The sequence below is a fragment of the Bactrocera oleae genome, chromosome 5 (genome assembly GCF_042242935.1).
Source record: "Bactrocera oleae isolate idBacOlea1 chromosome 5, idBacOlea1, whole genome shotgun sequence".
NCBI lineage: Eukaryota > Metazoa > Arthropoda > Insecta > Diptera > Tephritidae > Bactrocera > Bactrocera oleae.
The window spans coordinates 21,772,494-21,844,582 of record NC_091539.1 but is presented as its reverse complement, the minus strand read 5'-3'; positions in this window follow the sequence as shown (position 1 = coordinate 21,844,582).

The following is a 72,089-nucleotide window of genomic DNA, read 5'->3' as shown; positions in this document are numbered from 1 at the left end:
GTTTTTGATTGCCGCTCCTCTGTTCAACATATATAAGCCATTGACATTTCTACGTAAAGTGCACAAGTGCATCTACCACAATCAAACGCTTAATCCTTCTAATTCACCCTGGTTAGGCGCTAAAGTGTAAAATGTAAAATTGAAATGTTTTTGGTCAATAGCCGCGCTCCTGTTTATGGTAGGCGGGTGTATGGTTGTGATTATGAACGATCAGGTTGTCCTCTAGGTGATACATTATCTTTTATAGGCCCATATACTTTATTCGCCGAAAACAAAAAACCGGAAGTTGCTAGAAATTTTGAATTTTTTGGGTTTTCGATTGCCGCTCCTCTGTTCAACATATATAAGCCATTGACATTTCTACGTAAAGTGCACAAGTGCATCTACCACAATCAAACGCTTAATCCTTTTAATTCACCCTAATTAGGCGCTAAAGTGTAAACTGTAAAATTGAATTGTTTTTGGTCAATTGCCGCGCTCCTGTTTATGATAGGCGTTTGTATGATTGTGATTATGAACGATCAGGTTGTCCTCTAGCTGATACATTATGTTTTATTGGCCCATATGGTTTATTCGCCGAAAACAAAAAACCGGAACATGGTAGGAATTTTGAATTTTTTGGGTTTTCGATTGCCGCTCCTCTGTTCAACATATATAAGCCATTGACATCTCTACGTAAAGTGCACAAGTGCATCTACCACAATCAAACGCTTAATCCTTTTAATTCACCTTGGTTAGGCGCTAAAGTGTAAACTGTAAAATTGAAATGTTTTTGGTCAATTGCCGCGCTCCTGTTTATGATAGGCGTTTGTATGATTGTGATTATGAACGATCAGATTGTCCTCTAGGTGATACATTATGTTTTATAGGCCCATATACTTTATTCGCCGAAAACAAAAAACCGGAAGTTGCTAGGAATTTTGAATTTTTTGGGTTTTCGATTGTTGCTCCTCTGTTCAACATATATAAGCCATTGACATTTCTACGTAAAGTGCACAAGTGCATCTACCACAAACAAACAGCTTAATCCTTTTAATTCAGCCTGGTTAGGCGCTAAAGTGTAAAATGTAAAATTGAAATGTTTTTGGTCAATTGTCGCGCTCCCGTTTATGGTAGGCGGGTGTATGGTTGGGATTATGAACGATTAGGTTGTCCTCTGTTCAACACATATAAGCCATTGACATCTCTACGTAAAGTGCACAAGTGCATCTACCACAATCAAACGCTTAATCCTTCTAATTCACCCTGGTTAGGCGCTAAAGTGTAAAATATAAAATTGAAATGTTTTTGGTCAATTGCCGCGCTCCTATTTATGATAGGCGTTTGTATGATTGTGATTATGAACAATCAGGTTGTCCTCTAGGTGATACATTATGTTTTATTGGCCCATATAGTTTATTCGCCGAAAACAAAAAACCGGAACATGGTAGGAATTTTGAATTTTTTGGGTTTTCGATTACCGCTCCTCTGTTCAACATATATAAGCCATTGACATCTTTACGTAAAGTGCACAAATGCATCTACCACAATCAAACGCTTAATCCTTCTAATTCACCCTGGTTAGGCGCTAAAGTGTAAAATGTAAAATTGAAATGTTTTTGGTCAATTGCCGCGCTCCTGTTTATGGTAGGCGGGTGTATGGTTGTGATTATGAACGATCAGGTTGTCCTCTAGGTGATACATTATGTTTTATAGGCCCATATACTTTATTCGCCGAAAACAAAAAACCGGAAGTTGATAGGAAATTTGAATTTTTTGGGTTTTCGATTGCCGCTCCTCTGTTCAACAAATATAAGCCATTGACATCTCTACGTAAAGTGCACAAGTGCATCTACCACAATCAAACGCTTAATCCTTCTAATTCACCCTGGTTAGGCGCTAAAGTTTAAAATGTAAAATTGAAATGTTTTTGGTCAATTGCCGCGCTCCTATTTATGATAGGCGTTTGTATGATTGTGATTATCAACAATCAGGTTGTCCTCTAGGTGATACATTATGTTTTATTGGCCCATATAGTTTATTCGCCGAAAACAAAAAACCGGAACATGGAGGGAATTTTGAATTTTTTGGGATTTCGATTGCCGCTCCTCTGTTCAACATATATAAGCCATTGACATCTTTACGTAAAGTGCACAAGTGCATCTACCACAATCAAACGCTTAATCCTTCTAATTCACCCTGGTTAGGCGCTAACGTGTAAAATGTAAAATTGAAATGTTTTTGGTCAATTGCCGCGCTCCTGATTATGGTAGGCGTTTGTATGATTGTGATTATGAACGATTAGGTTGTCCTCTGTTCAACACATATAAGCCATTGACATCTCTACGTAAAGTGCACAAGTGCATCTACCACAATCAAACGCTTAATCCTTCTAATTCACCCTGGTTAGGCGCTAAAGTGTAAACTGTAAAATTGAAATGTTTTTGGTCAATTGCCGCGCTCCTATTTATGATAGGCGTTTGTATGATTGTGATTATCAACAATCAGGTTGTCCTCTAGGTGATACATTATGTTTTATTGGCCCATATAGTTTATTCGCCGAAAACAAAAAACCGGAACATGGTAGGAATTTTGAATTTTTTGGGTTTTCGATTGCCGCTCCTCTGTTCAACATATATAAGCCATTGACATCTCTACGTAAAGTGCACAAGTGCATCTACCACAATCAAACGCTTAATCCTTTTAATTCACCTTGGTTAGGCGCTAAAGTGTAAACTGTAAAATTGAAATGTTTTTGGTCAATTGCCGCGCTCCTGTTTATGATAGGCGTTTGTATGATTGTGATTATGAACGATCAGATTGTCCTCTAGGTGATACATTATGTTTTATAGGCCCATATACTTTATTCGCCGAAAACAAAAAACCGGAAGTTGCCAGGAATTTTGAATTTTTTGGGTTTTCGATTGCCGCTCCTCTGTTCAACATATATAAGCCATTGACATTTCTACGTAAAGTGCACAAGTGCATCTACCACAAACAAACAGCTTAATCTTTTTAATTCAGCCTGGTTAGGCGCTAAAGTGTAAAATGTAAAATTGAAATGTTTTTGGTCAATTGTCGCGCTCCCGTTTATGGTAGGCGGGTGTATGGTTGGGATTATGAACGATTAGGTTGTCCTCTGTTCAACACATATAAGCCATTGACATCTCTACGTAAAGTGCACAAGTGCATCTACCACAATCAAACGCTTAATCCTTCTAATTCACCCTGGTTAGGCGCTAAAGTGTAAAATATAAAATTGAAATGTTTTTGGTCAATTGCCGCGCTCCTATTTATGATAGGCGTTTGTATGATTGTGATTATGAACAATCAGGTTGTCCTCTAGGTGATACATTATGTTTTATTGGCCCATATAGTTTATTCGCCGAAAACAAAAAACCGGAACATGGTAGGAATTTTGAATTTTTTGGGTTTTCGATTACCGCTCCTCTGTTCAACATATATAAGCCATTGACATCTTTACGTAAAGTGCACAAATGCATCTACCACAATCAAACGCTTAATCCTTCTAATTCACCCTGGTTAGGCGCTAAAGTGTAAAATGTAAAATTGAAATGTTTTTGGTCAATTGCCGCGCTCCTGTTTATGGTAGGCGGGTGTATGGTTGTGATTATGAACGATCAGGTTGTCCTCTAGGTGATACATTATGTTTTATAGGCCCATATACTTTATTCGCCGAAAACAAAAAACCGGAAGTTGATAGGAAATTTGAATTTTTTGGGTTTTCGATTGCCGCTCCTCTGTTCAACAAATATAAGCCATTGACATCTCTACGTAAAGTGCACAAGTGCATCTACCACAATCAAACGCTTAATCCTTCTAATTCACCCTGGTTAGGCGCTAAAGTTTAAAATGTAAAATTGAAATGTTTTTGGTCAATTGCCGCGCTCCTATTTATGATAGGCGTTTGTATGATTGTGATTATCAACAATCAGGTTGTCCTCTAGGTGATACATTATGTTTTATTGGCCCATATAGTTTATTCGCCGAAAACAAAAAACCGGAACATGGAGGGAATTTTGAATTTTTTGGGATTTCGATTGCCGCTCCTCTGTTCAACATATATAAGCCATTGACATCTTTACGTAAAGTGCACAAGTGCATCTACCACAATCAAACGCTTAATCCTTCTAATTCACCCTGGTTAGGCGCTAACGTGTAAAATGTAAAATTGAAATGTTTTTGGTCAATTGCCGCGCTCCTGATTATGGTAGGCGTTTGTATGATTGTGATTATGAACAATCAGGTTGTCCTCTAGGTGATACATTATGTTTTATTGGCCCATATAGTTTATTCGCCGAAAACAAAAAAACCGGAACATGATAGGAATTTTGAATTTTTTGGGTTTTCGATTGCCGCTCCTCTGTTCAACATATATAAGCCATTGACATCTCTACGTAAAGTGCACAAGTGCATCTACCACAATCAAACGCTTAATCCTTCTAATTCACCCTGGTTAGGCGCTAAAGTTTAAAATGTAAAATTGAAATGTTTTTGGTCAATTGCCGCGCTCCTATTTATGATAGGCGTTTGTATGATTGTGATTATGAACGATCAGGTTGTCCTCTAGGTGATACATTATGTTTTATTGGCCCATATAGTTTATTCGCCGAAAACAAAAAACCGGAACATGGAGGGAATTTTGAATTTTTTGGGATTTCGATTGCCGCTCCTCTGTTCAACATATATAAGCCATTGACATCTTTACGTAAAGTGCACAAGTGCATCTACCACAATCAAACGCTTAATCCTTCTAATTCACCCTGGTTAGGCGCTAACGTGTAAAATGTAAAATTGAAATGTTTTTGGTCAATTGCCGCGCTCCTGATTATGGTAGGCGTTTGTATGATTGTGATTATGAACAATCAGGTTGTCCTCTAGGTGATACATTATGTTTTATAGGCCCATATACTTTATTTGCCGAAAACAAAAAACCGGAAGTTGATAGGAATTTTAAATTTTTTGGGTTTTCGATTGCCGCTCCTCTGTTCAACATATATAAGCCATTGACATTTCTACGTAAAGTGCACAAGTGCATCTACCACAATCAAACGCTTAATCCTTCTAATTCACCCTGGTTAGGCGCTAAAGTGTAAAATGTAAAATTGAAATGTTTTTGGTCAATTGCCGCGCTCCTGTTTATGATAGGCGTTTGTATGATTGTGATTATGAACGATCAGGTTGTCCTCTAGGTGATACATTATGTTTTATTAGACCATATAGTTTATTCGCCGAAAACAAAAAACCGGAACATGGAAGGAATTTTGAATTTTTTGGGTTTTCGATTGCCGCTCCTCTGTTCAACATATATAAGCCATTGACATCTTTACGTAAAGTGCACAAGTGCATCTACCACAATCAAACGCTTAATCCTTCTAATTCACCCTGGTTAGGCGCTAACGTGTAAAATGTAAAATTGAAATGTTTTTGGTCAATTGTCGCGCTCCCGTTTATGGTAGGCGGGTGTATGGTTGTGATTATGAACGATCAGGTTGTCCTCTAGGTGATACATTATGTTTTATAGGCCCATATACTTTATTCGCCGAAAACAAAAAACCGGAAGTTGCTAGGAATTTTGAATTTTTTGGGTGTTCGATTGCCGCTTTTCTGTTCAACACATATAAGCCATTGACATCTCTACGTAAAGTGCACAAGTGCATCTACCACAATCAAACGCTTAATCCTTCTAATTCACCCTGGTTAGGCGCTAAAGTGTAAAATATTAAATTGAAATGTTTTTGGTCAATTGCCGCGCTCCTATTTATGATAGGCGTGTGTATGATTGTGATTATGAACGATTAGGTTGTCCTCTAGGTGATACATTATGTTTTATTGGCCCATATAGTTTATTCGCCGAAAACAAAAAAACCGGAACATGGAAGGAATTTTGAATTTTTTGGGATTTCGATTGCCGCTCCTCTGTTCAACATATATAAGCCATTGACATCTTTACGTAAAGTGCACAAGTGCATCTACCACAATCAAATGCTTAATCCTTCTAATTCACCCTGGTTAGGCGCTAACGTGTAAAATGTAAAATTGAAATGTTTTTGGTCAATTGCCGCGCTCCTGATTATGGTAGGCGTTTGTATGATTGTGATTATGAACAATCAGGTTGTCCTCTAGGTGATACATTATGTTTTATAGGCCCATATACTTTATTCGCCGAAAACAAAAAACCGGAAGTTGATAGGAATTTTGAATTTTTTGGGTTTTCGGTTGCCGCTCCTCTGTTCAACATATATAAGCCATTGACATTTCTACGTAAAGTGCACAAGTGCATCTACCACAATCAAACGCTTAATCCTTCTAATTCACCCTGGTTAGGCGCTAAAGTGTAAAATGTAAAATTGAAATGTTTTTTGTCAATTGCCGCGCTCCTGTTTATGATAGGCGTTTGTATGATTGTGATTATGAACGATCAGGTTGTCCTCTAGGTGATACATTATGTTTTATTAGACCATATAGTTTATTCGCCGAAAAAAAAAAACCGGAACATGGAAGGAATTTTGAATTTTTTGGGTTTTCGATTGCCGCTTCTCTGTTCAACATATATAAGCCATTGACATCTTTACGTAAAGTGCACAAGTGCATCTACCACAATCAAACGCTTAATCCTTCTAATTCACCCTGGTTAGGCGCTAACGTGTAAAATGTAAAATTGAAATGTTTTTGGTCAATTGTCGCGCTCCCGTTTATGGTAGGCGGGTGTATGGTTGTGATTATGAACGATCAGGTTGTCCTCTAGGTGATACATTATGTTTTATAGGCCCATATACTTTATTCGCCGAAAACAAAAAACCGGAAGTTGCTAGGAATTTTGAATTTTTTGGGTTTTCGATTGCCGCTTTTCTGTTCAACACATATAAGCCATTAACATCTCTACGTAAAGTGCACAAGTGCATCTACCACAATCAAACGCTTAATCCTTCTAATTCACCCTGGTTAGGCGCTAAAGTGTAAAATATTAAATTGAAATGTTTTTGGTCAATTGCCGCGCTCCTATTTATGATAGGCGTGTGTATGATTGTGATTATGAACGATCAGGTTGTCCTCTAGGTGATACATTATGTTTTATTGGCCCATATAGTTTATTCGCCGAAAACAAAAAACCGGAACATGGAAGGAATTTTGAATTTTTTGGGATTTCGATTGCCGCTCCTCTGTTCAACATATATAAGCCGTTGACATCTTTACGTAAAGTGCACAAGTGCATCTACCACAATCAAACGCTTAATCCTTCTAATTCACCCTGGTTAGGCGCTAACGTGTAAAATGTAAAATTGAAATGTTTTTGGTCAATTGTCGCGCTCCCGTTTATGGTAGGCGGGTGTATGGTTGTGATTATGAACGATCAGGTTGTCCTCTAGGTGATACATTATGTTTTATAGGCCCATATACTTTATTCGCCGAAAACAAAAAACCGGAAGTTGCTAGGAATTTTGAATTTTTTGGGTTTTCGATTGCCGCTCCTCTGTTCAACATATATAAGCCATTGACATTTCTACGTAAAGTGCACAAGTGCATCTACCACAATCAAACGCTTAATCCTTCTAATTCACCCTGGTTAGGCGCTAAAGTGTAAACTATAAAATTGAAACGTTTTTGGTCAATTGCCGCGCTCCTATTTGTGATAGGCGTTTGTATGATTGTGATTATGAACGATCAGCTTGTCCTCTAGGTGATACATTATGTTTTATTGGCCCATATAGTTTATTTGCCGAAAACAAAAAACCGGAACATGGTAGGAATTTTGAATTTTTTGGGTTTTCGATTGCCGCTCCTCTGTTCAACATATATAAGCCATTGACATCTTTACGTAAAGTGCACAAGTGCATCTACCACAATCAAACGCTTAGTCCTTCTAATTCACCCTGGTTAGGCGCTAAAGTGTAAAATATAAAATTGAAATGTTTTTGGTCAATTTCCGCGCTCCTATTTATGATAGGCGTTTGTATGATTGTGATTATGAACGATCAGCTTGTCCTCTAGGTGATACATTATGTTTTATTGGCCCATATAGTTTATTCGCCGAAAACAAAAAACCGGAACATGGTAGGAATTTTGAATTTTTTGGGTTTTCGATTGCCGCTCCTCTGTTCAACATATATAAGCCATTGACATCTTTACGTAAAGTGCACAAGTTCATCTACCACAATCAAACGCTTAATCCTTCTAATTCACCCTGGTTAGGCGCTAAAGTGTAAAATATAAAATTGAAATGTTTTTGGTCAATTGCCGCGCTCCTATTTATGATAGGCGTGTGTATGATTGTGATTATGAACGATCAGGTTGTCCTCTAGGTGATACATTATGTTTTATTGGCCCATATAGTTTATTCGCCGAAATCAAAAAACCGGAACATGGTAGGAATTTTGAATTTTTTGGGTTTTCGATTGCCGCTCCTCTGTTCAACATATATAAGCCATTGACATCTCTACGTAAAGTGCACAAGTGCATCTACCACAATCAAACGTTAATCCTTCTAATTCACACTGGTTAGGCACTAAAGTGTAAAATGTAAAATTGAAATGTTTTTGGTCAATTGCCGCGCTCCTGTTTATGATAGGCGTTTGTATGATTGTGATTATGAACGATCATATTGTCCTCTAGGTGATACATTATGTTTTATTGGCCCATATAGTTTATTCGCCGAAAACAAAAAACCGGAACATGGTAGGAATTTTGAATTTTTTGGGTTTTCGATTGCCGCTCCTCTGTTCAACATATATAAGCCATTGACATTTCTACGTAAAGTGCACAAGTGCATCTACCACAAACAAACAGCTTAATCTTTTTAATTCACCCTGGTTAGGCGCTAAAGTGTAAAATGTAAAATTGAAATGTTTTTGGTCAATTGCCGCGCTCCTGATTATGGTAGGCGTTTGTATGATTGTGATTATGAACAATCAGGTTGTCCTCTAGGTGATACATTATGTTTTATAGGCCCATATACTTTATTCGCCGAAAACAAAAAACCGGAAGTTGATAGGAATTTTGAATTTTTTGGGTTTTCGATTGCCGCTCCTCTGTTCAACATATATAAGCCATTGACATCTTTACGTAAAGTGCACAAGTGCATCTACCACAATCAAACGCTTAATCCTTCTAATTCACACTGGTTAGGCGCTAAAGTGTAAAATGTAAAATTGAAATGTTTTTGGTCAATTGCCGCGCTCCTGTTTATGATAGGCGTTTGTATGATTGTGATTATGAACGATCAGGTTGTCCTCTAGGTGATACATTATGTTTTATTGGCCCATATAGTTTATTCGCCGAAAACAAAAAACCGGAACATGGTAGGAATTTTGAATTTTTTGGGTTTTCGATTGCCGCTCCTCTGTTCAACATATATAAGCCATTGACATCTCTACGTAAAGTGCACAAGTGCATCTACCACAATCAAACGCTTAATCCTTCTAATTCACCCTGGTTAGGCGCTAACGTGTAAAATGTAAAATTGAAATGTTTTTGGTCAATTGCCGCGCTCCTGATTATGGTAGGCGTTTGTATGATTGTGATTATGAACAATCAGGTTGTCCTCTAGGTGATACATTATGTTTTATAGGCCCATATACTTTATTCGCCGAAAACAAAGAACCGGAAGTTGCTAGGAATTTTGAATTTTTTGGGTTTTCGATTGCCGCTTTTCTGTTCAACACATATAAGCCATTGACATCTCTACGTAAAGTGCACAAGTGCATCTACCACAATCAAACGCTTAATCCTTCTAATTCACCCTGGTTAGGCGCTAAAGTGTAAAATATAAAATTGAAATGTTTTTGGTCAATTGCCGCGCTCCTATTTATGATAGGCGTTTGTATGATTGTGATTATGAACGATCAGCTTGTCCTCTAGGTGATACATTATGTTTTATTGGCCCATATAGTTTATTCGCCGAAAACAAAAAACCGAAACATGGTAGGAATTTTGAATTTTTTGGGTTTTCGATTGCCGCTCCTCTGTTCAACATATATAAGCCATTGACATCTTTACGTAAAGTGCACAAGTGCATCTACCACAATCAAACGCTTAATCCTTCTAATTCACACTGGTTAGGCGCTAAAGTGTAAAATGTAAAATTGAAATGTTTTTGGTCAATTGCCGCGCTCCTGTTTATGATAGGCGTTTGTATGATTGTGATTATGAACGATCAGGTTGTCCTCTAGGTGATACATTATGTTTTATTGGCCCATATAGTTTATTCGCCGAAAACAAAAAACCGGAACATGGTAGGAATTTTGAATTTTTTGGGTTTTCGATTGCCGCTCCTCTGTTCAACATATATAAGCCATTGACATCTCTACGTAAAGTGCACAAGTGCATCTACCACAATCAAACGCTTAATCCTTCTAATTCACCCTGGTTAGGCGCTAACGTGTAAAATGTAAAATTGAAATGTTTTTGGTCAATTGCCGCGCTCCTGATTATGGTAGGCGTTTGTATGATTGTGATTATGAACAATCAGGTTGTCCTCTAGGTGATACATTATGTTTTATAGGCCCATATACTTTATTCGCCGAAAACAAAAAACCGGAAGTTGATAGGAGTTTTGAATTTTTTGGGTTTTCGATTGCCGCTCCTCTGTTCAACATATATAAGCCATTGACATTTCTACGTAAAGTGCACAAGTGCATCTACCACAATCAAACGCTTAATCCTTCTAATTCACCCTGGTTAGGGGCTAAAGTGTAAAATGTAAAATTGAAATGTTTTTGGTCAATTGCCGCGCTCCTGTTTATGATAGGCGTTTGTATGATTGTGATTATGAACGATCAGGTTGTCCTCTAGGTGATACATTATGTTTTATTAGACCATATAGTTTATTCGCCGAAAACAAAAAACCGGAACATGGAAGGAATTTTGAATTTTTTGGGTTTTCGATTGCCGCTCCTCTGTTCAACATATATAAGCCATTGACATCTTTACGTAAAGTGCACAAGTGCATCTACCACAATCAAACGCTTAATCCTTCTAATTCACCCTGGTTAGGCGCTAACGTGTAAAATGTAAAATTGAAATGTTTTTGGTCAATTGTCGTGCTCCCGTTTATGGTAGGCGGGTGTACGGTTGTGATTATGAACGATCAGGTTGTCCTCTAGGTGATACATTATGTTTTATAGGCCCATATACTTTATTCGCCGAAAACAAAGAACCGGAAGTTGCTAGGAATGTTGAATTTTTTGGGTTTTCGATTGCCGCTTTTCTGTTCAACACATATAAGCCATTGACATCTCTACGTAAAGTGCACAAGTGCATCTACCACAATCAAACGCTTAATCCTTCTAATTCACCCTTGTTAGGCGCTAAAGTGTAAAATGTAAAATTGAAATGTTTTTGGTCAATTGCCGCGCTCCTGATTATGGTAGGCGTTTGTATGATTGTGATTATGAACGATCAGGTTGGCCTCTAGGTGATACATTATGTTTTATTGGCCCATATAGTTTATTCGCCGAAAACAAAAAACCGGAACATGGTAGGAATTTTGAATTTTTTGGGTTTTCGATTGCCGCTCCTCTGTTCAACACATATAAGCCATTGACATCTCTACGTAAAGTGCACAAGTGCATCTACCACAATCAAACGCTTAATCCTTCTAATTCACCCTGGTTAGGCGCTAAAGTATAAAATGTAAAATTAAAATGTTTTTGGTCAATTGCCGCGCTCCTGTTTATGTTTGTATGATTGCGATTATGAACGATCAGGTTGTCCTCTAGGTGATACATTATGTTTTATTGGCTCATATAGTTTATTCTCCGTAAACAAAAAACCGGAACATGGTAGGAATTTTGAATTTTTTGGGTTTTTGATTGCCGCTCCTCTGTTCAACATATATAAGCCATTGACATTTCTACGTAAAGTGCACAAGTGCATCTACCACAATCAAACGCTTAATCCTTCTAATTCACCCTGGTTAGGCGCTAAAGTGTAAAATGTAAAATTGAAATGTTTTTGGTCAATTGCCGCGCTCCTGATTATGGTAGGCGTTTGTATGATTGTGATTATGAACGATCAGGTTGTCCTCTAGGTGATACATTATGTTTTATTGGCCCATATACTTTATTCGCCGAAAACATAAAACCGGAAGTTGCTAGGAATTTTGAATTTTTTGGGTTTTCGATTGCCGCTCCTCTGTTCAACACATATAAGCCATTGACATCTCTACGTAAAGTGCACAAGTGCATCTACCACAAACAAACTGCTTAATCCTTTTAATTCACCCTGGTTAGGCGCTAAAGTGTAAAATGTAAAATTGAAATGTTTTTGGTCAATTGCCGGGCTCCTGTTTATGATAGGCGTTTGTATGATTGTGATTATGAACGATCAGATTGTCCTCTAGGTGATACATGATGTTTTATTGGCCCATATACTTTATTCGCCGAAAACAAAAAACCGGAAGTTGCTAGGAATTTTGAATTTTTTGGGTTTTCGATTGCCGCTCCTCTGTTCAACATATATAAGCCATTGACATCTCTACGTAAAGTGCACAAGTGCATCTACCACAATCAAACGCTTAATCCTTTTAATTCACCCCGGTTAGGCGCTAAAGTGTAAAATGTAAAATTGAAATGTTTTTGGTCAATTGCCGCGCTCCTGTTTATGATAGGCGTTTGTATGATTGTGATTATGAACGATCAGATTGTCCTCTAGGTGATACATTATGTTTTATTGGCCCATATACTTTATTCGCCGAAAATAAAAAACCGGAAGTTGCTAGGAATTTTGAATTTTTTGGGTTTTCGATTGCCGCTCCTCTGTTCAACATATATAAGCCATTGACATCTCTACGTAAAGTGCACAAGTGCATCTACCACAAACAAACAACTTAATCCTTTTAATTCACCCTGGTTAGGCGCTAAAGTGTAAAATGTAAAATTGAAATGTTTTTGGTCAATTGCCGCGCTCCTGTTTATGGTAGGCGGGTGTATGGTTGTGATTATGAACGATCAGGTTGTCCTCTAGGTGATGCATTATGTTTTATAGGCCCATATACTTTATTCGCCGAAAACAAATAACCGGAAGTTGCTTGGAATTTTGAATTTTTTGGGTTTTCGATTGCCGCTCCTCTGTTCAACATATATAAGCCATTGACATCTCTACGTAAAGTGCACAAGTGCATCTACCACAATCAAACGCTTAATCCTTCTAATTCACCCTGGTTAGGCGCTAACGTGTAAAATGTAAAATTGAAATGTTTTTGGTCAATTGCCGCGCTCCTATTTATGATAGGCGTTTGTATGATTGTGATTATGAACGATCAGGTTGGCCTCTAGGTGATACATTATGTTTTATTGGCCCATATAGTTTATTCGCCGAAAACAAAAAACCGGAACATGGTAGGAATTTTGAATTTTTTGGGTTTTCGATTGCCGCTCCTCTGTTCAACACATATAAGCCATTGACATCTCTACGTAAAGTGCACAAGTGCATCTACCACAATCAAACGCTTAATCCTTCTAATTCACCCTGGTTAGGCGCTAAAGTATAAAATGTAAAATTAAAATGTTTTTGGTCAATTGCCGCGCTCCTATTTATGATAGGCGTTTGTATGATTGTGATTATGAACGATCAGGTTGGCCTCTAGGTGATACATTATGTTTTATTGGCCCATATAGTTTATTCGCCGAAAACAAAAAACCGGAACATGGTAGGAATTTTGAATTTTTTGGGTTTTCGATTGCCGCTCCTCTGTTCAACACATATAAGCCATTGACATCTCTACGTAAAGTGCACAAGTGCATCTACCACAATCAAACGCTTAATCCTTTTAATTCACCCTTGTTAGGCGCTAAAGTGTAAAATATAAAATTGAAATGTTTTTGGTCAATTGCCGCGCTCCTATTTATGATAGGCGTTTGTATGATTGTGATTATGAACGATCAGGTTGGCCTCTAGGTGATACATTATGTTTTATTGGCCCATATAGTTTATTCGCCGAAAACAAAAAACCGGAACATGGTAGGAATTTTGAATTTTTTGGGTTTTCGATTGCCGCTCCTCTGTTCAACACATATAAGCCATTGACATCTCTACGTAAAGTGCACAAGTGCATCTACCACAATCAAACGCTTAATCCTTCTAATTCACCCTGGTTAGGCGCTAAAGTATAAAATGTAAAATTAAAATGTTTTTGGTCAATTGCCGCGCTCCTGTTTATGTTTGTATGATTGCGATTATGAACGATCAGGTTGTCCTCTAGGTGATACATTATGTTTTATTGGCTCATATAGTTTATTCTCCGAAAACAAAAAACCGGAACATGGTAGGAATTTTGAATTTTTTGGGTTTTTGATTGCCGCTCCTCTGTTCAACATATATAAGCCATTGACATTTCTACGTAAAGTGCACAAGTGCATCTACCACAATCAAACGCTTAATCCTTCTAATTCACCCTGGTAAGGCGCTAAAGTATAAAATGTAAAATTAAAATGTTTTTGGTCAATTGCCGCGCTCCTATTTATGATAGGCGTTTGTATGATTGTGATTATGAACGATCAGGTTGGCCTCTAGGTGATACATTATGTTTTATTGGCCCATATAGTTTATTCGCCGAAAACAAAAAACCGGAACATGGTAGGAATTTTGAATTTTTTGGGTTTTCAATTGCCGCTCCTCTGTTCAACACATATAAGCCATTGACATCTCTACGTAAAGTGCACAAGTGCATCTACCACAATCAAACGCTTAATCCTTCTAATTCACCCTGGTTAGGCGCTAAAGTGTAAAATATAAAATTGAAATGTTTTTGGTCAATTGCCGCGCTCCTATTTATGATAGGCGTTTGTATGATTGTGATTATGAACGATCAGGTTGGCCTCTAGGTGATACACTATGTTTTATTGGCTCATATAGTTTATTCTCCGAAAACAAAAAACCGGAACATGGTAGGAATTTTGAATTTTTTGGGTTTTTGATTGCCGCTCCTCTGTTCAACATATATAAGCCATTGACATTTCTACGTAAAGTGCACAAGTGCATCTACCACAATCAAACGCTTAATCCTTCTAATTCACCCTGGTTAGGCGCTAAAGTATAAAATGTAAAATTAAAATGTTTTTGGTCAATTGCCGCGCTCCTGTTTATGTTTGTATGATTGCGATTATGAACGATCAGGTTGTCCTCTAGGTGATACACTATGTTTTATTGGCTCATATAGTTTATTCTCCGAAAACAAAAAACCGGAACATGGTAGGAATTTTGAATTTTTTGGGTTTTTGATTGCCGCTCCTCTGTTCAACATATATAAGCCATTGACATTTCTACGTAAAGTGCACAAGTGCATCTACCACAATCAAACGCTTAATCCTTCTAATTCACCCTTGTTAGGCGCTAAAGTGTAAAATGTAAAATTGAAATGTTTTTGGTCAATTGCCGCGCTCCTGATTATGGTAGGCGTTTGTATGATTGTGATTATGAACGATCAGGTTGTCCTCTAGGTGATACATTATGTTTTATAGGCCCATATACTTTATTCGCCGAAAACAAAAAACCGGAAGTTGCTAGGAATTTTGAATTTTTTGGGTTTTCGATTGCCGCTCCTCTGTTCAACACATATAAGCCATTGACATCTCTACGTAAAGTGCACAAGTGCATCTACCACAAACAAACAGCTTAATCCTTTTAATTCACCCTGGTTAGGCGCTAAAGTGTAAAATGTAAAATTGAAATGTTTTTGGTCAATTGCCGGGCTCCTGTTTATGATAGGCGTTTGTATGATTGTGATTATGAACGATCAGATTGTCCTCTAGGTGATACATTATGTTTTATTGGCCCATATACTTTATTCGCCGAAAACAAAAAACCGGAAGTTGCTAGGAATTTTGAATTTTTTGGGTTTTCGATTGCCGCTCCTCTGTTCAACATATATAAGCCATTGACATCTCTACGTAAAGTGCACAAGTGCATCTACCACAATCAAACGCTTAATCCTTTTAATTCACCCTGGTTAGGCGCTAAAGTGTAAAATGTAAAATTGAAATGTTTTTGGTCAATTGCCGCGCTCCTGTTTATGATAGGCGTTTGTATGATTGTGATTATGAACGATCAGATTGTCCTCTAGGTGATACATTATGTTTTATTGGCCCATATACTTTATTCGCCGAAAATAAAAAACCGGAAGTTGCTAGGAATTTTGAATTTTTTGGGTTTTCGATTGCCGCTCCTCTGTTCAACATATATAAGCCATTGACATCTCTACGTAAAGTGCACAAGTGCATCTACCACAATCAAACGCTTAATCCTTTTAATTCACCCTGGTTAGGCGCTAAAGTGTAAAATGTAAAATTGAAATGTTTTTGGTCAATTGCCGCGCTACTGTTTATGATAGGCGTTTGTATGATTGTGATTATGAACGATCAGATTGTCCTCTAGGTGATACATTATGTTTTATTGGCCCATATAGTTTATTCGCCGAAAACAAAAAACCGGAACATGGTGGGAATTTTGAATTTTTTGGGTTTTCGATTGCCGCTCCTCTGTTCAACATATATAAGCCATTGACATCTTTACGTAAAGTGCACAAGTGCATCTACCACAAACAAACAGCTTAATCCTTTTAATTCACCCTGGTTAGGCGCTAAAGTGTAAAATGTAAAATTGAAATGTTTTTGGTCAATTGCCGCGCTCCTGTTTATGGTAGGCGGGTATATGGTTGTGATTATGAACGATCAGGTTGTCCTCTAGGTGATACATTATGTTTTATAGGCCCATATACTTTATTCGCCGAAAACAAAAAACCGGAAGTTGATAGGAATTTTGAATTTTTTGGGTTTTCGATTGCCGCTCCTCTGTTCAACACATATACGCCATTGACATTTCTACGTAAAGTGCACAAGTGCATCTACCACAAACAAACAGCTTAATCCTTTTAATTCACCCTGGTTAGGCGCTAAAGTGTAAAATGTAAAATTGAAATGTTTTTGGTCAATTGCCGCGCTCCTGTTTATGGTAGGCGGGTGTATGGTTGTGATTATGAACGATCAGGTTGTCCTCTAGGTGATACATTATGTTTTATAGGCCCATATACTTTATTCGCCGAAAACAAAAAACCGGAAGTTGCTTGGAATTTTGAATTTTTTGGGTTTTCGATTGCCGCTCCTCTGTTCAACATATATAAGCCATTGACATCTCTACGTAAAGTGCACAAGTGCATCTACCACAAACAAACAGCTTAATCCTTTTAATTCACCCTGGTTAGGCGCTAAAGTGTAAAATGTAAAATTGAAATGTTTTTGGTCAATTGCCGCGCTCCTGTTTATGATAGGCGTTTGTATGATTGTGATTATGAACGATCAGGTTGTCCTCTAGGTGATACATTATGTTTTATAGGCCCATATACTTTATTCGCCGAAAACAAAAAACCGGAAGTTGCTTGGAATTTTGAATTTTTTGGGTTTTCGATTGCCGCTCCTCTGTTCAACATATATAAGCCATTGACATCTCTACGTAAAGTGCACAAGTGCATCTACCACAATCAGACGCTTAATCCTTTTAATTCACCCTGGTTAGGCGCTAAAGTGTAAAATGTAAAATTGAAATGTTTTTGGTCAATTGCCGCGCTCCTGTTTATGATAGGCGTTTGTATGATTGTGATTATGAACGATCAGGTTGTCCTCTAGGTGATACATTATGTTTTATAGGCCCATATACTTTATTCGCCGAAAACAAAAAACCGGAAGTTGCTTGGAATTTTGAATTTTTTGGGTTTTCGATTGCCGCTCCTCTGTTCAACATATATAAGCCATTGACATCTTTACGTAAAGTGCACAAGTGCATCTACCACAATCAAATGCTTAGTCCTTCTAATTCACCCTGGTTAGGCGCTAAAGTGTAAAATGTAAAATTGAAATGTTTTTGGTCAATTGCCGCGCTCCTGTTTATGATAGGCGTTTGTATGATTGTGATTATGAACGATCAGGTTGTCCTCTAGGTGATACATTATGTTTTATAGGCCCATATACTTTATTCGCCGAAAACAAAAAACCGGAAGTTGCTTGGAATTTTGAATTTTTTGGGTTTTCGATTGCCGCTCCTCTGTTCAACATATATAAGCCATTGACATCTTTACGTAAAGTGCACAAGTGCATCTACCACAATCAAATGCTTAGTCCTTCTAATTCACCCTGGTTAGGAACTAAAGTGTTAAATATAAAATTAAAATGTTTTTGGTCAATTGCCGCGCTCCTGTTTATGATAGGCGTTTGTATGATTGTGATTATGAACGATCAGGTTGTCCTCTAGGTGATACATTATGTTTTATTGGCCCATATAGTTTATTCGCCGAAAACAAAAAACCGGAAGTTGATAGGAATTTTGAATTTTTTGGGTTTTCGATTGCCGCTCCTCTGTTCAACATATATAAGCCATTGACATCTTTACGTAAAGTGCACAAGTGCATCTACCACAATCAAATGCTTAGTCCTTCTAATTCACCCTGGTTAGGAACTAAAGTGTTAAATATAAAATTAAAATGTTTTTGGGCAATTGCCGCGCTCCTATTTATTATAGGCGTTTGTATGATTGTGATTATGAACGATCAGGTTGTCCTCTAGGTGATACATTATGTTTTATTGGCCCATATAGTTTATTCGCCGAAAACAAAAAACCGGAAGTTGATAGGAATTTTGAATTTTTTGGGTTTTCGATTGCCGCTCCTCTGTTCAACATATATAAGCCATTGACATCTTTACGTAAAGTGCACAAGTGCATCTACCACAATCAAATGCTTAGTCCTTCTAATTCACCCTGGTTAGGAACTAAAGTGTTAAATATAAAATTAAAATGTTTTTGGGCAATTGCCGCGCTCCTATTTATTATAGGCGTTTGTATGATTGTGATTATGAACGATCAGGTTGTCCTCTAGGTGATACATTATGTTTTATTGGCCCATATAGTTTATTCGCCGAAAACAAAAAACCGGAACATGGTAGGAATTTTGAATTTTTTGGGTTTTCGATTGCCGCTCCTCTGTTCAACATATATAAGCCATTGACATCTCTACGTAAAGTGCACAAGTGCATCTACCACAATCAAACGCTTAGTCCTTCTAATTCACCCTGGTTAGGCGCTAAAGTGTAAAATGTAAAATTGAAATGTTTTTGGTCAATTGCCGCGCTCCTGTTTATGGTAGGCGGGTGTATGGTTGTGATTATGAATGATCAGGTTGTCCTCTAGGTGATACATTATGTTTTATAGGCCCATATACTTTATTCGCCGAAAACAAAAAACCGGAAGTTGATAGGAATTTTGAATTTTTTGGGTTTTCGATTGCCGCTCCTCTGTTCAACACATATAAGCCATTGACATTTCTACGTAAAGTGCACAAGTGCATCTACCACAAACAAACAGCTTAATCCTTTTAATTCACCCTGGTTAGGCGCTAAAGTGTAAAATGTAAAATTGAAATGTTTTTGGTCAATTGCCGCGCTCCTGTTTATGATAGGCGTTTGTATGATTGTGATTATGAACGATCAGGTTGTCCTCTAGGTGATACATTATGTTTTATTGGCCCATATAGTTTATTCGCCGAAAACAAAAAACCGGAAGTTGATAGGAATTTTGAATTTTTTGGGTTTTCGATTGCCGCTCCTCTGTTCAACACACATAAGCCATTGACATTTCTACGTAAAGTGCACAAGTGCATCTACCACAAACAAACAGCTTAATCCTTTTAATTCACCCTGGTTAGGCGCTAAAGTGTAAAATGTAAAATTGAAATGTTTTTGGTCAATTGCCGCGCTCCTGTTTATGGTAGGCTGGTGTAAGGTTGTGATTATGAACGATCAGGTTGTCCTCTAGGTGATACATTATGTTTTATTGGCCCATATAGTTTATTCGCCGAAAACAAAAAACCGGAAGTTGATAGGAATTTTGAATTTTTTGGGTTTTCGATTGCCGCTCCTCTGTTCAACACATATAAGCCATTGACATTTCTACGTAAAGTGCACAAGTGCATCTACCACAAACAAACAGCTTAAACCTTTTAATTCACCCTGGTTAGGCGCTAAAGTGTAAAATGTAAAATTGAAATGTTTTTGGCCAATTGCCGCGCTCCTGTTTATGGTAGGCGGGTGTATGGTTGTGATTATGAACGATCAGGTTGTCCTCTAGGTGATACATTATGTTTTATAGGCCCATATACTTTATTCGCCGAAAACAAAAAACCGGAAGTTGCTAGGAATTTTGAATTTTTTGGGTTTTCGATTGCCGCTCCTCTGTTCAACATATATAAGCCATTGACATCTCTACGTAAAGTGCACAAGTGCATCTACCACAATCAAACGCTTAATCCTTTTAATTCACCCTGGTTAGGCGCTAAAGTGTAAAATGTAAAATTGAAATGTTTTTGGTCAATTGCCGCGCTCCTGTTTATGATAGGCGTTTGTATGATTGTGATTATGAACGATCAGGTTGTCCTCTAGGTGATACATTATGTTTTATTGGCTTATATAGTTTATTCGCCGAAAACAAAAAACCGGAACATGGTAGGAATTTTGAATTTTTTGGGTTTTCGATTGCCGCTCCTCTGTTCAACATATATAAGCCATTGACATCTTTACATAAAGTGCACAAGTGCATCTACCACAAACAAACAGCTTAATCCTTTTAATTCACCCTGGTTAGGCGCTAAAGTGTAAAATGTAAAATTGAAATGTTTTTGGTCAATTGCCGCGCTCCTGTTTATGGTAGGCGGGTGTATGGTTGTGATTATGAACGATCAGGTTGTCCTCTAGGTGATACATTATGTTTTATAAGCCCATATGCTTTATTCGCCGAAAACAAAAAACCGGAACATGATAGGAATTTTGAATTTTTTGGGTTTTCGATTGCCGCTCCTCTGTTCAACACATATAAGCCATTGACATTTCTACGTAAATTGCACAAGTGCATCTACCACAAACAAACAGCTTAATCCTTTTAATTCACCCTGGTTAGGCGCTGAAGTGTAAAATGTAGAATTGAAATGTTTTTGGTCAATTGCCGCGCTCCTGTTTATGGTAGGCGGGTGTATGGTTGTGATTAGGAACGATCAGGTTGTCCTCTAGGTGATAAATTATGTTTTATAGGCCCATATACTTTATTCGCCGAAAACAAAAAACCGGAAGTTGCTAGGAATTTTGAATTTTTTGGGTTTTCGATTGCCGCTCTTCTGTTCAACACATATAAGCCATTGACATCTCTACGTAAAGTGCACAAGTGCATCTACCACAATCAAACGCTTAATCCTTCTAATTCACCCTGGTTAGGCGCTAAAGTGTAAAATATAAAATTGAAATGTTTTTGGTTGTTGTTGTTGTTGTTGTAGCGACAGAATTTTGCCGAGTGGACAGATCTTGGCCGGAATAAATCCGGGTCCGTTCCGGTTACGTAGACCCGACTGTCGTGGAAACGGCTTTTTGGTCAATTGCCGCGCTCCTATTTATGGTAGGCGGGTGTATGGTTGTGATTACGAACGATCAGGTTGTCCTCTAGGTGATACATTATGTTTTATAGGCCCATATACTTTATTCGCCGAAAACAAAAAACCGGAAGTTGATAGGAATTTTGAATTTTTTGGGTTTTCGATTGCCGCTCCTCTGTTCAACACATATAAGCCATTGACATTTCTACGTAAAGTGCACAAGTGCATCTACCACAAACAAACAGCTTAATCCTTTTAATTCACCCTGGTTAGGCGCTAAAGTGTAAAATGTAAAATTGAAATGTTTTTGGTCAATTGCCGCGCTCCTGTTTATGGTAGGCGGGTGCATGGTTGTGATTATGAACGATCAGGTTGTCCTCTAGGTGATACATTATGTTTTATTGGCCCATATAGTTTATTCGCCGAAAACAAAAAACCGGAAGTTGCTAGGAATTTTGAATTTTTTGGGTTTTCGATTGCCGCTCCTCTGTTCAACATATATAAGCCATTGACATCTTTACATAAAGTGCACAAGTGCATCTACCACAATCAAACAGCTTAATCCTTTTAATTCACCCTGGTTAGGCGCTAAAGTGTAAAATGTAAAATTGAAATGTTTTTGGTCAATTGCCGCGCTCCTGTTTATGGTAGGCGGGTGTATGGTTGTGATCATGAACGATCAGGTTGTCCTCTAGGTGATACATTATGTTTTATAGGCCCATATACTTTATTCGCCGAAAACAAAAAACCGGAAGTTGCTAGGAATTTTGAATTTTTTGGGTTTTCGATTGCCGCTCCTCTGTACAACATATATAAGCCATTGACATCTCTACGTAAAGTGCACAAGTGCATCTACCACAATCAAACGCTTAATCCTTCTAATTCACCCTGGTTAGGCGCTAAAGTGTAAAATATAAAATTGAAATGTTTTTGGTCAATTGCCGCGCTCCTATTTATGGTAGGCGGGTGTATCGTTGTGATTATGAACGATCAGGTTGTCCTCTAGGTGATACATTATGTTTTATAAGCCCATATACTTTATTCGCCGAAAACAAAAAACCGGAAGTTGATAGGAATTTTGAATTTTTTGGGTTTTCGATTGCCGCTCCTCTCAACACATATAAGCCATTGACATTTCTACGTAAAGTGCACAAGTGCATCTACCACAAACAAACAGCTTAATCCTTTTAATTCACCCTGGTTAGGCGCTAAAGTGTAAAATGTAAAATTGAAATGTTTTTGGTCAATTGCCGCGCTCCTGTTTATGGTAGGCGGGTGCATGGTTGTGATTATGAACGATCAGGTTGTCCTCTAGGTGATACATTATGTTTTATTGGCCCATATAGTTTATTCGCCGAAAACAAAAAACCGGAAGTTGCTAGGAATTTTGAATTTTTTGGGTTTTCGATTGCCGCTCCTCTGTTCAACATATATAAGCCATTGACATCTTTACATAAAGTGCACAAGTGCATCTACCACAAACAAACAGCATAATCCTTTTAATTCACCCTGGTTAGGCGCTAAAGTGTAAAATGTAAAATTGAAAGGTTTTTGGTCAATTGCCGCGCTCCTGTTTATGGTAGGCGGGTGTATGGTTGTGATTATGAACGATCAGGTTGTCCTCTAGGTGATACATTATGTTTTATAAGCCCATATACTTTATTCGCCGAAAACAAAAAACCGGAAGTTGCTAGGAATTTTGAATTTTTTGGGTTTTCGATTGCCGCTCCTCTGTTCAACATATATAAGCCATTGACATCTTTACATAAAGTGCACAAGTGCATCTACCACAAACAAACAGCATAATCCTTTTAATTCACCCTGGTTAGGCGCTAAAGTGTAAAATGTAAAATTGAAAGGTTTTTGGTCAATTGCCGCGCTCCTGTTTATGGTAGGCGGGTGTATGGTTGTGATTATGAACGATCAGGTTGTCCTCTAGGTGATACATTATGTTTTATAAGCCCATATACTTTATTCGCCGAAAACAAAATACCGGAAGTTGATAGGAATTTTGAATTTTTTGGGTTTTCGATTGCCGCTCCTCTGTTCAACATATATAAGCCATTGACATTTCTACGTAAAGTGCACAAGTGCATCTACCACAAACAAACAGCTTAATCCTTTTAATTCACCCTGGTTAGGCGCTAAAGTGTAAAATGTAGAATTGAAATGTTTTTGGTCAATTGCCGCGTTCCTGTTTATGGTAGGCGGGTGTATGGTTGTGATTATGAACGATCAGGTTGTCCTCTAGGTGATAAATTATGTTTTATAGGCCCATATACTTTAATCGCCGAAAACAAAAAACCGGAAGTTGCTAGGAATTTTGAATTTTTTGGGTTTTCGATTGTCGCTCCTCTGTTCAACACATATAAGCCATTGACATCTCTACGTAAAGTGCACAAGTGCATCTCCCACAATCAAACGCTTAATCCTTCTAATTCACCCTGGTTAGGCGTTAAAGTGTAAAATGTAAAATTGAAATGTTTTTGGTCAATTGCCGCGCTCCTATTTATGATAGGCGGGTGTATGATTGTGATTATGAACGATCAGGTTGTCCTCTAGGTGATACATTATGTTTTATAGGCCCATATAATTTATTCGCCGAAAACAAAAAACCGGAAGTTGCTAGGAATTTTGAATTTTTTGGCTTTTCGATTGCCGCTCTTCTGTTCAACACATATAAGCCATTGACATCTCTACGTAAAGTGCACAAGTGCATCTACCACAATCAAACGCTTAATCCTTCTAATTCACCCTGGTTAGGCGCTAAAGTGTAAAATATAAAATTGAAATGTTTTTGGTCAATTGCCGCGCTCCTGTTTATGGTAGGCGGGTGTATGGTTGTGATTATGAACGATCAGGTTGTCCTCTAGGTGATAAATTATGTTTTATAGGCCCATATACTTTATTCGCCGAAAACAAAAAACCGGAAGTTGCTAGGAATTTTGAATTTTTTGGGTTTTCGATTGCCGCTCTTCTGTTCAACACATATAAGCCATTGACATCTCTACGTAAAGTGCACAAGTGCATCTACCACAATCAAACGCTTAATCCTTCTAATTCACCCTGGTTAGGCGCTAAAGTGTAAAATATAAAATTGAAATGTTTTTGGTCAATTGCCGCGCTCCTATTTATGGTAGGCGGGTGTATGGTTGTGATTATGAACGATCAGGTTGTCCTCTAGGTGATACATTATGTTTTATAGGCCCATATACTTTATTCGCCGAAAACAAAAAACCGGAAGTTGATAGGAATTTTGAATTTTTTGGGTTTTCGATTGCCGCTCCTCTGTTCAACATATATAAGCCATTGACATTTCTACGTAAAGTGCACAAGTGCATCTACCACAAACAAACAGCTTAATCCTTTTAATTCACCCTGGTTAGGCGCTAAAGTGTAAAATGTAGAATTGAAATGTTTTTGGTCAATTGCCGCGTTCCTGTTTATGGTAGGCGGGTGTATGGTTGTGATTATGAACGATCAGGTTGTCCTCTAGGTGATACATTATGTTTTATAGGCCCATATACTTTATTCGCCGAAAACAAAAAACCGGAAGTTGATAGGAATTTTGAATTTTTTGGGTTTTCGATTGCCGCTCCTCTGTTCAACACATATAAGCCATTGACATTTCTACGTAAAGTGCACAAGTGCATCTACCACAAACAAACAGCTTAATCCTTTTAATTCACCCTGGTTAGGCGCTAAAGTGTAAAATGTAAAATTGAAATGTTTTTGGTCAATTGCCGCGCTCCTGTTTATGGTAGGCGGGTGTATGGTTGTGATTATGAACGATCAGGTTGTCCTCTAGGTGATACATTATGTTTTATTGGCCCATATAGTTTATTCGCCGAAAACAAAAAACCGGAACATGGTAGGAATTTTGAATTTTTTGGGTTTTCGATTGCCGCTCCTCTGTACAACATATATAAGCCATTGACATCTCTACGTAAAGTGCACAAGTGCATCTACCACAATCAAACGCTTAATCCTTCTAATTCACCCTGGTTAGGCGCTAAAGTGTAAAATATAAAATTGAAATGTTTTTGGTCAATTGCCGCGCTCCTATTTATGATAGGCGTTTGTATGATTGTGATTATGAACGATCAGGTTGTCCTCTAGGTGATACATTATGTTTTATAGGCCCATATAATTTATTCGCCGAAAACAAAAAACCGGAAGTTGCTAGGAATTTTGAATTTTTTTGGTTTTCGATTGCCGCTCTTCTGTTCAACACATATAAGCCATTGACATCTCTACGTAAAGTGCACAAGTGCATCTACCACAATCAAACGCTTAATCCTTCTAATTCACCCTGGTTAGGCGCTAAAGTGTAAAATATAAAATTGAAATGTTTTTGGTCAATTGCCGCGCTCCTGTTTATGGTAGGCGGGTGTATGGTTGTGATTATGAACGATCAGGTTGTCCTCTAGGTGATAAATTATGTTTTATAGGCCCATATACTTTAATCGCCGAAAACAAAAAACCGGAAGTTGCTAGGAAATTTGAATTTTTTGGGTTTTCGATTGCCGCTCCTCTATTCAACACATATAAGCCATTGACATTTCTACGTAAAGCGCACAAGTGCATCTACCACAAACAAACAGCTTAATCCTTTTAATTCACCCTGGTTAGGCGCTAAAGTGTAAAATGTAAAATTGAAATGTTTTTGGTCAATTGCCGCGCTCCTGTTTATGGTAGGCGGGTGTATGGTTGTGATTATGAACGATCAGGTTGTCCTCTAGGTGATACATTATGTTTTATAGGCCCATATACTCTATTCGCCGAAAACAAAAAACCGGAAGTTGCTAGGAATTTTGAATTTTTTGGGTTTTCAATTGCCGCTCTTCTGTTCAACACATATAAGCCATTGACATCTCTACGTAAAGTGCACAAGTGCATCTACCACAATCAAACGCTTAATCCTGCTAATTCACCCTGGTTAGGCGCTAAAGTGTAAAATGTAAAATTGAAATGTTTTTGGTCAATTGCCGCGCTCCTGTTTATGGTAGGCGGGTGTATGGTTGTGATTATGAACGATCAGGTTGTCCTCTAGGTGATAAATTATGTTTTATAGGCCCATATACTTTAATCGCCGAAAACAAAAAACCGGAAGTTGCTAGGAATTTTGAATTTTTTGGGTTTTCGATTGCCGCTCTTCTGTTCAACACATATAAGCCATTGACATCTCTACGTAAAGTGCACAAGTGCATCTACCACAATCAAACGCTTAATCCTTCTAATTCACCCTGGTTAGGCGCTAAAGTGTAAAATATAAAATTGAAATGTTTTTGGTCAATTGCCGCGCTCCTATTTATGGTAGGCGGGTGTATGGTTGTGATTATGAACGATCAGGTTGTCCTCTAGGTGATACATTATGTTTTATAGGCCCATATACTTTATTCGCCGAAAAAAAAAAACCGGAAGTTGATAGGAATTTTGAATTTTTTGGGTTTTCGATTGCCGCTCCTCTGTTCAACACATATAAGCCATTGACATTTCTACGTAAAGTGCACAAGTGCATCTACCACAAACAAACAGCTTAATCCTTTTAATTCACCCTGGTTAGGCGCTAAAGTGTAAAATGTAAAATTGAAATGTTTTTGGTCAATTGCCGCGCTTCTGTTTATGGTAGGCGGGTGTATGGTTGTGATTATGAACGATCAGGTTGTCCTCTAGGTGATACATTATGTTTTATTGGCCCATATAGTTTATTCGCCGAAAACAAAAAACCGGAACATGGTAGGAATTTTGAATTTTTTGGGTTTTCGATTGCCGCTCCTCTGTACAACATATATAAGCCATTGACATCTCTACGTAAAGTGCACAAGTGCATCTACCACAATCAAACGCTTAATCCTTCTAATTCACCCTGGTTAGGCGCTAAAGTGTAAAATATAAAATTGAAATGTTTTTGGTCAATTGCCGCGCTCCTATTTATGATAGGCGTTTGTATGATTGTGATTATGAACGATCAGGTTGTCCTCTAGGTGATACATTATGTTTTATAGGCCCATATAATTTATTCGCCGAAAACAAAAAACCGGAAGTTGCTAGGAATTTTGAATTTTTTGGGTTTTCGATTGCCGCTCTTCTGTTCAACACATATAAGCCATTGACATCTCTACGTAAAGTGCACAAGTGCATCTACCACAATCAAACGCTTAATCCTTCTAATTCACCCTGGTTAGGCGGTAAAGTGTAAAATATAAAACTGAAATGTTTTTGGTCAATTGCCGCGCTCCTGTTTATGGTAGGCGGGTGTATGGTTGTGATTATGAACGATCAGGTTGTCCTCTAGGTGATAAATTATGTTTTATAGGCCCATATACTTTAATCGCCGAAAACAAAAAACCGGAAGTTGCTAGGAAATTTGAATTTTTTGGGTTTTCGATTGCCGCTCCTCTATTCAACACATATAAGCCATTGACATTTCTACGTAAAGCGCACAAGTGCATCTACCACAAACAAACAGCTTAATCCTTTTAATTCACCCTGGTTAGGCGCTAAAGTGTAAAATGTAAAATTGAAATGTTTTTGGTCAATTGCCGCGCTCCTGTTTATGGTAGGCGGGTGTATGGTTGTGATTATGAACGATCAGGTTGTCCTCTAGGTGATACATTATGTTTTATAGGCCCATATACTTTAATCGCCGAAAACAAAAAACCGGAAGTTGCTAGGAATTTTGAATTTTTTGGGTTTTCGATTGCCGCTCCTCTGTTCAACACATATAAGCCATTGACATTTCTACGTAAAGTGCACAAGTGCATCTACCACAAACAAACAGCTTAATCCTTTTAATTCACCCTGGTTAGGCGCTAAAGTGTAAAATGTAAAATTGAAATGTTTTTGGTCAATTGCCGCGCTCCTGTTTATGGTAGGCGGGTGTATGGTTGTGATTATGAACGATCAGGTTGTCCTCTAGGTGATAAATTATGTTTTATAGGCCCATATACTTTAATCGCCGAAAACAAAAAACCGGAAGTTGCTAGGAATTTTGAATTTTTTGGGTTTTCGATTGCCGCTCCTCTATTCAACACATATAAGCCATTGACATTTCTACGTAAAGCGCACAAGTGCATCTACCACAAACAAACAGCTTAATCCTTTTAATTCACCCTGGTTAGGCGCTAAAGTGTAAAATGTAAAATTGAAATGTTTTTGGTCAATTGCCGCGCTCCTGTTTATGGTAGGCGGGTGTATGGTTGTGATTATGAACGATCAGGTTGTCCTCTAGGTGATAAATTATGTTTTATAGGCCCATATACTTTAATCGCCGAAAACAAAAAACCGGAAGTTGCTAGGAATTTTGAATTTTTTGGGTTTTCGATTGCCGCTCCTCTGTTCAACACATATAAGCCATTGACATTTCTACGTAAAGTGCACAAGTGCATCTACCACAAACAAACAGCTTAATCCTTTTAATTCACCCTGGTTAGGCGCTAAAGTGTAAAATGTAAAATTGAAATGTTTTTGGTCAATTGTCGCGCTCCTGCTTATGATAGGCATTTGTATGATTGTGATTATGAACGATCAGGTTGCCCTCTAGGTGATACATTATGTTTTATAGGCCCATATACTTTATGCGCCGAAAACAAAAAACCGGAAGTTGCTAGGAATTTTGAATTTTTTGGGTTTTCGATTGCCGCTCCTCTGTTCAACACATATAAGCCATTGACATTTCTACGTAAAGTGCACAAGTGCATCTACCACAAACAAACAGCTTAATCCTTTTAATTCACCCTGGTTAGGCGCTAAAGTGTAAAATGTAAAATTGAAATGTTTTTGGTCAATTGTCGCGCTCCTGCTTATGATAGGCATTTGTATGGTTGTGATTATGAACGATCAGGTTGTCCTCTAGGTGATACATTATGTTTTATAGGCCCATATAATTTATTCGCCGAAAACAAAAAACCGGAAGTTGCTAGGAATTTTGAATTTTTTGGGTTTTCGATTGCCGCTCTTCTGTTCAACACATATAAGCCATTGACATCTCTACGTAAAGTGCACAAGTGCATCTACCACAAACAAACAGCTTAATCCTTCTAATTCACCCTGGTTAGGCGCTAAAGTGTAAAATATAAAATTGAAATGTTTTTGGTCAATTGCCGCGCTCCTGTTTATGGTAGGCGGGTGTATGGTTGTGATTATGAACGATCAGGTTGTCCTCTAGGTGATAAATTATGTTTTATAGGCCCATATACTTTAATCGCCGAAAACAAAAAACCGGAAGTTGCTAGGAAATTTGAATTTTTTGGGTTTTCGATTGCCGCTCCTCTATTCAACACATATAAGCCATTGACATTTCTACGTAAAGCGCACAAGTGCATCTACCACAAACAAACAGCTTAATCCTTTTAATTCACCCTGGTTAGGCGCTAAAGTGTAAAATGTAAAATTGAAATGTTTTTGGTCAATTGCCGCGCTCCTGTTTACGATAGGCGGGTGTATGGTTGTGATTATGAACGATCAGGTTGTCCTCTAGGTGATACATTATGTTTTATAGGCCTATATAATTTATTCGCCGAAAACAAAAAACCGGAAGTTGCTAGGAATTTTGAATTTTTTGGGTTTTCGATTGCCGCTCTTCTGTTCAACACATATAAGCCATTGACATCTCTACGTAAAGTGCACAAGTGCATCTACCACAATCAAACGCTTAATCCTTCTAATTCACCCTGGTTAGGCGCTAAAGTGTAAAATATAAAATTGAAATGTTTTTGGTCAATTGCTGCGCTCCTGTTTATGGTAGGCGGGTGTATGGTTGTGATTATGAACGATCAGGTTGTCCTCTAGGTGATAAATTATGTTTTATAGGCCCATATACTTTAATCGCCGAAAACAAAAAACCGGAAGTTGCTAGGAAATTTGAATTTTTTGGGTTTTCGATTGCCGCTCCTCTATTCAACACATATAAGCCATTGACATTTCTACGTAAAGCGCACAAGTGCATCTACCACAAACAAACAGCTTAATCCTTTTAATTCACCCTGGTTAGGCGCTAAAGTGTAAAATGTAAAATTGAAATGTTTTTGGTCAATTGCCGCGCTCCTGTTTATGGTAGGCGGGTGTATGGTTGTGATTATGAACGATCAGGTTGTCCTCTAGGTGATAAATTATGTTTTATAGGCCCATATACTTTAATCGCCGAAAACAAAAAACCGGAAGTTGCTAGGAATTTTGAATTTTTTGGGTTTTCGATTGCCGCTCCTCTGTTCAACACATATAAGCCATTGACATTTCTACGTAAAGTGCACAAGTGCATCTACCACAAACAAACAGCTTAATCCTTTTAATTCACCCTGGTTAGGCGCTAAAGTGTAAAATGTAGAATTGAAATGTTTTTGGTCAATTGCCGCGCTCCTGTTTATGGTAGGCGGGTGTAAGGTTGTGATTATGAACGATCAGGTTGTCCTCTAGGTGATAAATTATGTTTTATAGGCCCATATACTTTATTCGCCGAAAACGAAAAACCGGAATTTGCTAGGAATTTTGAATTTTTTGGGTTTTCGATTGCCGCTACTCTGTTCAACATATATAAGCCATTGACATCTTTACGTAAAGTGCACAAGTGCATCTACCACAAACAAACAGCTTAATCCTTTTAATTCACCCTGGTTAGGCGCTAAAGTGTAAAATGTAAAATTGAAATGTTTTTGGTCAATTGCCGCGCTCCTGTTTATGGTAGGCGGGTGTATGGTTGTGATTATGAACGATCAGGTTGTCCTCTAGGTGATACATTATGTTTTATAGGCCCATATACTTTATTCGCCGAAAACAAAAAACCGGAAGTTGCTAGGAATTTTGAATTTTTTGGGTTTTCGATTGCCGCTCTTCTGTTCAACACATATAAGCCATTGACATCTCTACGTAAAGTGCACAAGTGCATCTACCACAATCAAACGCTTAATCCTTCTAATTCACCCTGGTTAGGCGCTAAAGTGTAAAATGTAAAATTGAAATGTTTTTGGTCAATTGCCGCGCTCCTGTTTATGGTAGGCGGGTGCATGGTTGTGATTATGAACGATCAGGTTGTCCTCTAGGTGATACATTATGTTTTATTGGCCCATATAGTTTATTCGCCGAAAACAAAAAACCGGAAGTTGCTAGGAATTTTGAATTTTTTGGGTTTTCGATTGCCGCTCCTCTGTTCAACATATATAAGCCATTGACATCTTTACATAAAGTGCACAAGTGCATCTACCACAATCAAACAGCTTAATCCTTTTAATTCACCCTGGTTAGGCGCTAAAGTGTAAAATGTAAAACTGAAATGTTTTTGGTCAATTGTCGCGCTCCTGCTTATGATAGGCATTTGTATGATTGTGATTATGAACGATCAGGTTGCCCTCTAGGTGATACATTATGTTTTATAGGCCCATATACTTTATGCGCCGAAAACAAAAAACCGAAAGTTGCTAGGAATTTTGAATTTTTTGGGTTTTCGATTGCCGCTCCTCTATTCAACACATATAAGCCATTGACATTTCTACGTAAAGCGCACAAGTGCATCTTCCACAAACAAACAGCTTAATCCTTTTAATTGACCCTGGTTAGGCGCTAAAGTGTAAAATGTAAAATTGAAATGTTTTTGGTCAATTGCCGCGCTCCTGTTTATGGTAGGCGGGTGCATGGTTGTGATTATGAACGATCAGGTTGTCCTCTAGGTGATACATTATGTTTTATAGGCCCATATACTTTAATCGCCGAAAACAAAAAACCGGAAGTTGCTAGGAAATTTGAATTTTTTGGGTTTTCGATTGCCGCTCCTCTATTCAACACATATAAGCCATTGACATTTCTACGTAAAGCGCACAAGTGCATCTACCACAAACAAACAGCTTAATCCTTTTAATTCACCCTGGTTAGGCGCTAAAGTGTAAAATGTAAAATTGAAATGTTTTTGGTCAATTGCCGCGCTCCTGTTTATGGTAGGCGGGTGTATGGTTGTGATTATGAACGATCAGGTTGTCCTCTAGGTGATACATTATGTTTTATAGGCCCATATAATTTATTCGCCGAAAACAAAAAACCGGAAGTTGCTAGGAATTTTGAATTTTTTGGGTTTTCGTTTGCCGCTCTTCTGTTCAACACATATAAGCCATTGACATCTCTACGTAAAGTGCACAAGTGCATCTACCACAATCAAACGCTTAATCCTTCTAATTCACCCTGGTTAGGCGCTAAAGTGTAAAATATAAAATTGAAATGTTTTTGGTCAATTGCCGCGCTCCTGTTTATGGTAGGCGGGTGTATGGTTGTGATTATGAACGATCAGGTTGTCCTCTAGGTGATAAATTATGTTTTATAGGCCCATATACTTTAATCGCCGAAAACAAAAAACCGGAACATGGTAGGAATTTTGAATTTTTTGGGTTTTCGATTGCCGCTCCTCTATTCAACACATATAAGCCATTGACATTTCTACGTAAAGCGCACAAGTGCATCGACCACAAACAAACAGCTTAATCCTTTTAATTCACCCTGGTTAGGCGCTAAAGTGTAAAATGTAAAATTGAAATGTTTTTGGTCAATTGCCGCGCTCCTGTTTATGGTAGGCGGGTGTATGGTTGTGATTATGAACGATCAGGTTGTCCTCTAGGTGATAAATTATGTTTTATAGGCCCATATACTTTAATCGCCGAAAACAAAAAACCGGAAGTTGCTAGGAATTTTGAATTTTTTGGGTTTTCGATTGCCGCTCCTCTGTTCAACACATATAAGCCATTGACATCTTTACATAAAGTGCACAAGTGCATCTACCACAAACAAACAGCATAATCCTTTTAATTCACCCTGGTTAGGCGCTAAAGTGTAAAATGTAGAATTGAAATGTTTTTGGTCAATTGCCGCGCTCCTGTTTATGGTAGGCGGGTGTATGGTTGTGATTATGAACGATCAGGTTGTCCTCTAGGTGATAAATTATGTTTTATAGGCCCATATACTTTATTCGCCGAAAACGAAAAACCGGAAGTTGCTAGGAATTTTGAATTTTTTGGGTTTTCGATTGCCGCTCCTCTGTTCAACATATATAAGCCATTGACATCTTTACGTAAAGTGCACAAGTGCATCTACCACAAACAAACAGCTTAATCCATTTAATTCACCCTGGTTAGGCGCTAAAGTGTAAAATGTAAAATTGAAATGTTTTTGGTCAATTGCCGCGCTCCTGTTTATGGTAGGCGGGTGTATGGTTGTGATTATGAACGATCAGGTTGTCCTCTAGGTGATACATTATGTTTTATAGGCCCATATACTTTATTCGCCGAAAACAAAAAACCGGAAGTTGATAGGAATTTTGAATTTTTTGGGTTTTCGATTGCCGCTCCTCTGTTCAACACATATAAGCCATTGACATTTCTACGTAAAGTGCACAAGTGCATCTACCACAAACAAACAGCTTAATCCTTTTAATTCACCCTGGTTAGGCGCTAAAGTGTAAAATGTAGAATTGAAATGTTTTTGGTCAATTGCCGCGCTCCTGTTTATGGTAGGCGGGTGTATGGTTGTGATTATGAACGATCAGGTTGTCCTCTAGGTGATAAATTATGTTTTATAGGCCCATATACTTTATTCGCCGAAAACGAAAAACCGGAAGTTGCTAGGAATTTTGAATTTTTTGGGTTTTCGATTGCCGCTCCTCTGTTCAACATATATAAGCCATTGACATCTTTACGTAAAGTGCACAAGTGCATCTACCACAAACAAACAGCTTAATCCTTTTAATTCACCCTGGTTAGGCGCTAAAGTGTAAAATGTAAAATTGAAATGTTTTTGGTCAATTGCCGCGCTCCTGTTTATGGTAGGCGGGTGTATGGTTGTGATTATGAACGATCAGGTTGTCCTCTAGGTGATACATTATGTTTTATAGGCCCATATACTTTATTCGCCGAAAACAAAAAACCGGAAGTTGCTAGGAATTTTGAATTTTTTGGGTTTTCGATTGCCGCTCCTCTATTCAACACATATAAGCCATTGACATTTCTACGTAAAGTGCACAAGTGCATCTACCACAATCAAACGCTTAATCCTTCTAATTCACCCTGGTTAGGCGCTAAAGTGTAAAATATAAAATTGAAATGTTTTTGGTCAATTGCCGCGCTCCTATTTATGATGGGCGTTTGTATGATTGTGATTATGAACGATCAGGTTGTCCTCTAGGTGATACATTATGTTTTATTGGCCCATATAGTTTATTCGCCGAAAACAAAAAACCGGAAGTTGATAGGAATTTTGAATTTTTTGGGTTTTCGATTGCCGCTCCTCTGTTCAACACATATAAGCCATTGACATCTCTACGTAAAGTGCACAAGTGCATCTACCACAATCAAACGCTTAATCCTTCTAATTCACCCTGGTTAGGCGCTAAAGTGTAAAATATAAAATTGAAATGTTTTTGGTCAATTGCCGCGCTCCTGTTTATGGTAGGCGGGTGTATGGTTGTGATTATGAACGATCAGGTTGTCCTCTAGGTGATAAATTATGTTTTATAGGCCCATATACTTTATTCGCCGAAAACGAAAAACCGGAAGTTGCTAGGAATTTTGAATTTTTTGGGTTTTCGATTGCCGCTCCTCTGTTCAACATATATAAGCCATTGACATCTTTACGTAAAGTGCACAAGTGCATCTACCACAAACAAACAGCTTAATCCATTTAATTCACCCTGGTTAGGCGCTAAAGTGTAAAATGTAAAATTGAAATGTTTTTGGTCAATTGCCGCGCTCCTGTTTATGGTAGGCGGGTGTATGGTTGTGATTATGAACGATCAGGTTGTCCTCTAGGTGATACATTATGTTTTATAGGCCCATATACTTTATTCGCCGAAAACGAAAAACCGGAAGTTGCTAGGAATTTTGAATTTTTTGGGTTTTCGATTGCCGCTCCTCTGTTCAACATATATAAGCCATTGACATCTTTACGTAAAGTGCACAAGTGCATCTACCACAAACAAACAGCTTAATCCTTTTAATTCACCCTGGTTAGGCGCTAAAGTGTAAAATGTAGAATTGAAGTGTTTTTGGTCAATTGCCGCGCTCCTGTTTATGGTAGGCGGGTGTATGGTTGTGATTATGAACGATCAGGTTGTCCTCTAGGTGATAAATTATGTTTTATAGGCCCATATACTTTATTCGCCGAAAACGAAAAACCGGAAGTTGCTAGGAATTTTGAATTTTTTGGGTTTTCGATTGCCGCTCCTCTGTTCAACACATATAAGCCATTGACATCTTTACATAAAGTGCACAAGTGCATCTACCACAAACAAACAGCATAATCCTTTTAATTCACCCTGGTTAGGCGCTAAAGTGTAAAATGTAGAATTGAAATGCTTTTGGTCAATTGCCGCGCTCCTGTTTATGGTAGGCGGGTGTATGGTTGTGATTATGAACGATCAGGTTGTCCTCTAGGTGATAAATTATGTTTTATAGGCCCATATACTTTATTCGCCGAAAACGAAAAACCGGAAGTTGCTAGGAATTTTGAATTTTTTGGGTTTTCGATTGCCGCTCCTCTGTTCAACATATATAAGCCATTGACATCTTTACGTAAAGTGCACAAGTGCATCTACCACAAACAAACAGCTTAATCCATTTAATTCACCCTGGTTAGGCGCTAAAGTGTAAAATGTAAAATTGAAATGTTTTTGGTCAATTGCCGCGCTCCTGTTTATGGTAGGCGGGTGTATGGTTGTGATTATGAACGATCAGGTTGTCCTCTAGGTGATACATTATGTTTTATAGGCCCATATACTTTATTCGCCGAAAACAAAAAACCGGAAGTTGATAGGAATTTTGAATTTTTTGGGTTTTCGATTGCCGCTCCTCTGTTCAACACATATAAGCCATTGACATTTCTACGTAAAGTGCACAAGTGCATCTACCACAAACAAACAGCTTAATCCTTTTAATTCACCCTGGTTAGGCGCTAAAGTGTAAAATGTAGAATTGAAATGTTTTTGGTCAATTGCCGCGCTCCTGTTTATGGTAGGCGGGTGTATGGTTGTGATTATGAACGATCAGGTTGTCCTCTAGGTGATAAATTATGTTTTATAGGCCCATATACTTTATTCGCCGAAAACGAAAAACCGGAAGTTGCTAGGAATTTTGAATTTTTTGGGTTTTCGATTGCCGCTCCTCTGTTCAACATATATAAGCCATTGACATCTTTACGTAAAGTGCACAAGTGCATCTACCACAAACAAACAGCTTAATCCTTTTAATTCACCCTGGTTAGGCGCTAAAGTGTAAAATGTAAAATTGAAATGTTTTTGGTCAATTGCCGCGCTCCTGTTTATGGTAGGCGGGTGTATGGTTGTGATTATGAACGATCAGGTTGTCCTCTAGGTGATACATTATGTTTTATAGGCCCATATACTTTATTCGCCGAAAACAAAAAACCGGAAGTTGCTAGGAATTTTGAATTTTTTGGGTTTTCGATTGCCGCTCCTCTATTCAACACATATAAGCCATTGACATTTCTACGTAAAGTGCACAAGTGCATCTACCACAATCAAACGCTTAATCCTTCTAATTCACCCTGGTTAGGCGCTAAAGTGTAAAATATAAAATTGAAATGTTTTTGGTCAATTGCCGCGCTCCTATTTATGATGGGCGTTTGTATGATTGTGATTATGAACGATCAGGTTGTCCTCTAGGTGATACATTATGTTTTATTGGCCCATATAGTTTATTCGCCGAAAACAAAAAACCGGAAGTTGATAGGAATTTTGAATTTTTTGGGTTTTCGATTGTCGCTCCTCTGTTCAACACATATAAGCCATTGACATCTCTACGTAAAGTGCACAAGTGCATCTACCACAATCAAACGCTTAATCCTTCTAATTCACCCTGGTTAGGCGCTAAAGTGTAAAATATAAAATTGAAATGTTTTTGGTCAATTGCCGCGCTCCTGTTTATGGTAGGCGGGTGTATGGTTGTGATTATGAACGATCAGGTTGTCCTCTAGGTGATTAATTATGTTTTATAGGCCCATATACTTTATTCGCCGAAAACGAAAAACCGGAAGTTGCTAGGAATTTTGAATTTTTTGGGTTTTCGATTGCCGCTCCTCTGTTCAACATATATAAGCCATTGACATCTTTACGTAAAGTGCACAAGTGCATCTACCACAAACAAACAGCTTAATCCATTTAATTCACCCTGGTTAGGCGCTAAAGTGTAAAATGTAAAATTGAAATGTTTTTGGTCAATTGCCGCGCTCCTGTTTATGGTAGGCGGGTGTATGGTTGTGATTATGAACGATCAGGTTGTCCTCTAGGTGATACATTATGTTTTATAGGCCCATATACTTTATTCGCCGAAAACGAAAAACCGGAAGTTGCTAGGAATTTTGAATTTTTTGGGTTTTCGATTGCCGCTCCTCTGTTCAACATATATAAGCCATTGACATCTTTACGTAAAGTGCACAAGTGCATCTACCACAAACAAACAGCTTAATCCTTTTAATTCACCCTGGTTAGGCGCTAAAGTGTAAAATGTAGAATTGAAGTGTTTTTGGTCAATTGCCGCGCTCCTGTTTATGGTAGGCGGGTGTATGGTTGTGATTATGAACGATCAGGTTGTCCTCTAGGTGATAAATTATGTTTTATAGGCCCATATACTTTATTTGCCGAAAACGAAAAACCGGAAGTTGCTAGGAATTTTGAATTTTTTGGGTTTTCGATTGCCGCTCCTCTGTTCAACATATATAAGCCATTGACATCTTTACGTAAAGTGCACAAGTGCATCTACCACAAACAAACAGCTTAATCCATTTAATTCACCCTGGTTAGGCGCTAAAGTGTAAAATGTAAAATTGAAATGTTTTTGGTCAATTGCCGCGCTCCTGTTTATGGTAGGCGGGTGTATGGTTGTGATTATGAACGATCAGGTTGTCCTCTAGGTGATACATTATGTTTTATAGGCCCATATACTTTATTCGCCGAAAACAAAAAACCGGAAATTGATAGGAATTTTGAATTTTTTGGGTTTTCGATTGCCGCTCCTCTGTTCAACACATATAAGCCATTGACATTTCTACGTAAAGTGCACAAGTGCATCTACCACAAACAAACAGCTTAATCCTTTTAATTCACCCTGGTTAGGCGCTAAAGTGTAAAATGTAGAATTGAAATGTTTTTGGTCAATTGCCGCGCTCCTGTTTATGGTAGGCGGGTGTATGGTTGTGATTATGAACGATCAGGTTGTCCTCTAGGTGATAAATTATGTTTTATAGGCCCATATACTTTATTCGCCGAAAACGAAAAACCGGAAGTTGCTAGGAATTTTGAATTTTTTGGGTTTTCGATTGCCGCTCCTCTGTTCAACATATATAAGCCATTGACATCTTTACGTAAAGTGCACAAGTGCATCTACCACAAACAAACAGCTTAATCCTTTTAATTCACCCTGGTTAGGCGCTAAAGTGTAAAATGTAAAATTGAAATGTTTTTGGTCAATTGCCGCGCTCCTGTTTATGGTAGGCGGGTGTATGGTTGTGATTATGAACGATCAGGTTGTCCTCTAGGTGATACATTATGTTTTATAGGCCCATATACTTTATTCGCCGAAAACAAAAAACCGGAAGTTGCTAGGAATTTTGAATTTTTTGGGTTTTCGATTGCCGCTCCTCTATTCAACACATATAAGCCATTGACATTTCTACGTAAAGTGCACAAGTGCATCTACCACAATCAAACGCTTAATCCTTCTAATTCACCCTGGTTAGGCGCTAAAGTGTAAAATATAAAATTGAAATGTTTTTGGTCAATTGCCGCGCTCCTATTTATGATGGGCGTTTGTATGATTGTGATTATGAACGATCAGGTTGTCCTCTAGGTGATACATTATGTTTTATTGGCCCATATAGTTTATTCGCCGAAAACAAAAAACCGGAAGTTGATAGGAATTTTGAATTTTTTGGGTTTTCGATTGCCGCTCCTCTGTTCAACACATATAAGCCATTGACATCTCTACGTAAAGTGCACAAGTGCATCTACCACAATCAAACGCTTAATCCTTCTAATTCACCCTGGTTAGGCGCTAAAGTGTAAAATATAAAATTGAAATGTTTTTGGTCAATTGCCGCGCTCCTGTTTATGGTAGGCGGGTGTATGGTTGTGATTATGAACGATCAGGTTGTCCTCTAGGTGATAAATTATGTTTTATAGGCCCATATACTTTATTCGCCGAAAACGAAAAACCGGAAGTTGCTAGGAATTTTGAATTTTTTGGGTTTTCGATTGCCGCTCCTCTGTTCAACATATATAAGCCATTGACATCTTTACGTAAAGTGCACAAGTGCATCTACCACAAACAAACAGCTTAATCCATTTAATTCACCCTGGTTAGGCGCTAAAGTGTAAAATGTAAAATTGAAATGTTTTTGGTCAATTGCCGCGCTCCTGTTTATGGTAGGCGGGTGTATGGTTGTGATTATGAACGATCAGGTTGTCCTCTAGGTGATACATTATGTTTTATAGGCCCATATACTTTATTCGCCGAAAACGAAAAACCGGAAGTTGCTAGGAATTTTGAATTTTTTGGGTTTTCGATTGCCGCTCCTCTGTTCAACATATATAAGCCATTGACATCTTTACGTAAAGTGCACAAGTGCATCTACCACAAACAAACAGCTTAATCCTTTTAATTCACCCTGGTTAGGCGCTAAAGTGTAAAATGTAGAATTGAAGTGTTTTTGGTCAATTGCCGCGCTCCTGTTTATGGTAGGCGGGTGTATGGTTGTGATTATGAACGATCAGGTTGTCCTCTAGGTGATAAATTATGTTTTATAGGCCCATATACTTTATTCGCCGAAAACGAAAAACCGGAAGTTGCTAGGAATTTTGAATTTTTTGGGTTTTCGATTGCCGCTCCTCTGTTCAACACATATAAGCCATTGACATCTTTACATAAAGTGCACAAGTGCATCTACCACAAACAAACAGCATAATCCTTTTAATTCACCCTGGTTAGGCGCTAAAGTGTAAAATGTAGAATTGAAATGTTTTTGGTCAATTGCCGCGCTCCTGTTTATGGTAGGCGGGTGTATGGTTGTGATTATGAACGATCAGGTTGTCCTCTAGGTGATAAATTATGTTTTATAGGCCCATATACTTTATTCGCCGAAAACGAAAAACCGGAAGTTGCTAGGAATTTTGAATTTTTTGGGTTTTCGATTGCCGCTCCTCTGTTCAACATATATAAGCCATTGACATCTTTACGTAAAGTGCACAAGTGCATCTACCACAAACAAACAGCTTAATCCATTTAATTCACCCTGGTTAGGCGCTAAAGTGTAAAATGTAAAATTGAAATGTTTTTGGTCAATTGCCGCGCTCCTGTTTATGGTAGGCGGGTGTATGGTTGTGATTATGAACGATCAGGTTGTCCTCTAGGTGATACATTATGTTTTATAGGCCCATATACTTTATTCGCCGAAAACAAAAAACCGGAAGTTGATAGGAATTTTGAATTTTTTGGGTTTTCGATTGCCGCTCCTCTGTTCAACACATATAAGCCATTGACATTTCTACGTAAAGTGCACAAGTGCATCTACCACAAACAAACAGCTTAATCCTTTTAATTCACCCTGGTTAGGCGCTAAAGTGTAAAATGTAGAATTGAAATGTTTTTGGTCAATTGCCGCGCTCCTGTTTATGGTAGGCGGGTGTATGGTTGTGATTATGAACGATCAGGTTGTCCTCTAGGTGATAAATTATGTTTTATAGGCCCATATACTTTATTCGCCGAAAACGAAAAACCGGAAGTTGCTAGGAATTTTGAATTTTTTGGGTTTTCGATTGCCGCTCCTCTGTTCAACATATATAAGCCATTGACATCTTTACGTAAAGTGCACAAGTGCATCTACCACAAACAAACAGCTTAATCCTTTTAATTCACCCTGGTTAGGCGCTAAAGTGTAAAATGTAAAATTGAAATGTTTTTGGTCAATTGCCGCGCTCCTGTTTATGGTAGGCGGGTGTATGGTTGTGATTATGAACGATCAGGTTGTCCTCTAGGTGATACATTATGTTTTATAGGCCCATATACTTTATTCGCCGAAAACAAAAAACCGGAAGTTGCTAGGAATTTTGAATTTTTTGGGTTTTCGATTGCCGCTCCTCTATTCAACACATATAAGCCATTGACATTTCTACGTAAAGTGCACAAGTGCATCTACCACAATCAAACGCTTAATCCTTCTAATTCACCCTGGTTAGGCGCTAAAGTGTAAAATATAAAATTGAAATGTTTTTGGTCAATTGCCGCGCTCCTATTTATGATGGGCGTTTGTATGATTGTGATTATGAACGATCAGGTTGTCCTCTAGGTGATACATTATGTTTTATTGGCCCATATAGTTTATTCGCCGAAAACAAAAAACCGGAAGTTGATAGGAATTTTGAATTTTTTGGGTTTTCGATTGCCGCTCCTCTGTTCAACACATATAAGCCATTGACATCTCTACGTAAAGTGCACAAGTGCATCTACCACAATCAAACGCTTAATCCTTCTAATTCACCCTGGTTAGGCGCTAAAGTGTAAAATATAAAATTGAAATGTTTTTGGTCAATTGCCGCGCTCCTGTTTATGGTAGGCGGGTGTATGGTTGTGATTATGAACGATCAGGTTGTCCTCTAGGTGATTAATTATGTTTTATAGGCCCATACACTTTATTCGCCGAAAACGAAAAACCGGAAGTTGCTAGGAATTTTGAATTTTTTGGGTTTTCGATTGCCGCTCCTCTGTTCAACATATATAAGCCATTGACATCTTTACGTAAAGTGCACAAGTGCATCTACCACAAACAAACAGCTTAATCCATTTAATTCACCCTGGTTAGGCGCTAAAGTGTAAAATGTAAAATTGAAATGTTTTTGGTCAATTGCCGCGCTCCTGTTTATGGTAGGCGGGTGTATGGTTGTGATTATGAACGATCAGGTTGTCCTCTAGGTGATACATTATGTTTTATAGGCCCATATACTTTATTCGCCGAAAACGAAAAACCGGAAGTTGCTAGGAATTTTGAATTTTTTGGGTTTTCGATTGCCGCTCCTCTGTTCAACATATATAAGCCATTGACATCTTTACGTAAAGTGCACAAGTGCATCTACCACAAACAAACAGCTTAATCCTTTTAATTCACCCTGGTTAGGCGCTAAAGTGTAAAATGTAGAATTGAAGTGTTTTTGGTCAATTGCCGCGCTCCTGTTTATGGTAGGCGGGTGTATGGTTGTGATTATGAACGATCAGGTTGTCCTCTAGGTGATAAATTATGTTTTATAGGCCCATATACTTTATTTGCCGAAAACGAAAAACCGGAAGTTGCTAGGAATTTTGAATTTTTTGGGTTTTCGATTGCCGCTCCTCTGTTCAACATATATAAGCCATTGACATCTTTACGTAAAGTGCACAAGTGCATCTACCACAAACAAACAGCTTAATCCATTTAATTCACCCTGGTTAGGCGCTAAAGTGTAAAATGTAAAATTGAAATGTTTTTGGTCAATTGCCGCGCTCCTGTTTATGGTAGGCGGGTGTATGGTTGTGATTATGAACGATCAGGTTGTCCTCTAGGTGATACATTATGTTTTATAGGCCCATATACTTTATTCGCCGAAAACAAAAAACCGGAAGTTGATAGGAATTTTGAATTTTTTGGGTTTTCGATTGCCGCTCCTCTGTTCAACACATATAAGCCATTGACATTTCTACGTAAAGTGCACAAGTGCATCTACCACAAACAAACAGCTTAATCCTTTTAATTCACCCTGGTTAGGCGCTAAAGTGTAAAATGTAGAATTGAAATGTTTTTGGTCAATTGCCGCGCTCCTGTTTATGGTAGGCGGGTGTATGGTTGTGATTATGAACGATCAGGTTGTCCTCTAGGTGATAAATTATGTTTTATAGGCCCATATACTTTATTCGCCGAAAACGAAAAACCGGAAGTTGCTAGGAATTTTGAATTTTTTGGGTTTTCGATTGCCGATCCTCTGTTCAACATATATAAGCCATTGACATCTTTACGTAAAGTGCACAAGTGCATCTACCACAAACAAACAGCTTAATCCTTTTAATTCACCCTGGTTAGGCGCTAAAGTGTAAAATGTAAAATTGAAATGTTTTTGGTCAATTGCCGCGCTCCTGTTTATGGTAGGCGGGTATATGGTTGTGATTATGAACGATCAGGTTGTCCTCTAGGTGATACATTATGTTTTATAGGCCCATATACTTTATTCGCCGAAAACAAAAAACCGGAAGTTGCTAGGAATTTTGAATTTTTTGGGTTTTCGATTGCCGCTCCTCTATTCAACACATATAAGCCATTGACATTTCTACGTAAAGTGCACAAGTGCATCTACCACAATCAAACGCTTAATCCTTCTAATTCACCCTGGTTAGGCGCTAAAGTGTAAAATATAAAATTGAAATGTTTTTGGTCAATTGCCGCGCTCCTGTTTATGGTAGGCGGGTGTATGATTGTGATTATGAACGATCAGGTTGTCCTCTAGGTGATACATTATGTTTTATAGGCCCATATACTTTATTCGCCGAAAACAAAAAAACGGATGTTGATAGGAATTTTGAATTTTTTGGGTTTTCGATTGCCGCTCCTCTGTTCAACACATATAAGCCATTGACATTTCTACGTAAAGTGCACAAGCGCATCTACCACAAACAAACAGCTTAATCCTTTTAATTCACCCTGGTTAGGCGTTAAAGTGTAAAATGTAGAATTGAAATGTTTTTGGTCAATTGCCGCGCTCCTGTTTAAGGTAGGCGGGTGTATGGTTGTGATTATGAACGATCAGGTTGTCCTCTAGGTGATAAATTATTTTTTATAGGCCCATATACTTTATTCGCCGAAAACGAAAAACCGGAAGTTGCTAGGAATTTTGAATTTTTTGGGTTTTCGATTGCCGCTCCTCTGTTCAACATATATAAGCCATTGACATCTTTACGTAAAGTGCACAAGTGCATCTACCACAAACAAACAGCTTAATCCTTTTAATTCACCCTGGTTAGGCGCTAAAGTGTAAAATGTAAAATTGAAATGTTTTTGGTCAATTGCCGCGCTCCTGTTTATGGTAGGCGGGTGTATGGTTGTGATTATGAACGATCAGGTTGTCCTCTAGGTGATACATTATGTTTTATAGGCCGATATACTTTATTCGCCGAAAACAAAAAACCGGAAGTTGCTAGGAATTTGGAATTTTTTGGGTTTTCGATTGCCGCTCTTCTGTTCAACACATATAAGCCATTGACATCTCTACGTAAAGTGCACAAGTGCATCTACCACAATCAAACGCTTAATCCTTCTAATTCACCCTGGTTAGGCGCTAAAGTGTAAAATGTAGAATTGAAATGTTTTTGGTCAATTGCCGCGCTCCTGTTTAAGGTAGGCGGGTGTATGGTTGTGATTATGAACGATCAGGTTGTCCTCTAGGTGATAAATTATGTTTTATAGGCCCATATACTTTATTCGCCGAAAACGAAAAACCGGAAGTTGCTAGGAATTTTGAATTTTTTGGGTTTTCGATTGCCGCTCCTCTGTTCAACATATATAAGCCATTGACATCTTTACATAAAGTGCACAAGTGCATCTACCACAATCAAACAGCTTAATCCTTTTAATTCACCCTGGTTAGGCGCTAAAGTGTAAAATGTAAAATTGAAATGTTTTTGGTCAATTGCCGCGCTCCTGTTTATGGTAGGCGGGTGTATGGTTGTGATTATGAACGATCAGGTTGTCCTCTAGGTGATACATTATGTTTTATAGGCCCATATACTTTATTCGCCGAAAACAAAAAACCGGAAGTTGCTAGGAATTTTGAATTTTTTGGGTTTTCGATTGCCGCTCCTCTGTACAACATATATAAGCCATTGACATCTCTACGTAAAGTGCACAAGTGCATCTACCACAATCAAACGCTTAATCCTTCTAATTCACCCTGGTTAGGCGCTAAAGTGTAAAATATAAAATTGAAATGTTTTTGGTCAATTGCCGCGCTCCTATTTATGGTAAACGGGTGTATGGTTGTGATTATGAACGATCAGGTTGTCCTCTAGGTGATACATTATGTTTTATAAGCCCATATACTTTATTCGCCGAAAACAAAAAACCGGAAGTTGATAGGAATTTTGAATTTTTTGGGTTTTCGATTGCCGTTCCTCTGTTCAACACATATAAGCCATTGACATTTCTACGTAAAGTGCACAAGTGCATCTGCCACAATTAAACAGCTTAATCCTTTTAATTCACCCTGGTTAGGCGCTAAAGTGTAAAATGTAGAATTGAAATGTTTTTGGTCAATTGCCGCGCTCCTGTTTATGGTAGGCGGTGGTATGGTTGTGATTATGAACGATCAGGTTGTCCTCTAGGTGATACATTATGTTTTATTGGCCCATATAGTTTATTCGCCGAAAACAAAAAACCGGAAGTTGATAGGAATTTTGAATTTTTTGGGTTTTCGATTGCCGCTCCTCTGTTCAACACATATAAGCCATTGACATTTCTACGTAAAGTGCACAAGTGCATCTACCACAAACAAACAGCTTAATCCTTTTAATTCACCCTGGTTAGGCGCTAAAGTGTAAAATGTAAAATTGAAATGTTTTTGACCAATTGCCGCGCTCCTGTTTATGGTAGGCGGGTGTATGGTTGTGATTATGAACGATCAGGTTGTCCTCTAGGTGATACATTATGTTTTATAGGCCCATATACTTTATTCGCCGAAAACAAAAAACCGGAAGTTGATAGGAATTTTGAATTTTTTGGGTTTTCGATTGCCGCTCCTCTGTTCAACACATATAAGCCATTGACATTTCTACGTAAAGTGCACAAGTGCATCTACCACAAACAAACAGCTTAATCCTTTTAATTCACCCTGGTTAGGCGCTAAAGTGTAAAATGTAAAATTGAAATGTTTTTGGTCAATTGTCGCGCTCCTGCTTATGATAGGCATTTGTATGATTGTGATTATGAACGATCAGGTTGCCCTCTAGGTGATACATTATGTTTTATAGGCCCATATACTTTATGCGCCGAAAACAAAAAACCGAAAGTTGCTAGGAATTTTGAATTTTTTTGGGTTTGCGATTGGCGCTCTACTGTTCAACACATATAAGCCATTGACATTTCTACGTAAAGTGCACAAGTGCATCTACCACAATTAAACAGCTTAATCCTTTTAATTCACCCTGGTTAGGCGCTAAAGTGTAAAATGTAGAATTGAAATGTTTTTGGTCAATTGCCGCGCTCCTGTTTATGGTAGGCGGGGGTATGGTTGTGATTATGAACGATCAGGTTGTCCTCTAGGTGATACATTATGTTTTATTGGCCCATATAGTTTATTCGCCGAAAACAAAAAACCGGAAGTTGATAGGAATTTTGAATTTTTTGGGTTTTCGATTGCCGCTCCTCTGTTCAACACATATAAGCCATTGACATTTCTACGTAAAGTGCACAAGTGCATCTACCACAAACAAACAGCTTAATCCTTTTAATTCACCCTGGTTAGGCGCTAAAGTGTAAAATGTAAAATTGAAATGTTTTTGGCCAATTGCCGCGCTCCTGTTTATGGTAGGCGGGTGTATGGTTGTGATTATGAACGATCAGGTTGTCCTCTAGGTGATACATTATGTTTTATAGGCCCATATACTTTATTCGCCGAAAACAAAAAACCGGAAGTTGATAGGAATTTTGAATTTTTTGGGTTTTCGATTGCCGCTCCTCTGTTCAACTCATATAAGCCATTGACATTTCTACGTAAAGTGCACAAGTGCATCTACCACAAACAAACAGCTTAATCCTTTTAATTCACCCTGGTTAGGCGCTAAAGTGTAAAATGTAGAATTGAAATGTTTTTGGTCAATTGCCGCGCTCCTGTTTATGGTAGGCGGGTGTATGGTTGTGATTATGAACGATCAGGTTGTCCTCTAGGTGATACATTATGTTTTATTGGCCAATATAGATTATTCGCCGAAAACAAAAAACCGGAAGTTGCTAGGAATTTTGAATTTTTTGGGTTTTCGATTGCCGCTCCTCTATTCAACACATATAAGCCATTGACATTTCTACGTAAAGCGCACAAGTGCATCTACCACAAACAAACAGCTTAATCCTTTTAATTCACCCTGGTTAGGCGCTAAAGTGTAAAATGTAAAATTGAAATGTTTTTGGTCAATTGCCGCGCTCCTGTTTATGGTAGGCGGGTGTATGGTTGTGATTATGAACGATCAGGTTGTCCTCTAGGTGATAAATTATGTTTTATAGGCCCATATACTTTAATCGCCGAAAACAAAAAACCGGAAGTTGCTAGGATTTTTGAATTTTTTGGGTTTTCGATTGCCGCTCGTCTGTTCAACACATATAAGCCATTGACATCTCTACGTAAAGTGCACAAGTGCATCTACCACAATCAAACGCTTAATCCTTCTAATTCACCCTGGTTAGGCGCTAAAGTGTAAAATATAAAATTGAAATGTTTTTGGTCAATTGCCGCGCTCCTGTTTATGGTAGGCGGGTGTATGGTTGTGATTATGAACGATCAGGTTGTCCTCTAAGTGATACATTATGTTTTATAGGCCCATATACTTTAATCGCCGAAAACAAAAAACCGGAAGTTGCTAGGATTTTTGAATTTTTTGGGTTTTCGATTGCCGCTCCTCTGTTCAACACATATAAGCCATTGACATCTCTACGTAAAGTGCACAAGTGCATCTACCACAATCAAACGCTTAATCCTTCTAATTCAACCTGGTTAGGCGCTAAAGTGTAAAATATAAAATTGAAATGTTTTTGGTCAATTGCCGCGCTCCTGTTTATGGTAGGCGGGTGTATGGTTGTGATTATGAACGATCAGGTTGTCCTCTAGGTGATAAATTATGTTTTATAGGCCCATATACTTTAATCGCCGAAAACAAAAAACCGGAAGTTGCTAGGATTTTTGAATTTTTTGGGTTTTCGATTGCCGCTCCTCTGTTCAACACATATAAGCCATTGACATCTCTACGTAAAGTGCACAAGTGCATCTACCACAATCAAACGCTTAATCCTTCTAATTCACCCTGGTTAGGCGCTAAAGTGTAAAATGTAAAATTGAAATGTTTTTGGTCAATTGCCGCGCTCCTGTTTATGGTAGGCGGGTGTATGGTTGTGATTATGAACGATCAGGTTGTCCTCTAGGTGATAAATTATGTTTTATAGGCCCATATACTTTAATCGCCGAAAACAAAAAACCGGAAGTTGCTAGGATTTTTGAATTTTTTGGGTTTTCGATTGCCGCTCCTCTGTTCAACACATATAAGCCATTGACATCTCTACGTAAAGTGCACAAGTGCATCTACCACAATCAAACGCTTAATCCTTCTAATTCACCCTGGTTAGGCGCTAAAGTGTAAAATATAAAATTGAAATGTTTTTGGTCAATTGCCGCGCTCCTGTTTATGGTAGGCGGGTGTATGGTTGTGATTATGAACGATCAGGTTGTCCTCTAGGTGATACATTATGTTTTATTGGCCCATATAGTTTATTCGCCGAAAACAAAAAACCGGAACATGGTAGGAATTTTGAATTTTTTGGGTTTTCGATTGCCGCTCCTCTGTTCAACACATATAAGCCATTGACATCTCTACGTAAAGTGCACAAGTGCATCTACCACAATCAAACGCTTAATCCTTCTAATTCAACCTGGTTAGGCGCTAAAGTGTAAAATATAAAATTGAAATGTTTTTGGTCAATTGCCGCGCTCCTGTTTATGGTAGGCGGGTGTATGGTTGTGATTATGAACGATCAGGTTGTCCTCTAGGTGATACATTATGTTTTATTGGCCCATATAGATTATTCGCCGAAAACAAAAAACCGGAAGTTGCTAGGAATTTTGAATTTTTTGGGTTTTCGATTGCCGCTCCTCTATTCAACACATATAAGCCATTGACATTTCTACGTAAAGCGCACAAGTGCATCTACAACAAACAAACAGCTTAATCCTTTTAATTCACCCTGGTTAGGCGCTAAAGTGTAAAATGTAAAATTGAAATGTTTTTGGTCAATTGCCGCGCTCCTGTTTATGGTAGGCGGGTGTATGGTTGTGATTATGAACGATCAGGTTGTCCTCTAGGTGATACATTATGTTTTATAGGCCCATATAATTTATTCGCCGAAAACAAAAAACCGGAAGTTGCTAGGAATTTTGAATTTTTTGGGTTTTCGATTGCCGCTCCTCTTTTCAACACATATAAGCCATTGACATCTCTACGTTAAGTGCACAAGTGCATCTACCACAATCAAACGCTTAATCCTTCTAATTCACCCTGGTTAGGCGCTAAAGTGTAAAATATAAAATTGAAATGTTTTTGGTCAATTGCCGCGCCCCTGTTTATGGTAGGCGGGTGTATGGTTAGATTATGAACGATCAGGTTGTCCTCTAGGTGATACATTATGTTTTATTGGCCCATATAGATTATTCGCCGAAAACAAAAAACCGGAAGTTGCTAGGAATTTTGAATTTTTTGGGTTTTCGATTGCCGCTCCTCTATTCAACACATATAAGCCATTGACATTTCTACGTAAAGCGCACAAGTGCATCTACCACAAACAAACAGCTTAATCCTTTTAATTCACCCTGGTTAGGCGCTAAAGTGTAAAATGTAAAATTGAAATGTTTTTGGTCAATTGCCGCGCTCCTGTTTATGGTAGGCGGGTGTATGGTTGTGATTATGAACGATCAGGTTGTCCTCTAGGTGATAAATTATGTTTTATAGGCCCATATACTTTAATCGCCGAAAACAAAAAACCGGAAGTTGCTAGGATTTTTGAATTTTTTGGGTTTTCGATTGCCGCTCCTCTATTCAACACATATAAGCCATTGACATTTCTACGTAAAGTGCACAAGTGCATCTACCACAATCAAACGCTTAATCCTTCTAATTTACCCTGGTTAGGCGCTAAAGTGTAAAATATAAAATTGAAATGTTTTTGGTCAATTGCCGCGCTCCTATTTATGATGGGCGTTTGTATGATTGTGATTATGAACGATCAGGTTGTCCTCTAGGTGATACATTATGTTTTATAGGCCCATATACTTTATTCGCCGAAAACAAAAAACCGGAAGTTGATAGGAATTTTGAATTTTTTGGGTTTTCGATTGCCGCTCCTCTGTTCAACACATATAAGCCATTGACATTTCTACGTAAAGTGCACAAGTGCATCTACCACAAATAAACAGCTTAATCCTTTTAATTCACCCTGGTTAGGCGCTAAAGTGTAAAATGTAGAATAAATTATGTTTTATAGGCCCATATACTTTATTCGCCGAAAACGAAAAACCGGAAGTTGCTAGGAATTTTGAATTTTTTGGGTTTTCGATTGCCGCTCCTCTGTTCAACATATATAAGCCATTGACATCTTTACGTAAAGTGCACAAGTGCATCTACCACAAACAAACAGCTTAATCCTTTTAATTCACCCTGGTTAGGCGCTAAAGTGTAAAATGTAAAATTGAAATGTTTTTGGTCAATTGCCGCGCTCCTGTTTATGGTAGGCGGGTGTATGGTTGTGATTATGAACGATCAGGTTGTCCTCTAGGTGATACATTATGTTTTATAGGCCCATATACTTTATTCGCCGAAAACAAAAAACCGGAAGTTGATAGGAATTTTGAATTTTTTTGGTTTTCGATTGCCGCTCCTCTGTTCAACACATATAAGCCATTGACATTTCTACGTAAAGTGCACAAGTGCATCTACCACAAATAAACAGCTTAATCCTTTTAATTCACCCTGGTTAGGCGCTAAAGTGTAAAATGTAGAATTGAAATGTTTTTGGTCAATTGCCGCGCTCCTGTTTATGGTAGGCGGGTGTATGGTTGTGATTATGAACGATCAGGTTGTCCTCTAGGTGATAAATTATGTTTTATAGGCCCATATACTTTAATCGCCGAAAACAAAAAACCGGAAGTTGCTAGGATTTTTGAATTTTTTGGGTTTTCGATTGCCGCTCCTCTGTTCAACACATATAAGCCATTGACATCTCTACGTAAAGTGCACAAGTGCATCTACCACAATCAAACGCTTAATCCTTCTAATTCACCCTGGTTAGGCGCTAAAGTGTAAAATATAAAATTGAAATGTTTTTGGTCAATTGCCGCGCTCCTGTTTATGGTAGGCGGGTGTATGGTTGTGATTATGAACGATCAGGTTGTCCTCTAGGTGATACATTATGTTTTATTGGCCCATATAGTTTATTCGCCGAAAACAAAAAACCGGAACATGGTAGGAATTTTGAATTTTTTGGGTTTTCGATTGCCGCTCCTCTGTTCAACACATATAAGCCATTGACATCTCTACGTAAAGTGCACAAGTGCATCTACCACAATCAAACGCTTAATCCTTCTAATTCAACCTGGTTAGGCGCTAAAGTGTAAAATATAAAATTGAAATGTTTTTGGTCAATTGCCGCGCTCCTGTTTATGGTAGGCGGGTGTATGGTTGTGATTATGAACGATCAGGTTGTCCTCTAGGTGATAAATTATGTTTTATAGGCCCATATACTTTAATCGCCGAAAACAAAAAACCGGAAGTTGCTAGGATTTTTGAATTTTTTGGGTTTTTGATTGCCGCTCCTCTGTTCAACACATATAAGCCATTGACATCTCTACGTAAAGTGCACAAGTGCATCTACCACAATCAAACGCTTAATCCTTCTAATTTACCCTGGTTAGGCGCTAAAGTGTAAAATATAAAATTGAAATGTTTTTGGTCAATTGCCGCGCTCCTATTTATGATGGGCGTTTGTATGATTGTGATTATGAACGATCAGGTTGTCCTCTAGGTGATACATTATGTTTTATAGGCCCATATACTTTATTCGCCGAAAACAAAAAACCGGAAGTTGATAGGAATTTTGAATTTTTTGGGTTTTCGATTGCCGCTCCTCTGTTCAACACATATAAGCCATTGACATCTCTACGTAAAGTGCACAAGTGCATCTACCACAATCAAACGCTTAATCCTTCTAATTCACCCTGGTTAGGCGCTAAAGTGTAAAATGTAAAATTGAAATGTTTTTGGTCAATTGCCGCGCTCCTGTTTATGGTAGGCGGGTGTATGGTTGTGATTATGAACGATCAGGTTGTCCTCTAGGTGATAAATTATGTTTTATAGGCCCATATACTTTAATCGCCGAAAACAAAAAACCGGAAGTTGCTAGGATTTTTGAATTTTTTGGGTTTTCGATTGCCGCTCCTCTGTGCAACACATATAAGCCATTGACATCTCTACGTAAAGTGCACAAGTGCATCTACCACAATCAAACGCTTAATCCTTCTAATTCACCCTGGTTAGGCGCTAAAGTGTAAAATATAAAATTGAAATGTTTTTGGTCAATTGCCGCGCTCCTGTTTATGGTAGGCGGGTGTATGGTTGTGATTATGAACGATCAGGTTGTCCTCTAGGTGATACATTATGTTTTATTGGCCCATATAGTTTATTCGCCGAAAACAAAAAACCGGAACATGGTAGGAATTTTGAATTTTTTGGGTTTTCGATTGCCGCTCCTCTGTTCAACACATATAAGCCATTGACATCTCTACGTAAAGTGCACAAGTGCATCTACCACAATCAAACGCTTAATCCTTCTAATTCAACCTGGTTAGGCGCTAAAGTGTAAAATATAAAATTGAAATGTTTTTGGTCAATTGCCGCGCTCCTGTTTATGGTAGGCGGGTGTATGGTTGTGATTATGAACGATCAGGTTGTCCTCTAGGTGATACATTATGTTTTATTGGCCCATATAGATTATTCGCCGAAAACAAAAAACCGGAAGTTGCTAGGAATTTTGAATTTTTTGGGTTTTCGATTGCCGCTCCTCTATTCAACACATATAAGCCATTGACATTTCTACGTAAAGCGCACAAGTGCATCTACCACAAACAAACAGCTTAATCCTTTTAATTCACCCTGGTTAGGCGCTAAAGTGTAAAATGTAAAATTGAAATGTTTTTGGTCAATTGCCGCGCTCCTGTTTATGGTAGGCGGGTGTATGGTTGTGATTATGAACGATCAGGTAGTCCTCTAGGTGATACATTATGTTTTATAGGCCCATATAATTTATTCGCCGAAAACAAAAAACCGGAACATGGTAGGAATTTTGAATTTTTTGGGTTTTCGATTGCCGCTCCTCTGTTCAACACATATAAGCCATTGACATCTCTACGTAAAGTGCACAAGTGCATCTACCACAATCAAACGCTTAATCCTTCTAATTCAACCTGGTTAGGCGCTAAAGTGTAAAATATAAAATTGAAATGTTTTTGGTCAATTGCCGCGCTCCTGTTTATGGTAGGCGGGTGTATGGTTGTGATTATGAACGATCAGGTTGTCCTCTAGGTGATAAATTATGTTTTATAGGCCCATATACTTTAATCGCCGAAAACAAAAAACCGGAAGTTGCTAGGATTTTTGAATTTTTTTGGTTTTCGATTGCCGCTCCTCTGTTCAACACATATAAGCCATTGACATCTCTACGTAAAGTGCACAAGTGCATCTACCACAATCAAACGCTTAATCCTTCTAATTTACCCTGGTTAGGCGCTAAAGTGTAAAATATAAAATTGAAATGTTTTTGGTCAATTGCCGCGCTCCTATTTATGATGGGCGTTTGTATGATTGTGATTATGAACGATCAGGTTGTCCTCTAGGTGATACATTATGTTTTATAGGCCCATATACTTTATTCGCCGAAAACAAAAAACCGGAAGTTGATAGGAATTTTGAATTTTTTGGGTTTTCGATTGCCGCTCCTCTGTTCAACACATATAAGCCATTGACATCTCTACGTAAAGTGCACAAGTGCATCTACCACAATCAAACGCTTAATCCTTCTAATTCACCCTGGTTAGGCGCTAAAGTGTAAAATGTAAAATTGAAATGTTTTTGGTCAATTGCCGCGCTCCTGTTTATGGTAGGCGGGTGTATGGTTGTGATTATGAACGATCAGGTTGTCCTCTAGGTGATAAATTATGTTTTATAGGCCCATATACTTTAATCGCCGAAAACAAAAAACCGGAAGTTGCTAGGATTTTTGAATTTTTTGGGTTTTCGATTGCCGCTCCTCTGTGCAACACATATAAGCCATTGACATCTCTACGTAAAGTGCACAAGTGCATCTACCACAATCAAACGCTTAATCCTTCTAATTCACCCTGGTTAGGCGCTAAAGTGTAAAATATAAAATTGAAATGTTTTTGGTCAATTGCCGCGCTCCTGTTTATGGTAGGCGGGTGTATGGTTGTGATTATGAACGATCAGGTTGTCCTCTAGGTGATACATTATGTTTTATTGGCCCATATAGTTTATTCGCCGAAAACAAAAAACCGGAACATGGTAGGAATTTTGAATTTTTTGGGTTTTCGATTGCCGCTCCTCTGTTCAACACATATAAGCCATTGACATCTCTACGTAAAGTGCACAAGTGCATCTACCACAATCAAACGCTTAATCCTTCTAATTCAACCTGGTTAGGCGCTAAAGTGTAAAATATAAAATTGAAATGTTTTTGGTCAATTGCCGCGCTCCTGTTTATGGTAGGCGGGTGTATGGTTGTGATTATGAACGATCAGGTTGTCCTCTAGGTGATACATTATGTTTTATTGGCCCATATAGATTATTCGCCGAAAACAAAAAACCGGAAGTTGCTAGGAATTTTGAATTTTTTGGGTTTTCGATTGCCGCTCCTCTATTCAACACATATAAGCCATTGACATTTCTACGTAAAGCGCACAAGTGCATCTACCACAAACAAACAGCTTAATCCTTTTAATTCACCCTGGTTAGGCGCTAAAGTGTAAAATGTAAAATTGAAATGTTTTTGGTCAATTGCCGCGCTCCTGTTTATGGTAGGCGGGTGTATGGTTGTGATTATGAACGATCAGGTAGTCCTCTAGGTGATACATTATGTTTTATAGGCCCATATAATTTATTCGCCGAAAACAAAAAACCGGAACATGGTAGGAATTTTGAATTTTTTGGGTTTTCGATTGCCGCTCCTCTGTTCAACACATATAAGCCATTGACATCTCTACGTAAAGTGCACAAGTGCATCTACCACAATCAAACGCTTAATCCTTCTAATTCAACCTGGTTAGGCGCTAAAGTGTAAAATATAAAATTGAAATGTTTTTGGTCAATTGCCGCGCTCCTGTTTATGGTAGGCGGGTGTATGGTTGTGATTATGAACGATCAGGTTGTCCTCTAGGTGATAAATTATGTTTTATAGGCCCATATACTTTAATCGCCGAAAACAAAAAACCGGAAGTTGCTAGGATTTTTGAATTTTTTTGGTTTTCGATTGCCGCTCCTCTGTTCAACACATATAAGCCATTGACATCTCTACGTAAAGTGCACAAGTGCATCTACCACAATCAAACGCTTAATCCTTCTAATTTACCCTGGTTAGGCGCTAAAGTGTAAAATATAAAATTGAAATGTTTTTGGTCAATTGCCGCGCTCCTATTTATGATGGGCGTTTGTATGATTGTGATTATGAACGATCAGGTTGTCCTCTAGGTGATACATTATGTTTTATAGGCCCATATACTTTATTCGCCGAAAACAAAAAACCGGAAGTTGATAGGAATTTTGAATTTTTTGGGTTTTCGATTGCCGCTCCTCTGTTCAACACATATAAGCCATTGACATCTCTACGTAAAGTGCACAAGTGCATCTACCACAATCAAACGCTTAATCCTTCTAATTCACCCTGGTTAGGCGCTAAAGTGTAAAATGTAAAATTGAAATGTTTTTGGTCAATTGCCGCGCTCCTGTTTATGGTAGGCGGGTGTATGGTTGTGATTATGAACGATCAGGTTGTCCTCTAGGTGATAAATTATGTTTTATAGGCCCATATACTTTAATCGCCGAAAACAAAAAACCGGAAGTTGCTAGGATTTTTGAATTTTTTGGGTTTTCGATTGCCGCTCCTCTGTGCAACACATATAAGCCATTGACATCTCTACGTAAAGTGCACAAGTGCATCTACCACAATCAAACGCTTAATCCTTCTAATTCACCCTGGTTAGGCGCTAAAGTGTAAAATATAAAATTGAAATGTTTTTGGTCAATTGCCGCGCTCCTGTTTATGGTAGGCGGGTGTATGGTTGTGATTATGAACGATCAGGTTGTCCTCTAGGTGATACATTATGTTTTATTGGCCCATATAGTTTATTCGCCGAAAACAAAAAACCGAAACATGGTAGGAATTTTGAATTTTTTGGGTTTTCGATTGCCGCTCCTCTGTTCAACACATATAAGCCATTGACATCTCTACGTAAAGTGCACAAGTGCATCTACCACAATCAAACGCTTAATCCTTCTAATTCAACCTGGTTAGGCGCTAAAGTGTAAAATATAAAATTGAAATGTTTTTGGTCAATTGCCGCGCTCCTGTTTATGGTAGGCGGGTGTATGGTTGTGATTATGAACGATCAGGTTGTCCTCTAGGTGATACATTATGTTTTATTGGCCCATATAGATTATTCGCCGAAAACAAAAAACCGGAAGTTGCTAGGAATTTTGAATTTTTTGGGTTTTCGATTGCCGCTCCTCTATTCAACACATATAAGCCATTGACATTTCTACGTAAAGCGCACAAGTGCATCTACCACAAACAAACAGCTTAATCCTTTTAATTCACCCTGGTTAGGCGCTAAAGTGTAAAATGTAAAATTGAAATGTTTTTGGTCAATTGCCGCGCTCCTGTTTATGGTAGGCGGGTGTATGGTTGTGATTATGAACGATCAGGTTGTCCTCTAGGTGATACATTATGTTTTATAGGCCCATATAATTTATTCGCCGAAAACAAAAAACCGGAAGTTGCTAGGAATTTTGAATTTTTTGGGTTTTCGATTGCCGCTCCTCTGTTCAACACATATAAGCCATTGACATCTCTACGTTAAGTGCACAAGTGCATCTACCACAATCAAACGCTTAATCCTTCTAATTCACCCTGGTTAGGCGCTAAAGTGTAAAATATAAAATTGAAATGTTTTTGGTCAATTGCCGCGCCCCTGTTTATGGTAGGCGGGTGTATAGTTAGATTATGAACGATCAGGTTGTCCTCTAGGTGATACATTATGTTTTATTGGCCCATATAGATTATTCGCCGAAAACAAAAAACCGGAAGTTGCTAGGAATTTTGAATTTTTTGGGTTTTCGATTGCCGCTCCTCTATTCAACACATATAAGCCATTGACATTTCTACGTAAAGCGCACAAGTGCATCTACCACAAACAAACAGCTTAATCCTTTTAATTCACCCTGGTTAGGCGCTAAAGTGTAAAATGTAAAATTGAAATGTTTTTGGTCAATTGCCGCGCTCCTGTTTATGGTAGGCGGGTGTATGGTTGTGATTATGAACGATCAGGTTGTCCTCTAGGTGATAAATTATGTTTTATAGGCCCATATACTTTAATCGCCGAAAACAAAAAACCGGAAGTTGCTAGGATTTTTGAATTTTTTGGGTTTTCGATTGCCGCTCCTCTATTCAACACATATAAGCCATTGACATTTCTACGTAAAGTGCACAAGTGCATCTACCACAATCAAACGCTTAATCCTTCTAATTTACCCTGGTTAGGCGCTAAAGTGTAAAATATAAAATTGAAATGTTTTTGGTCAATTGCCGCGCTCCTATTTATGATGGGCGTTTGTATGATTGTGATTATGAACGATCAGGTTGTCCTCTAGGTGATACATTATGTTTTATAGGCCCATATACTTTATTCGCCGAAAACAAAAAATCGGAAGTTGATAGGAATTTTGAATTTTTTGGGTTTTCGATTGCCGCTCCTCTGTTCAACACATATAAGCCATTGACATTTCTACGTAAAGTGCACAAGTGCATCTACCACAAATAAACAGCTTAATCCTTTTAATTCACCCTGGTTAGGCGCTAAAGTGTAAAATGTAGAATTGAAATGTTTTTGGTCAATTGCCGCGCTCCTGTTTATGGTAGGCGGGTGTATGGTTGTGATTATGAACGATCAGGTTGTCCTCTAGGTGATAAATTATGTTTTATAGGCCCATATACTTTATTCGCCGAAAACGAAAAACCGGAAGTTGCTAGGAATTTTGAATTTTTTGGGTTTTCGATTGCCGCTCCTCTGTTCAACATATATAAGCCATTGACATCTTTACGTAAAGTGCACAAGTGCATCTACCACAAACAAACAGCTTAATCCTTTTAATTCACCCTGGTTAGGCGCTAAAGTGTAAAATGTAAAATTGAAATGTTTTTGGTCAATTGCCGCGCTCCTGTTTTTGGTAGGCGGGTGTATGGTTGTGATTATGAACGATCAGGTTGTCCTCTAGGTGATACATTATGTTTTATAGGCCCATATACTTTATTCGCCGAAAACAAAAAACCGGAAGTTGATAGGAATTTTGAATTTTTTGGGTTTTCGATTGCCGCTCCTCTGTTCAACACATATAAGCCATTGACATTTCTACGTAAAGTGCACAAGTGCATCTACCACAAACAAACAGCTTAATCCTTTTAATTCACCCTGGTTAGGCGCTAAAGTGTAAAATGTAAAATTGAAATGTGCATCTACCACAATCAAACGCTTAATCCTTTTAATTCACCCTGGTTAGGCGCTAAAGTGTAAAATGTAAAATTGAAATATTTTGGTCAATTGCCGCGCTCCTGTTTATGATAGGCGTTTGTATGATTGTGATTATGAACGATCAGGTTGTCCTCTAGGTGATACATTATGTTTTATTGGCCCATATAGTTTATTCGCCGAAAACAAAAAACCGGAACATGGTAGGAATTTTGAATTTTTAGGTTTTCGATTGCCGCTCCTCTGTTCAACATATATAAGCCATTGACATCGTTACATAAAGTGCACAAGTGCATCTACCACAAACAAACAGCTTAATCCTTTTAATTCACCCTGGTTAGGCGCTAAAGTGTAAAATGTAGAATTGAAATGTTTTTGGTCAATTGCCGCGCTCCTGTTTATGGTAGGCGGGTGTATGGTTGTGATTATGAACGATCAGGTTGTCCTCTAGGTGATACATTATGTTTTATTGGCCCATATAGATTATTCGCCGAAAACAAAAAACCGGAAGTTGCTAGGAATTTTGAATTTTTTGGGTTTTCGATTGCCGCTCCTCTATTCAACACATATAAGCCATTGACATTTCTACGTAAAGCGCACAAGTGCATCTACCACAAACAAACAGCTTAATCCTTTTAATTCACCCTGGTTAGGCGCTAAAGTGTAAAATGTAAAATTGAAATGTTTTTGGTCAATTGCCGCGCTCCTGTTTATGGTAGGCGGGTGTATGGTTGTGATTATGAACGATCAGGTTGTCCTCTAGGTGATAAATTATGTTTTATAGGCCCATATACTTTAATCGCCGAAAACAAAAAACCGGAAGTTGCTAGGATTTTTGAATTTTTTGGGTTTTCGATTGCCGCTCCTCTATTCAACACATATAAGCCATTGACATTTCTACGTAAAGTGCACAAGTGCATCTACCACAATCAAACGCTTAATCCTTCTAATTTACCCTGGTTAGGCGCTAAAGTGTAAAATATAAAATTGAAATGTTTTTGGTCAATTGCCGCGCTCCTATTTATGATGGGCGTTTGTATGATTGTGATTATGAACGATCAGGTTGTCCTCTAGGTGATACATTATGTTTTATTGGCCCATATAGATTATTCGCCGAAAACAAAAAACCGGAAGTTGCAAGGAATTTTGAATTTTTTGGGTTTTCGATTGCCGCTCCTCTATTCAACACATATAAGCCATTGACATTTCTACGTAAAGCGCACAAGTGCATCTACCACAAACAAACAGCTTAATCCTTTTAATTCACCCTGGTTAGGCGCTAAAGTGTAAAATGTAGAATTGAAATGTTTTTGGTCAATTGCCGCGCTCCTGTTTATGGTAGGCGGGTGTATGGTTGTGATTATGAACGATCAGGTTGTCCTCTAGGTGATACATTATGTTTTATTGGCCCATATAGATTATTCGCCGAAAACAAAAAACCGGAAGTTGCTAGGAATTTTGAATTTTTTGGGTTTTCGATTGCCGCTCCTCTATTCAACACATATAAGCCATTGACATTTCTACGTAAAGCGCACAAGTGCATCTACCACAAACAAACAGCTTAATCCTTTTAATTCACCCTGGTTAGGCGCTAAAGTGTAAAATGTAAAATTGAAATGTTTTTGGTCAATTGCCGCGCTCCTGTTTATGGTAGGCGGGTGTATGGTTGTGATTATGAACGATCAGGTTGTCCTCTAGGTGATACATTATGTTTTATTGGCCCATATAGATTATTCGCCGAAAACAAAAAACCGGAAGTTGCTAGGAATTTTGAATTTTTTGGGTTTTCGATTGCCGCTCCTCTATTCAACACATATAAGCCATTGACATTTCTACGTAAAGCGCACAAGTGCATCTACCACAAACAAACAGCTTAATCCTTTTAATTCACCCTGGTTAGGCGCTAAAGTGTAAAATGTAAAATTGAAATGTTTTTGGTCAATTGCCGCGCTCCTGTTTATGGTAGGCGGGTGTATGGTTGTGATTATGAACGATCAGGTTGTCCTCTAGGTGATAAATTATGTTTTATAGGCCCATATACTTTAATCGCCGAAAACAAAAAACCGGAAGTTGCTAGGATTTTTGAATTTTTTGGGTTTTCGATTGCCGCTCCTCTATTCAACACATATAAGCCATTGACATTTCTACGTAAAGTGCACAAGTGCATCTACCACAATCAAACGCTTAATCCTTCTAATTTACCCTGGTTAGGCGCTAAAGTGTAAAATATAAAATTGAAATGTTTTTGGTCAATTGCCGCGCTCCTATTTATGATGGGCGTTTGTATGATTGTGATTATGAACGATCAGGTTGTCCTCTAGGTGATACATTATGTTTTATAGGCCCATATACTTTATTCGCCGAAAACAAAAAACCGGAAGTTGATAGGAATTTTGAATTTTTTGGGTTTTCGATTGCCGCTCCTCTGTTCAACACATATAAGCCATTGACATTTCTACGTAAAGTGCACAAGTGCATCTACCACAAATAAACAGCTTAATCCTTTTAATTCACCCTGGTTAGGCGCTAAAGTGTAAAATGTAGAATTGAAATGTTTTTGGTCAATTGCCGCGCTCCTGTTTATGGTAGGCGGGTGTATGGTTGTGATTATGAACGATCAGGTTGTCCTCTAGGTGATAAATTATGTTTTATAGGCCCATATACTTTATTCGCCGAAAACGAAAAACCGGAAGTTGCTAGGAATTTTGAATTTTTTGGGTTTTCGATTGCCGCTCCTCTGTTCAACATATATAAGCCATTGACATCTTTACGTAAAGTGCACAAGTGCATCTACCACAAACAAGCAGCTTAATCCTTTTAATTCACCCTGGTTAGGCGCTAAAGTGTAAAATGTAAAATTGAAATGTTTTTGGTCAATTGCCGCGCTCCTGTTTTTGGTAGGCGGGTGTATGGTTGTGATTATGAACGATCAGGTTGTCCTCTAGGTGATACATTATGTTTTATAGGCCCATATACTTTATTCGCCGAAAACAAAAAACCGGAAGTTGATAGGAATTTTGAATTTTTTGGGTTTTCGATTGCCGCTCCTCTGTTCAACACATATAAGCCATTGACATTTCTACGTAAAGTGCACAAGTGCATCTACCACAAACAAACAGCTTAATCCTTTTAATTCACCCTGGTTAGGCGCTAAAGTGTAAAATGTAAAATTGAAATGTGCATCTACCACAATCAAACGCTTAATCCTTTTAATTCACCCTGGTTAGGCGCTAAAGTGTAAAATGTAAAATTGAAATATTTTGGTCAATTGCCGCGCTCCTGTTTATGATAGGCGTTTGTATGATTGTGATTATGAACGATCAGGTTGTCCTCTAGGTGATACATTATGTTTTATTGGCCCATATAGTTTATTCGCCGAAAACAAAAAACCGGAACATGGTAGGAATTTTGAATTTTTAGGTTTTCGATTGCCGCTCCTCTGTTCAACATATATAAGCCATTGACATCGTTACATAAAGTGCACAAGTGCATCTACCACAAACAAACAGCTTAATCCTTTTAATTCACCCTGGTTAGGCGCTAAAGTGTAAAATGTAGAATTGAAATGTTTTTGGTCAATTGCCGCGCTCCTGTTTATGGTAGGCGGGTGTATGGTTGTGATTATGAACGATCAGGTTGTCCTCTAGGTGATAAATTATATTTTATAGGCCCATATACTTTATTCGCCGAAAACAAAAAACCGGAAGTTGCTAGGAATTTTGAATTTTTTGGGTTTTCGATTGCCGCTCCTCTGTTCAACACATATGAGCCATTGACATTTCTACGTAAAGTGCACAAGTGCATCTACCACAAACAAACAGCTTAATCCTTTTAATTCACCCTGGTTAGGCGCTAAAGTGTAAAAAGTAAAATTGAAATGTGCATCTACCACAATCAAACGCTTAATCCTTTTAATTCACCCTGGTTAGGCGCTAAAGTGTAAAATGTAAAATTGAAATGTTTTTGGTCAATTGCCGCGCTCCTGTTTATGGTAGGCGGGTGTATGGTTGTGATTATGAACGATCAGGTTGTCCTCTAGGTGATACATTATGTTTTATAGGCCCATATACTTTATTCGCCGAAAACAAAAAACCGGAAGTTGATAGGAATTTTGAATTTTTTGGGTTTTCGATTGCCGCTCCTCTGTTCAACACATATAAGCCATTGACATTTCTACGTAAAGTTCACAAGTGCATCTACCACAAACAAACAGCTTAATCCTTTTAATTCACCCTGGTTAGGCGCTAAAGTGTAAAAGGTAAAATTGAAATGTGCATCTACCACAATCAAACGCTTAATCCTTTTAATTCACCCTGGTTAGGCGCTAAAGTGTAAAATGTAAAATTGAAATGTTTTTGGTCAATTGCCGCGCTCCTGTTTATGGTAGGCGGGTGTATGGTTGTGATTATGAACGATCAGGTTGTCCTCTAGGTGATACATTATGTTTTATAGGCCCATATACTTTATTCGCCGAGACAAAAAACCGGAAATTGATAGGAATTTTGAATTTTTTGGGTTTTCGATTGCCGCTCCTCTGTTCAACACATATAAGCCATTGACATTTCTACGTAAAGTGCACAAGTGCATCTACCACAAACAAACAGCTTAATCCTTTTAATTCACCCTGGTTAGGCGCTAAAGTGTAAAATGTAAAATTGAAATGTTTTTGGTCAATTGCCGCGCTCCTGTTTATGGTAGGCGGGTGTATGGTTGTGATTATGAACGATCAGGTTGTCCTCTAGGTGATACATTTTGTTTAATAGGCCCATATACTTTATTCGCCGAAAACAAAAAACCGGAAGTTGATAGGAATTTTGAATTTTTTGGGTTTTCGATTGCTGCTCCTCTGTTCAACACATATAAGCCATTGACATTTCTACGTAAAGTGCACAAGTGCATCTACCACAAACAAACAGCTTAATCCCTTTAATTCACCCTGGTTAGGCGCTAAGGTGTAAAATGTAAAATTGAAATATTTTTGGTCAATTGCCGCGCTCCTGTTTTTGGTAGGCGGGTGTATGGTTGTGATTATGAACGATCAGGTTGTCCTCTAGGTGATACACTATGTTTTATAAGCCCATATAATTTATTCGCCGAAAACAAAAAACCGGAAGTTGCTAGGAATTTTGAATTTTTTGGGTTTTCGATTGCCGCTCTTCTGTTCAACACATATAAGCCATTGATATCTCTACGTAAAGTGCACAAGTGCATCTACCACAAACAAACAGCTTAATCCTTTTAATTCACCCTGGTTAGGCGCTAAAGTGTAAAATGTAAAATTGAAATGTTTTTGGTCAATTGCCGCGCTCCTGTTTATGGTAGGCGGGTGTATGGTTGTGATTATGAACGATCAGGTTGTCCTCTAGGTGATACATTTTGTTTTATAGGCCCATATACTTTATTCGCCGAAAACAAAAAACCGGAAGTTGATAGGAATTTTGAATTTTTTGGGTTTTCGATTGCCGCTCCTCTGTTCAACACATATAAGCCATTGACATTTCTACGTAAAGTGCACAAGTGCATCTACCACAAACAAACAGCTTAATCCTTTTAATTCACCCTGGTTAGGCGCTAAAGTGTAAAATTGAAATGTTTTTGGTCAATTGCCGCGCTCCTGTTTATGGTAGGCGGGTGTATGATTGTGATTATGAACGATCAGGTTGTCCTCTAGGTGATACATTATGTTTTATTGGCCCATATAGTTTATTCGCCGAAAACAAAAAACCGGAACATGGTAGGAATTTTGAATTTTTTGGGTTTTCGATTGCCGCTCCTCTGTTCAACACATATAAGCCATTGACATTTCTACGTAAAGTTCACAAGTGCATCTACCACAAACAAACAGCTTAATCCTTTTAATTCACCCTGGTTAGGCGCTAAAGTGTAAAAGGTAAAATTGAAATGTGCATCTACCACAATCAAACGCTTAATCCTTTTAATTCACCCTGGTTAGGCGCTAAAGTGTAAAATGTAAAATTGAAATGTTTTTGGTCAATTGCCGCGCTCCTGTTTATGGTAGGCGGGTGTATGGTTGTGATTATGAACGATCAGGTTGTCCTCTAGGTGATACATTATGTTTTATAGGCCCATATACTTTATTCGCCGAAAACAAAAAACCGGAAATTGATAGGAATTTTGAATTTTTTGGGTTTTCGATTGCCGCTCCTCTGTTCAACACATATAAGCCATTGACATTTCTACGTAAAGTGCACAAGTGCATCTACCACAAACAAACAGCTTAATCCTTTTAATTCACCCTGGTTAGGCGCTAAAGTGTAAAATGTAAAATTGAAATGTTTTTGGTCAATTGCCGCGCTCCTGTTTATGGTAGGCGGGTGTATGGTTGTGATTATGAACGATCAGGTTGTCCTCTAGGTGATACATTTTGTTTTATAGGCCCATATACTTTATTCGCCGAAAACAAAAAACCGGAAGTTGATAGGAATTTTGAATTTTTTGGGTTTTCGATTGCTGCTCCTCTGTTCAACACATATAAGCCATTGACATTTCTACGTAAAGTGCACAAGTGCATCTACCACAAACAAACAGCTTAATCCCTTTAATTCACCCTGGTTAGGCGCTAAGGTGTAAAATGTAAAATTGAAATATTTTTGGTCAATTGCCGCGCTCCTGTTTTTGGTAGGCGGGTGTATGGTTGTGATTATGAACGATCAGGTTGTCCTCTAGGTGATACACTATGTTTTATAAGCCCATATAATTTATTCGCCGAAAACAAAAAACCGGAAGTTGCTAGGAATTTTGAATTTTTTGGGTTTTCGATTGCCGCTCTTCTGTTCAACACATATAAGCCATTGATATCTCTACGTAAAGTGCACAAGTGCATCTACCACAAACAAACAGCTTAATCCTTTTAATTCACCCTGGTTAGGCGCTAAAGTGTAAAATGTAAAATTGAAATGTTTTTGGTCAATTGCCGCGCTCCTGTTTATGGTAGGCGGGTGTATGGTTGTGATTATGAACGATCAGGTTGTCCTCTAGGTGATACATTTTGTTTTATAGGCCCATATACTTTATTCGCCGAAAACAAAAAACCGGAAGTTGATAGGAATTTTGAATTTTTTGGGTTTTCGATTGCCGCTCCTCTGTTCAACACATATAAGCCATTGACATTTCTACGTAAAGTGCACAAGTGCATCTACCACAAACAAACAGCTTAATCCTTTTAATTCACCCTGGTTAGGCGCTAAAGTGTAAAATTGAAATGTTTTTGGTCAATTGCCGCGCTCCTGTTTATGGTAGGCGGGTGTATGATTGTGATTATGAACGATCAGGTTGTCCTCTAGGTGATACATTATGTTTTATTGGCCCATATAGTTTATTCGCCGAAAACAAAAAACCGGAACATGGTAGGAATTTTGAATTTTTTGGGTTTTCGATTGCCGCTCCTCTGTTCAACATATATAAGCCATTGACATCTTTACATAAAGTGCACAAGTGCATCTACCACAAACAAACAGCTTAATCCTTTTAATTCACCCTGGTTAGGCGCTAAAGTGTAAAATGTAGAATTGAAATGTTTTTGGTCAATTGCCGCGCTCCTGTTTATGGTAGGCGGGTGTATGGTTGTGATTATGAACGATCAGGTTGTCCTCTAGGTGATACATTATGTTTTATTGGCCCATATAGATTATTCGCCGAAAACAAAAAACCGGAAGTTGCAAGGAATTTTGAATTTTTTGGGTTTTCGATTGCCGCTCCTCTATTCAACACATATAAGCCATTGACATTTCTACGTAAAGCGCACAAGTGCATCTACCACAAACAAACAGCTTAATCCTTTTAATTCACCCTGGTTAGGCGCTAAAGTGTAAAATGTAGAATTGAAATGTTTTTGGTCAATTGCCGCGCTCCTGTTTATGGTAGGCGGGTGTATGGTTGTGATTATGAACGATCAGGTTGTCCTCTAGGTGATACATTATGTTTTATTGGCCCATATAGATTATTCGCCGAAAACAAAAAACCGGAAGTTGCTAGGAATTTTGAATTTTTTGGGTTTTCGATTGCCGCTCCTCTATTCAACACATATAAGCCATTGACATTTCTACGTAAAGCGCACAAGTGCATCTACCACAAACAAACAGCTTAATCCTTTTAATTCACCCTGGTTAGGCGCTAAAGTGTAAAATGTAAAATTGAAATGTTTTTGGTCAATTGCCGCGCTCCTGTTTATGGTAGGCGGGTGTATGGTTGTGATTATGAACGATCAGGTTGTCCTCTAGGTGATACATTATGTTTTATTGGCCCATATAGATTATTCGCCGAAAACAAAAAACCGGAAGTTGCTAGGAATTTTGAATTTTTTGGGTTTTCGATTGCCGCTCCTCTATTCAACACATATAAGCCATTGACATTTCTACGTAAAGCGCACAAGTGCATCTACCACAAACAAACAGCTTAATCCTTTTAATTCACCCTGGTTAGGCGCTAAAGTGTAAAATGTAAAATTGAAATGTTTTTGGTCAATTGCCGCGCTCCTGTTTATGGTAGGCGGGTGTATGGTTGTGATTATGAACGATCAGGTTGTCCTCTAGGTGATAAATTATGTTTTATAGGCCCATATACTTTAATCGCCGAAAACAAAAAACCGGAAGTTGCTAGGATTTTTGAATTTTTTGGGTTTTCGATTGCCGCTCCTCTATTCAACACATATAAGCCATTGACATTTCTACGTAAAGTGCACAAGTGCATCTACCACAATCAAACGCTTAATCCTTCTAATTTACCCTGGTTAGGCGCTAAAGTGTAAAATATAAAATTGAAATGTTTTTGGTCAATTGCCGCGCTCCTATTTATGATGGGCGTTTGTATGATTGTGATTATGAACGATCAGGTTGTCCTCTAGGTGATACATTATGTTTTATAGGCCCATATACTTTATTCGCCGAAAACAAAAAACCGGAAGTTGATAGGAATTTTGAATTTTTTGGGTTTTCGATTGCCGCTCCTCTGTTCAACACATATAAGCCATTGACATTTCTACGTAAAGTGCACAAGTGCATCTACCACAAATAAACAGCTTAATCCTTTTAATTCACCCTGGTTAGGCGCTAAAGTGTAAAATGTAGAATTGAAATGTTTTTGGTCAATTGCCGCGCTCCTGTTTATGGTAGGCGGGTGTATGGTTGTGATTATGAACGATCAGGTTGTCCTCTAGGTGATAAATTATGTTTTATAGGCCCATATACTTTATTCGCCGAAAACGAAAAACCGGAAGTTGCTAGGAATTTTGAATTTTTTGGGTTTTCGATTGCCGCTCCTCTGTTCAACATATATAAGCCATTGACATCTTTACGTAAAGTGCACAAGTGCATCTACCACAAACAAGCAGCTTAATCCTTTTAATTCACCCTGGTTAGGCGCTAAAGTGTAAAATGTAAAATTGAAATGTTTTTGGTCAATTGCCGCGCTCCTGTTTTTGGTAGGCGGGTGTATGGTTGTGATTATGAACGATCAGGTTGTCCTCTAGGTGATACATTATGTTTTATAGGCCCATATACTTTATTCGCCGAAAACAAAAAACCGGAAGTTGATAGGAATTTTGAATTTTTTGGGTTTTCGATTGCCGCTCCTCTGTTCAACACATATAAGCCATTGACATTTCTACGTAAAGTGCACAAGTGCATCTACCACAAACAAACAGCTTAATCCTTTTAATTCACCCTGGTTAGGCGCTAAAGTGTAAAATGTAAAATTGAAATGTGCATCTACCACAATCAAACGCTTAATCCTTTTAATTCACCCTGGTTAGGCGCTAAAGTGTAAAATGTAAAATTGAAATATTTTGGTCAATTGCCGCGCTCCTGTTTATGATAGGCGTTTGTATGATTGTGATTATGAACGATCAGGTTGTCCTCTAGGTGATACATTATGTTTTATTGGCCCATATAGTTTATTCGCCGAAAACAAAAAACCGGAACATGGTAGGAATTTTGAATTTTTAGGTTTTCGATTGCCGCTCCTCTGTTCAACATATATAAGCCATTGACATCGTTACATAAAGTGCACAAGTGCATCTACCACAAACAAACAGCTTAATCCTTTTAATTCACCCTGGTTAGGCGCTAAAGTGTAAAATGTAGAATTGAAATGTTTTTGGTCAATTGCCGCGCTCCTGTTTATGGTAGGCGGGTGTATGGTTGTGATTATGAACGATCAGGTTGTCCTCTAGGTGATAAATTATATTTTATAGGCCCATATACTTTATTCGCCGAAAACAAAAAACCGGAAGTTGCTAGGAATTTTGAATTTTTTGGGTTTTCGATTGCCGCTCCTCTGTTCAACACATATGAGCCATTGACATTTCTACGTAAAGTGCACAAGTGCATCTACCACAAACAAACAGCTTAATCCTTTTAATTCACCCTGGTTAGGCGCTAAAGTGTAAAAAGTAAAATTGAAATGTGCATCTACCACAATCAAACGCTTAATCCTTTTAATTCACCCTGGTTAGGCGCTAAAGTGTAAAATGTAAAATTGAAATGTTTTTGGTCAATTGCCGCGCTCCTGTTTATGGTAGGCGGGTGTATGGTTGTGATTATGAACGATCAGGTTGTCCTCTAGGTGATACATTATGTTTTATAGGCCCATATACTTTATTCGCCGAAAACAAAAAACCGGAAGTTGATAGGAATTTTGAATTTTTTGGGTTTTCGATTGCCGCTCCTCTGTTCAACACATATAAGCCATTGACATTTCTACGTAAAGTTCACAAGTGCATCTACCACAAACAAACAGCTTAATCCTTTTAATTCACCCTGGTTAGGCGCTAAAGTGTAAAAGGTAAAATTGAAATGTGCATCTACCACAATCAAACGCTTAATCCTTTTAATTCACCCTGGTTAGGCGCTAAAGTGTAAAATGTAAAATTGAAATGTTTTTGGTCAATTGCCGCGCTCCTGTTTATGGTAGGCGGGTGTATGGTTGTGATTATGAACGATCAGGTTGTCCTCTAGGTGATACATTATGTTTTATAGGCCCATATACTTTATTCGCCGAGACAAAAAACCGGAAATTGATAGGAATTTTGAATTTTTTGGGTTTTCGATTGCCGCTCCTCTGTTCAACACATATAAGCCATTGACATTTCTACGTAAAGTGCACAAGTGCATCTACCACAAACAAACAGCTTAATCCTTTTAATTCACCCTGGTTAGGCGCTAAAGTGTAAAATGTAAAATTGAAATGTTTTTGGTCAATTGCCGCGCTCCTGTTTATGGTAGGCGGGTGTATGGTTGTGATTATGAACGATCAGGTTGTCCTCTAGGTGATACATTTTGTTTAATAGGCCCATATACTTTATTCGCCGAAAACAAAAAACCGGAAGTTGATAGGAATTTTGAATTTTTTGGGTTTTCGATTGCTGCTCCTCTGTTCAACACATATAAGCCATTGACATTTCTACGTAAAGTGCACAAGTGCATCTACCACAAACAAACAGCTTAATCCCTTTAATTCACCCTGGTTAGGCGCTAAGGTGTAAAATGTAAAATTGAAATATTTTTGGTCAATTGCCGCGCTCCTGTTTTTGGTAGGCGGGTGTATGGTTGTGATTATGAACGATCAGGTTGTCCTCTAGGTGATACACTATGTTTTATAAGCCCATATAATTTATTCGCCGAAAACAAAAAACCGGAAGTTGCTAGGAATTTTGAATTTTTTGGGTTTTCGATTGCCGCTCTTCTGTTCAACACATATAAGCCATTGATATCTCTACGTAAAGTGCACAAGTGCATCTACCACAAACAAACAGCTTAATCCTTTTAATTCACCCTGGTTAGGCGCTAAAGTGTAAAATGTAAAATTGAAATGTTTTTGGTCAATTGCCGCGCTCCTGTTTATGGTAGGCGGGTGTATGGTTGTGATTATGAACGATCAGGTTGTCCTCTAGGTGATACATTTTGTTTTATAGGCCCATATACTTTATTCGCCGAAAACAAAAAACCGGAAGTTGATAGGAATTTTGAATTTTTTGGGTTTTCGATTGCCGCTCCTCTGTTCAACACATATAAGCCATTGACATTTCTACGTAAAGTGCACAAGTGCATCTACCACAAACAAACAGCTTAATCCTTTTAATTCACCCTGGTTAGGCGCTAAAGTGTAAAATTGAAATGTTTTTGGTCAATTGCCGCGCTCCTGTTTATGGTAGGCGGGTGTATGATTGTGATTATGAACGATCAGGTTGTCCTCTAGGTGATACATTATGTTTTATTGGCCCATATAGTTTATTCGCCGAAAACAAAAAACCGGAACATGGTAGGAATTTTGAATTTTTTGGGTTTTCGATTGCCGCTCCTCTGTTCAACACATATAAGCCATTGACATTTCTACGTAAAGTTCACAAGTGCATCTACCACAAACAAACAGCTTAATCCTTTTAATTCACCCTGGTTAGGCGCTAAAGTGTAAAAGGTAAAATTGAAATGTGCATCTACCACAATCAAACGCTTAATCCTTTTAATTCACCCTGGTTAGGCGCTAAAGTGTAAAATGTAAAATTGAAATGTTTTTGGTCAATTGCCGCGCTCCTGTTTATGGTAGGCGGGTGTATGGTTGTGATTATGAACGATCAGGTTGTCCTCTAGGTGATACATTATGTTTTATAGGCCCATATACTTTATTCGCCGAAAACAAAAAACCGGAAATTGATAGGAATTTTGAATTTTTTGGGTTTTCGATTGCCGCTCCTCTGTTCAACACATATAAGCCATTGACATTTCTACGTAAAGTGCACAAGTGCATCTACCACAAACAAACAGCTTAATCCTTTTAATTCACCCTGGTTAGGCGCTAAAGTGTAAAATGTAAAATTGAAATGTTTTTGGTCAATTGCCGCGCTCCTGTTTATGGTAGGCGGGTGTATGGTTGTGATTATGAACGATCAGGTTGTCCTCTAGGTGATACATTTTGTTTTATAGGCCCATATACTTTATTCGCCGAAAACAAAAAACCGGAAGTTGATAGGAATTTTGAATTTTTTGGGTTTTCGATTGCTGCTCCTCTGTTCAACACATATAAGCCATTGACATTTCTACGTAAAGTGCACAAGTG